This window comes from Pinus tabuliformis, chromosome 3_2, assembly GCF_031772625.1.
Source record: "Pinus tabuliformis cultivar Carrire ecotype Pingquan chromosome 3_2, CPIR1, whole genome shotgun sequence".
Lineage (NCBI taxonomy): Eukaryota > Viridiplantae > Streptophyta > Pinopsida > Pinales > Pinaceae > Pinus > Pinus tabuliformis.
In genome coordinates this window covers 438,953,206-439,025,294 of record NC_142302.1, presented here as the reverse complement: position 1 = coordinate 439,025,294, position 72,089 = coordinate 438,953,206, and positions in this window count along the sequence as shown.

Below are 72,089 nucleotides of genomic sequence, written 5' to 3'. Positions count from 1 at the left end.
GATCTGGACCATTGATCGGCTAGATCTGACGGCTCTGATTCAAAGTTGCTTGGAGCCTCCGATAAGCCCGTTTTCACTGATTTCTTCATGTTTTTCATGCGCGATAATGTTATTCGATATTTCTAAAACTTCTTCTTTTGCGATTGTTTTTTATTTATGAAGAATTAGAGGGTTTCTTGCATCCTTTTTGGATCAGTCTACCTGTTGCTTCATGCGATTCTGAGCTAGATGGAGATTATCTTTGAGATGGGCTAGCATGGTTGCACGATTCTGTAGGAGTTGATCCACTGTTTGCACCTTAGAGAATCCAGGGATATAAGAAGTAGGTGAAGGTGGGAGATGACCATACACTGCTTCATATGGAGTCATCTTGGTGGCTCCATGATAGTTATTATTGTACCACCATACAGCTAGAGGTAGCCACTATACCCATTGATGTTTCTTTTCTGAAGTGAAGCACCTTAGGTATGTCTCCAAACATTTGTTGACTGCTTCAGTTTGAGCATCAGTTTGGGGATGATAGGAATTACTTAGTTGGAGTTGGCTGCCTTGTAGCTTGAAAATTTCTTGCCAAAAGTTACTGGTTAAATTCGAGTCACCATTAGACACAATGGAAGTGGGCTTGCCATGCAGTTTGAAGATCTAGTCCATGAAAGATTGAGCCACCAAACTAGGCATAAATGGGTGGGGTAGAGTGAAAAAATGAGCATATTTAGAAAGTCTATACACAACCACCATGATGACTGACTTGTTGCCTGACTTTAGAAGACCAGTAATGAAATCCATAGAAACATCCGTCTAGATTGAGACAGGTATGGGCAATGGTTGTAAGGTGCCTGGTGGCTTGACTATTTCTCCTTTGTGGTGGTGACACACATCACATTCAGATACAAAAGTAAGAATGTCAGTTTTCATGCCTGTCCAAAAGAAAGAATGACAAGTGCGAGCATAAGTCTTTTGAAAGCTTGCATGGCCTACAATGGGAGATGAGTGCAACTCTGCCAAAATGCACGTTTTGAGGGTAGATGTCGACGATATAACTATTCTATCCTTATAACGAAGAATCTCATCCTTCCAAGAGTATCCAATTGAGGAATTAGGATCTGCTCTCAAGTTATTAATGAGTTGGGAGAGAGGGATGTGAAAACCATTCCTTGCGGGCTTCTTCAATCCAATCTGGTATGGGAAGAGAGATTGCTAGCAGGGTGCTTTCATCCTCAAATTGGCATGATAAAGCATCTGCTACTACATTGTCATGCCCTTTCTTGTAAATTATCTCATAATCATATCCCAGCATTTTGGCCAGCCATTTATTTTGTTGGGGCGAGGATAGATGTTGCTCCAAAAAATATTTGAGGCTTTGATGGTCTGTGTGGATTTGGAAATGCCACCCCAATAAGTATGGTCGCCAAGTATCTACTGCATGTAAGATGGCCATCATCTCCTTCTCATAGGTAGATTGTCCCAGATGTTTCCCACTCAGTTGTTGGCTGGTGAAAGCCAAGGGTTGAACTTCCTGCATTAAGACATCACCAATACCAGTACCTGAAGCATCACATTCAATCACAAAAGGTTTGTTGAAGTCTGTTAGTGCCAATATGAGAGTGGAACATATGGCCTGTTTGAGAGCCATAAATGCCTATTGTGCTGCATTAGTCCAGAGAAATGAATTTTTCTTGAGAAGGTTAGTGAGGGGTCTAGCAATGCAACCATAATTGTGGAAAAATTTGTGATAGTAGCTGGTGAGACCCAAGAATCCCCCCAAACTCTTCAAGGTTTTTGGTTGGGGCCAATCTTGCATTTCCTGTATCTTTTTGGGATCCACTTGGACACCTTCATGACCCACAATGTCGCCCAAATACTTGACTTCTTCCATGCAAAAGGAGCACTTGGACAATTTGACAAATAATTTATGATTCTAGAGAAGTTGCAAGAGAATTTTTACATGCTGAAGATGTTTTTCCTAGTTGAGGTTGTAGATGAGAATGTCATCAAAGAAAATTAGGACAAATTTTCGGAGATATGGTTTTAGAAGGTGATTCATGAGGCTTTGAAAAGTGGATGGGGCATTACAGAGACCAAATGGCATGACCAAGAATTCATAATGGCTTTCGTGAGTTCGGAAAGAAGTCTTAGTAATGTCTACTTCTTTCACGCGTATTTGGTGATAGCCAGAGCGAAGATCTAGCTTAGTAAAGAATTGAGCACCACGTAGTTCATCCAACAAATCATCAACAACCGAGATAGGGAATTTGTCTTTGACCGTGAGCTTGTTAAGGGCCTTGAAGTTTGGACACGTGTGCCATTCCCCATCTTTTTGAGCACCATGACCACTGGTGATGAATAAGGATTGATGCTAGGATGAATGACACCAGCTTCAAGGAGTTCCTTGATGATTTTTTCAATTTCATTCTTTTGGGTGAAAGGATATCAATATGGCTGCACATTCGATGGTTGTGCCCCTGGGACCAAAGTGATGCTATGATCATGTTCCCCTCTAGAGGGTGGAAGCTCTTTAGGTTTGTCAAATACCTACTAGTGTCGATTCAAGACCTGTTGCATGTCAGGATGAATATGAAGAGTAGTGGGCTCGATGGCCTAGATGGCATTAAACTAGGTGATAACTCCATGATGGCCCTTTTTCAACAACTTTTCTATGCGATGCGAGCTGATGATAGAAGGAGCACTTGCCTGGAGTCCACGAGGGGTATGCATGTGGTCATTCTTCTTAAAGCTCATATATAACTCCTAGAAATACATGGTGATTGGGCCTAGTGTCTGAAGCCATTTAGCCCCCAAGACAATGTCACAACCACCCATGTTAATCACAAACACACGGGTCTTGAGGTGGTAGTTTTCCATATGAAGTTTGATATTTTCACAGCGGCCTTCACATTTCATTGTCCCCCCATTAGTAATCTGGACCTAGAAATTAGAGACTGCCCTGACAAAATAATGAACAGCTTTGGCGACTCTTTGATGAATAAAGTTATGAGTGTTTCCACTATCAATCAATACTACTACAGGGCGATGTTTAATAAAGCCTTTGATTTTGAGAGTTTGAGGCACAGAAATGCCCGCCAAAGCATGCAGCTAGATAACTGGTTCCTCTAGTGTAGTTGGGAGTTCATTGTCCTGCTGGGTTTCCTCAACTTTGTCCTCTGGTCCCTCAAAGGGTGGGACTTCCTTAGATGAGCTGTGATTAGTAACATCAATTTGAAAGAATTTGGATTCCTTGCATTTATGCCCCGGGGAGTATTTGTCATCGTTGTAGTAGCACAATCCTTGTTTTCTTCTTTCAGCCATTTACGCTGGAGACACATTTTGAACCATAAGTTTTTGGGTAGGGCTCTAACCCTGGGTGGGGCATCCCTTGGCTATGAAATTTGGACGAGGAGACTGGGCAGCTAAAGCACGTTCCACTTCGATAGCCTTGTTTCAAGCGTCTATCCATGTAGGTGGGTGGTGCATCCAGACATGTGCTTAGATGGCTTCTTTCAGACCACTTATAAAACATTCCAAGTAGAATTCATCTCCCAAACCTTATTTGTGGATGGCCAATGTATCAAAGGCTACAATGTGTTCTTGTACTGTGGCTGTCTATTAGAGCTTAGTAAGACGACCCAAAAAATTAGAGTCTCTATCAAAGCGGTCACAAAGAGATTTTGAGAATACCTGCCAAGTTAGTTTCTCGGGATAGCATTTCTGATGCCACTGCCACCATTGCCATCTCTCTTGGTCCAAGTAAATGGATCCCACACGTAGTTTAGTTGGATCATCTTGGATATCATTCAGAAGGAAATATTGTTCCATTTGTGCTACCCATACTATTGGATTAGAGACATCAAATTTATACATGTCTAGCTTGGGTGGCCGAGGGTGGGAATGTTGGTGATTTCCATGAAAGTGAATATGATGGCTAGATTCTCCTTCAAGGTCTTCATTAAAACCATGTGCCTTTGGATGCAACCCTGGCGTGCTCACTTTGAAAGTGTCCATGAATTTCTGCATTTGGTTCGCTATGTTCTTAAAAGAAGCCAATTGTTTTTCAATGCTCTCAATCTTCTCGTCGGCCATGGCTTGAGCTTTGGTTTCTACCATACACAGATCTTGGTCACTTTGAAAAAATTTGGGACCACCCAAAAATTGAAGTTGACAAGTGAATGGCACCACGACGATCAACTCATCGTCCTGATTCTTATGGGTTAAGTCTCTTATAAGCATCCCGGGAAGGCCTCAGATTTTTTTTCACGAATGGAGTTTTACTTCCCACTTATCAATACTACAGTGGCCAATTTCCAGAAAACTTAATCCTGCCCAATGTCCTACGAGAATCGCCCCAGGGTATAGGAGCCACAAGCCTCACTGCACAAATGGTTAGATCTGCTTGCGAAACCCCCAACTACTGAATGTGAGTTGGACTGTGGTGGCGACAGAACCCCAACTGCTAGATCTAAATGGTACTGTGGTAGTAGAACCTCAACTGGTGGATCTGATTGTTGCGGCGGCAACAAAACCCCAACTGTTAGATCTGATCTGGAAAATAAGATAATGGGTGATCTTCAGAGATTCAAGGGAACTATGGTCTCAAGGAGTGCTAGGAGCTACAGATCGAAATATACATAAGGGTCCAACAATAGCACGAAGCCCAATCTTTTAGGGCACTAACTAAGGAGGATCAACCGTACCCTTAGCCGTACTACTTGACTACCCTATCATACGTGTGAGTAATCTCCCCGAGTGCTATTCTCAGTGTACTGTAGCAGAAAGACGGCCGATGGTTTATCTAAGGCAAGGTTTCATGTGAGCTTAGGGGGCTTTCGATATACCCAAAGGGTACGTGGAAGACAGTCCATGCGCAGTTCTGTCTAATGTGCTACTACTCAAAGGGGTACCCACAGGGGTTACAAGGGAGTCCAACAAGCGTGACCGCCTCTTGTATTTCTTGCATGCATGCCTCCCCAAATTTGTAGGTTTATGCGCTCAACGACAGATCTCATGGTTTAAAGACGCTGGAACATGTGTCTAGCCTAAAAAAAATTCTACCAAAAATGGAGATATCACTAGCCCTAGAAGGTGCTCTGATACCACTTGTTATGCTCTTGACCTGCGAGAAGATTCCAAAATACCAAATATGCGCAGAAATACAACCCAGAGCACAAAACAAAATGAGAAAAACAACAATTATTTTATTATTCAGAGATGAAAGCAATGTTTACTTGCCTCTTCAAGGGGACAACCTCTAGGAGAGCAGAGTTCGATTGCAAAGTAAAGCACAATGCTCCTCAATGGGGAGTTTCTATCCTTTATATAAGATTCATACATACAATACCATGGGTTAGTACCATGGTTCTCTCAATACCATCTATCTAATACCATGGCCCGTTTGCAACTAACTGTGGTCCCTTTCTTAAATACGGGTCAACCACTTACAATTATTAATACAGGCTTTATTGACTATTTAACTAACTATAACTATGACTCGACCTTATTACATAAATAAAGGGGTTAGGGTTGGACCCTAACAACGTATGTATGGGGACCTGCTCAGGTATCATCTCTCCATGGCTCTCATTATTATGTTACTTTTATTGATGATGCAACTAGAAAAACCTGTATTTATTGTATTCGAAATAAATTTGATGTATTCGATATTTTCAAGAGATGGAAAGCTTTTGTTGAAAATGAGACAGGAAAAAGGTTGAAGTGTCTTAGATCAGATAATGGAGGTTAATATTGCAACAAAGAGTTTGATAGGTACTAATCGAAGAATGGTATTCACAGAGAGAAGACAATTCCAGGAACACCACAAGAAAATGGTGTGTCAGAAAGGATGAACAGGACAATCATGGAGTGTGCAAGGTGCATGAGATTGCATGCAGGATTGCCTTTACAATTTTGGGTAGATGTTGTAGATACTACTATTTATATAATAAACAGAGGGCCTTCAAGTTCTTTGGATGGTGGTACTCTAGAGGAGGCATGGACAGGTAAAAAGGTAAACTATTCATTTTTAAAGACTTTTGGTTGTGAATCCTTTGTCCACATTAATAAAGAAAATAGAACAAAGCTTGAGGCAAAATCAAAGAAATGTACCTTTATTGGATATGGTGTTAATGATTTTGGTTATCGCTTTTATGATTATGAAAAACACAAAATCATTAGGAGTAGAGATGTCATATTCAATGAAAAGGTTTTGTATAAGGATTAGCTGCAGGAAAAGAAACAGGAAAAAGAAAATAGAGAATACACAGTGCTTGATGAGATCATAGAAAAAGTGAAGGTGCCTGAAAATCATCAATAGCAAGAAAAAATACAACAACCATAACAGCAACAAGCACCTCAAACACCTAAAAGTGGTGTTAGAAGATCTATCAGGACAAGTAGACCCCCTGAACGGTACTCTCCTTCATTATATTATGTATTGTTGACTGATTCTAGTGAACCAGAATGTTATGAAGAAGTAGTGCAGGTAGAAACTAGGAAGAAGTGGGAGAAATCCATGAAAGAAGAGATGGACTCCTTAGCACATAACCAGAGTTGGGACTTAGTCAGATTGCCTGCAGGTAAAACAACATTGTAGAATAAATGGGTTTACAGGTTGAAGGAAGAAGATGGAGGTAGAAAAAGGTATAAAGCTAGACTTGTGGTGAAGGGGTTTGCATAGAAAAAGGGTATAGACTTTGATGAGATATTTTCTCTTGTTGTTAAAATGACTTCAATCAGATTTATTTTAAGTCTAGTAGCAGCTGAAGATTTGCATCTTGAACAATTATACTTAAAGGTAGCCTTTCTCCATGGGGATTTGGAGGAAGAGATATATATGCAGCAACCACAAGGATATGAGGTAAAAGGGAAGGAGAAACTAGTGTATAGGTTGAAGAAGATCCTGTATGGCTTAAAACATGCTCCAAAGCAGTGGTATCTAAAATTTGATAGGTTTATGTCTAAACAAGGTTATACTAGATGTCACTTTGATCATTGTGTTTATCTCAAAAGGCAAAATGATGGCAGCTATATTATATTGTTATTGTATGTAGATGACATGCTTGTTGCAGGTTTTAACATGCAGGAAATAAATGTGCTCAAAAGAAAATTGGCGAACTCATTTGCAATGAAGGATTTGGGTGCTACAAAACAAATCCTTGGTATGAGAATAACTAGAGACAGGAAGAATAAAAAATTAACATTGTCTCAGAGTGAGTACATAGAAAAGGTGTTGAAAATATTTAATATGAAAAATGCAAAACCAGTTAGTATACCTTTGGCTAGCCATTTCAAACTAAGTAAGGAGGTGTGTCCCAAGAATCAAAAAGAAATGGCTTATATGTCTAAAATTCCATATGCATCAGCAGTTGGAAGCTTAATGTATGCAATGGTCTGCACAAGGCCTGATATCGCACATGCAGTGGGAGTTATAAGAAGGTACATGAACAATCCAGGAAAAGAACATTGGATGGCGGTGAAATGGATTCTCAGGTATTTGAGAGGTACCACAAATCAAGCATTATGCTTTGGTAGTTCAAACATTTCTCTACAGGGATATGCTGATGTAGATATGGTAGGTGATAGAGATAACAGGAGGAGCACAACAGGATATGTGTTTGTTGTAGGTGGAATAGCTATCAATTGGGTTTCAAAACTATAAAGTGTTGTTGCACTCTCAACAACGGAAGAAGAGTATGTTGATGCTACAAAGGATAGTAAATAAATGATTTGGTTACAAAGGTTTATGGATGAATTGGGTAAGAAGCAGGAGTTGGGCAGGTTATATAGTGACAACCAGAGTGCCATACATATTATAAAGAACTATGCATTTCATTCCAAGACAAAACATATACAGCTCAAGTATGATTTCATACAGTCAATGTTGGAAGATGGACAGTTGAAGCTGGAAAAGATACACACTAGCCAGAATCCTGCAGATATGTTAACAAAAGTTGTAACTAGGGAGAAACTGAGATTCTTCTTAGTTTCAATTGGTCTTCAATTATGATGAAGAAGATGAGAAATATCCAGGTCCAAAGTGGAGTCATTTTCCAGCAAATGAAGCAATGGTGTAGTTGTTATAATCAATCTCCAAGTGGGAGATTGTTGGGTGTGGAGCCTGATTATCTTCTTTATTCAGAGGTATCACTGCATTAGACCCCAATTTGTAATGTGGCAGCAATTCCGCCCGTAATATTTTCACTGCAAAGGGGGTCCAGGGGGGAGCAGCGATCTTTAGCAAGCGCCCCCCCCCCGGTGGGGGATTAGGGGTAGCGCCCACGAAGCTAAAAATAGATGTAAAATTGCCTTGTAAAATGTTGTAATTTCGTAGTCAATTTGGGTCATTCATTAGGCAGAGATCTGATGGTAGAAGTTATGTTTAATTTAGGGTTTTTTCCCCTAGAAGGCAACCCCTCACTATATATGAGGGAATTGTATTGCGTCTATGTAGATTTGTATTATGAGTGAGAAAGAGAGAGGATATTGTGTGAGAGCGAAGTGGGAATTACATCGGATCTGTTGTAGGTTGTATCTGTTCAGTTTGCTGGATAATATAAAAGGAAGGACTGAATGTTTCCCGTGGACGTAGCCCAAATTGGGTGAACCACGTATATATGTGTCTCTCTTTTTTATGTGTTTTCTTTGTTTATATTTCTACAAAATATTTTATGTGTTCCATTGCTCTGTAATATATAATTTCTAACATGTTGATCCAAAACTATGAGCAACTCGCCCCATTCATCACCAACATACAGGCCTCATATGCACGGTTGTACAAGATTTTGGATGTCATGGTGAGAACACACATGATCCCTTCAATCAGTTCCCTCACCGAGGCTAAACACAAGAACCAAGTTTGGCTAGAGATCGACAAGTACATGGAGTAGCTAAGGCGAGAGGCCACCAAGGATGACTTGGAGCTCAACACACATAACATGCAGAAGTACATTGGTGGTCCCATCATGGTCAACACCATGTTGCACATGCTTCAGGATGAGTTGGATATAGGTTCCAAGACCATATACCCAGATTCTATGGAGGCAAGAGTCCACTATCAGAAAGACACCATTAAGCAATTTTGGGACATCATCACATAGTAGCAAGCTTGACATGAGTATGTGACTAGGAAGCACCAAGTAAAGGTTGCTGAGTTGGTCTTTCCCCAAACTTCAGAGTCATAGTGTTTTGCGTTGTTAGGCTTTCTCTAACCTATTTTTTCTCACATGGGTACATGTGGAAAATGTAATATTGTTTGTAAATATTTTGTAAGTGAGATTCGAAGTGTCATTAGTGGAATGTGAAAGGTCATCTTGTTATGTAATGAGTTATTTGTAAAGAAGTTGAAGAGTCATGAGGTTAGTCAAAGAGTCATAAAGGGGAATGTTAAGGGTCACCCCACCCTTTGTTATAAATAGAACCTCATAACTCATAGAAGAGGCTTTTAGGAGCCAAGCTTTTGGCTAGCCTTAGGCTTAGAAAAGGCTTGGGAGTATCGTGACGAGCCTTGGCTTCTCCACAATGTAGAGCAAGTATACTTCTTTGGAGGAGAATGTGTTCTTGATTGTAATGTCCCACTACTGGGGCTAGTGGTAGTCAATGATGTATGTATTGATGGAAAATTCACTTATAATAATAATAACAGAGCCAACACACTTTCATGCATATGTTGTTATTGTAGTTGGACTATTATGGTTGCCTCAGCAATGTATGTTGTTTAACTTACACATTTGCTTATGAACTACTTTTTATGCAATTGTATGAATATTAGTGAATACTTGTTGTTGGATTAACCTATCACTTTAATTTGTGTACTATTCTGCATTTTAGCTTGTGATGTCATTCCGCTCGTGTGCTCCTTTCACGCTGCATACTATTACAGGCTTCTAAGGGGCACACTTCCTTTTCCCCTCTATGTGTTAGGACCCCCATGCATCTCACGTGACTCACCGCAAGGTCACACACTTTCTTCCACCCAAAGTTATCATACTTATCTCTGTGTGCTACCGTGGTCAAGGCATTACATTACCACCCACTACTGGGATTCCTACTCCAAACGATCTGAGGTCTAGTTAGAACTTCTTACCAAGGGGATCCCTGAATGCTGGTGGGTCCAACACTATTAACAAGACCATATTAGCCTTTGTGGACATTTTCCATCATCATCATCATCATCAATTCATAGCAAAAGAATAAAATTAAGAATAAAATTAGATGATTTTCACAAATATTGTTATATATATATATATATATATATTTTAATTGATTTTTTTTTTCTCAAAAATTTAAATTTAAAAAAATTTAAATTTATAGAATTAATTTAAATTTAACTTTAATGTTTTTAATTAAAATAGGAAATTGTAAATTTTCAAAATTTTGGATTTCTAATATTTTTTGAAAAAAATATTTTTTCAACCAAAAAGAATTACAAAATACATATATATGACCAAAATAGATTCACCTTACCTATTAATCTACCAAATAATGAGAGGAATCAAATCTATCAAGATAAAAATAGCTTTTTGAGTGCAAAACTTGAAGATTAGTTTTCACCTTAAAAGATTTGATTCCTCATAGATTAATGTTGATTCTTTATGATATATATATATATATATATATATATATATATATATATATATACACACACACATATATATATATATATTCCAATAAGTGTGTCTATTTTGTAATATGGTTTCTATAATTTTTATTTGGTTATCAATAATCATTTGTTGGATGGTAGTGATTTAAATTGTACAATATATTCTAGAATATTCTTAGTAGTAGCCATAGATCAAAGGTTGAGATCTATCTCAAAAGTAGTTATGTATTTTCTATCCTTTTAATTAAATTGATTAATTAAAAAGAAATAGTATATGAATTTGTCATATGAAAACGAGTTATGGTTTTTTGGGCATGTGGCATTACTAAGCCATGGTATTGGCCCATGGTATTGTGATAAATCCTATTAAAATGTTAAGAATTCCCATGGTAAAGTGGAAGTGAATATCCTTGGTTAAACATCTTGTTAAATGTTTTTTAAATGTATATATGTCAAACCATATGTTAAATCTTTTTATAGCTAGCCCAACCACATCAGTAAAGTGGTTGATATATGCTGATAGGCATTGAATTCCACTCATAAGGGTGTATTTTGGTGAATGAAAGGTGGAAAATGACATCAATTGGCGTATGTCAATCACTTTATATGGTGAAGATTAGTATACCATGGTTGACAATGGTTGACATTGTATAAATATGGTTAAAATTATGGACTGAGGTTCACTATGGTGGACAATGGTTAACCATGTTTGCAAAAGGTTGTTGATGGTTGATGATGGTTAACAATGGTTGAAGAGGGTTGACAAGGTTGACCTAGTTGAAATTTATTTACAAGGTTACCTATCATTGAGGAGGTTTGAGCATGGTTGATCATGGTTGACCTCGGTTGACCATTAATGTAACAATGTATTTATGCTACATTAATGTTGAGTGCAATGCAGAATCTACAACTACAGACAAAAGTATCTTCCCTAGGTCTGATGGACTGACCTTAGAACAACATAAATACAAAGGGACTAATGTTTTCCTTAAAGTAAATAGATAATGGGATGAAGCCTACCTGGTATCTATCGTATGCTTTGCTCCTTCCTTGGCTTGAATGCTCCAATCCTAGCTTCGATTGTTATAATTAAAACCTTCACAGTGAGATAACACAAGCCAACTATTGACATCATCTATGCAACATCATATAATCATTTTATTCAATAGATCAACATGGTATTGAAATATATGAAACCATAACATGATATATAGGAAAACAAATAACTCTTTGCATTAATAGAAATGCAGTGAGTTACAACCAGAAATATGTGTTCATATTGTAGAAGAGCTCCTCCAAGTTGACTTGTCCTTTCCTTGTCACAAAGTGCACCTCTAATCACCCTAATGCATGGAAATATATCTTTCACATCAGCAACATAAGGGTATAATCACTCTCCAAAATCCAACCCCTTGCCTATGGATGGAAGTAAATATATAGGTGAAGGAGGTAGTTCATGAATTCTTATCCTTTTACCAATCTGGGCTTGAGATCCATTCTTAATGGGAGGATGAGATCAAGGGATAAGGGATGAAAAATCCAAGGTAGGATAGGATAGGGTTCGAGGCTTTTATCTAAGGTAAATGGTTACAACAAATCTTGGAAGCTTTTGGAAGAGGAAGCTTTGGGATACTTTTTTTTCCCAAATTTCTAGAATCAGCACACTCCCAACACTGAGCAACATGTTGGTGATTAACGCAGGTGCAGAGTAGGGAAACCTAGTAGTCAATGCTGGCCACTAAGAGAGAAAGGTGTGTTGGTCCTTGAAATGACTGAAACAAGGTGTTTTCAGGTAGAAACTCAGGGATTAGAATGAGTCATGCTTAGGGATTTGTGCAAGGATGATGAAAAAGGGGTCAAAGAATGTTGATTGATCCGTTGAAGGCATATTGACCAAATGTGACAAAATGGCTTATAACATTGAGCATTGTTATATTAAATGTAGCCTGCATAATATAAAGGCTATCAGATTTTAATTGTTTTACCAATCTGATCATTGTAGATATTGACAACAGAACATCATTTTTATTTCAACAACTTCATGAACATAATCGTGATGTGGTTTTCTCAACTAGTGATAATTTTTATTAAAACATTTTTTGTCATTTTTATTAAAAATAATAATATCGAATTCATGATTTAAATGACATATTTATAACCTCCACAAATTCATGGAGACTGCATTCAAGTTTCTTTAGAATTGGTCGCAGAGATGTTACATTTAAATTGGTCACAAAGATCCAAGCATGCATATTGAGAGAATTGTGTAAATCTCAACTCAATTTCTGTCAAAGCAAAATGCACCTTTCTCACTCATATTTTTTTCTAAATGATGCCTCTCTCCCAGAAATCCACTAACTCGGATATCTCTGCACAGAGTTCACTTTACAGAATTTCGTCTCACTTTTACTTCGTTTCTTTTTCCTCTCTAATTTATCTTTTTCAACTAATTTATCTTTTTCAAAATATCTTTTTAGTATTTAAACAAATTGAGACTAGGTTGTTCTAGGGCAATCTTCTACAATGCAATTTTTATTTTTAGTAATATTTTTTATTTTTTTGCCTTAATTCTTACCATGTTATTAGTTTTGAAGAGTTTTATTTCTAAAAATAAATTTCAAGATAGTAAAGAGGAGATATTCATATCCAAGGTTGATGTGTTTTTTATGATAGTATGGAGGAGATATTTGAAATCCAATCATGACAAAGGTAAGTCAATACGTTTGTTTTTTATGTATTTTCATTTTTTTATGATGTGGATTTATTTAGAGGTATGCAAAGTGGGTACTCGTCGGATGTGAAATTTAATTTTGTATCTAACGCATGTCTACACTCAATATTCATTTGAGTGAATCTATAAAGAGATAAGCCAAAAATACAATAAAAAAATTAGTTTAATTTCTTTATTTTTTAAAATTCATAACTCTTATTGTTATGAAACCAACTCACAAAAAGATATAAAATATAGATCAATGCCTTAGAAATAAGCCTCTTCGAGGGGACAACCTCCTTTACATTACACAAATGAACAATTCTTGGATGATACAAATGACAAGACCTCCTTTCTATATATAGGAGTCTAAGGGTTCATAATATAATTAGAGCCGACATAACAATAATAATGTAAGGGCACAATAATAAAAATAGTGGGCTTCTATGGGGCACAATAATAACAATATGGGGACTACATGGGCACAACAATATAATAAGGGGGTTGCACTAATAACAATAAGGGGTTACACTAATAGTATGGGGACCTAACATGCCCCTCTCCTTCAAAAAGTGTTGTCCTCAATGCTTGAGTAGTTCTTGATTCTTTTGTATAAAATTTTTGTCCTCCCATGTGGAATATTCAGTGGGTACATTCTTCCACTTGATGAGATACTCTGAAATTGATCGATTCTGTAGCGATCGGGTTCTTTTTTCTGTGACTTCTCTAGGTTCCAATATGATTTTTCCTTTGTTGTCAAGTTTTGGCAATATTGTTTGGACTGGGATCTTCGCATTATGTAAGGTCGCCATTTCTTAAGTGCATGTAGTCTTGCCAACATTTCCTTCCCATAAATAGCTTTATGTAAATACTTTCCTTTGATCGCACGACTTTCAAAAGCAATGGGTCTTTCTTCTTGCATTAAACATCACCAATTCCATTTCCTGATGCATCATATTCCACAATAAAGGTTTTTGTGAAGTCTGGCGTAGCTAAAACCGGTGCTTGGCACATTGCCTCTTTAAGATGTTCAAAGGCCTTCATTGCTTCTGGAGTCCATGAAAATGCATCTTTCTTCAATAATGTTGTTTTTAGAATGGCTTCAGTCTCCATTCTTATTTGATGATATCCTGAACAAAATATCCAACTTGGTGAAGTAAATTAATCCATGCAATTCATCCAATAATTCATCAATGAAAGGAATGCGAAATTTATCTTTAATAGTGAGTTTGTTGAGCTCTCTATAATCTGGACACATGTGCCATGACGCATCCTTCTTGTGCATCAATAGTACTAGAGAAGAGAAATAACTTTGACTAGGTTGAATTATACCAGCCTCTAGCATTTCTGCAACCATATATTCAATTTCCCTCTTTTGGGCATAGGGGTATTTGTAAGGCCTGATGTTTGGAGGAACACTTCCTGGAATCAAATGAATAGAATGATCATGATCACAAATAGATGGGAGGCCTTTGGGAGTCTCAAATACCTTGGAATGATTGTCCAAGGCTTATTGGACATATGGAGAAATAGATGATTTCGATGTGGGAACCTCTAGCAAACATAATTGTGAAATTAGGTCTTGTTTTTCTTTCTTTATAAGCTTTGTCAGTCAATTAGAGCTGATTATTTTTCCAAGTTTCCCTGTGATACCCCTTAATTCAACTTCCTTTCCTTCCGAAGAAAATTTCATGAAACGTTCTTGAAAATTAAAAGCTATTGTACCCAAGGATTGTAGCCATTAGACTCCTAGTACAACATCAGCACCAACCATTGGAATGGAAAGCATTGGGCTATTCAATACATATTATCCCATGGATAGATTGATATTATGGCACTTTCCAGAGCAATTTATGGTTCCTCCACTTGCAACCATCACTTGACACTCTAGTGCTGGATATAAGAAGCAATTCAATTCCTTAGATATCCTACAATGAATAAAATTATGGGTATTTCCCGAATCAATCAACACTATTACATTTTTATTCTTTATATGTCCTTCTATCTTGATAGTTTGAGGAGTGTTAATTTTGTCCAGTGCATTAGAAGATATGGCCAGATTCATTTCTTCTTTCTCGATGTGATCTTTCACTTCTTGAACCTTTTTCTTCTTGATATGTCCTTCTATCTTGGGAGTTTGAGGAGTGGTAATTCTTGCCAATGCTTTACAAGATATGGTCAGATTCATTTCTTGATGCTCGATGTGATCTTTCACTTCTTGAACATTTTTCTTCTTGATATGTCCTTCTATCTTGAGAGTTTGAGGAGTGGTAATTTCTTCCAATGCATTACAAGATATGGTTGGATTCATTTCTTGATGCTCGATGTGATTATTCACTTCTTGAACGTTTTTCTTCTTGATATGTCCTTCTATCTTGATAGTTTGAGGAGTGGTAATTATTTCCAATGCATTACAAGATATGGTTGGATTCATTTCTTCTTTCTCGATGTAATATTTCACTTCTTGGACCTTTTTCTTCTTGATATGTCCTTCTATCTTGAGAGTTTTAGGAGTGGTAATTATTTCCAATGCTTTACAAGATATGGTCAGATTCTTTTCTTCTTTCTCTGGGGTTGGTTCTTGGTGTATATCCTCTTTTTTTGATGTTTCTTGATCATTTTCTTCCTCCTCTTCACAATCTATGTAAAATAATTTCTTCTCAGCACACTTATGACCTTTAATGTATTTGTTATCAAAATTGTAACAAATCCCTTTTTCTCTTTTTTCTTCCAATTGTTGTGGTCTCAACCTTGTAGGTTGTGGAAGGCTAGGAGAAACAACACTTCCATGTTTATATTTGGGAGGGGTAGACTTCCTTGTTGCCATAATTTTTATTTCCACTTTCCTTGCCAACCTAAATGCCTTCTCCAATGAATCAAGTTCCCAAAGATGAACCTCATGTTGAATGTTATCCCTTAAAGTCCCTATGGAGACATCAATCCTCTACTTCTCTAAAAAATCATTTTCTCTTATGTTCAATTTTTGAAAGTCCTCAATGTGCTCTGCCATTGAACACTTTTGTTTGATATGTATCAATTGGCTAAAGAAGGTGTTTATCTTTGTATCCTCATAATGTGCTATCATTTCCTCCATGAAAATTGACCACATAACAAGTGGTTTACGAGAACAAAGCCCTTTATACCATAAAAATTGATCTGATTCTAACTATGAAGATGCAATATGTACCTTTAGTAACAGTTGCACCTCATGTAGATCAAAATATTGCTCCATCTCTAGTATCCAATTTACCAGATCCTTGCCATCAACTTCCTCATATCTCCTTTTCTTGATTTTAGGAGCTCAATCTTGAAATGACTGTAACTCTGTAATTTCAAATCTTCTAGTTCTAAAATCACGACCTATAGTAGCCCTCTATGTCCTATTTCCAATTCCACCAGTCTGATCAAAATTGGATTCTCCAAGATAGTGTTATGCACAATCTCCCAAGATGACCTGATTATATAACTTTTCACAAGAGCGAACTTGTATGAAGTGCCACGTGTCACTGTTTCGACCTCCGGATCTGAAAAATATATACAGAAAACTGCAGTCTGTCCTCTTTCTATAACTTCTAACTAAATTTCAATCTGATACTCTGAGAGACAGTTATGATGATTTTCCTCAGGTCACTTGTTTGGGATGTAATTCAGGAGCTTGCAGAAACCCTAAATGTCTTGCATTGTATCTTCGAAAAAATAGTGAAACAGGATCTGAAATTTGGGCCGGACCTTCAACAAGATTTCGAGTCAAATGGGTTTTGATTTTAGAGTCTGAAACTTTGTAGAAAACAAATTATAGAAAAAATTCCACTATGACCTGTTTGATATAGAATTCGGGAGCTTGGAAAAACCCTAACTTCCTTAGATCATATCTTTGAAAATATAGTGAGACAAGATCTGAAATTCAGACCAATTTCTTCTCAAATGGGTTGTTTTTTTAGCTTCTTAAACTTTGCAGCGAAAACGTTATAGAAAAAAATCCACGATGACCTGTTTGGAACAGCAAAACCCTAGAATCCAAAGCTCTGATACCAAATGTTATGAAACCAGCTCACAAAAAGATAGAAAAGATAGATCAACTCCTTAGAAATAAGCCTCTTCAAGGGGGAAACCTCCTTTACATTACACAAATGAACAATTCTTGGATGATACAAATGACAAGACCTCCTTTCTATATATATTAGTCTAAGAGGTCATAATATAATCAGAGCCGACATAACAATAATAATGTAAGGGCACAATAATAACAATAGTGGGCTTCTATGGGACACAATAATAACAATATGGGGACTACATGGGCACAACAATATAATAAGGGGGTTGCACTAATAACAATAAGGGGTTACACTAGTAGTATAGGGACCTGACAATTATTTTATTATTTTAACTATTAATTACTATTTTCTTTATGAGTTCCATTTTAAATCTCAAAATTCCTGGAATGAAAGTTTCTATATAAAGTAACATCTTCAAATTTAATATAATGTTTAATGAGTGTTTAAATTTTTTTTATATGATATTTAGAAAACCATATTTTTGTCAAAATTAAATAATAATTTTTGTTGTTGTTCAATATAACTAATAATAAAAAAAATAATTCTTTTAATAAACTCTAAATACTATAAAATTTGAAAACTAATAACAATAAAAGAAGTGAGAATTCATAAATTTGAAAAGGCATGGAGTGCTTGGGGTCTTGCATGTACCCCAGTGAAATCAAATACTATGCATGTCACCTCTCACAAAAGGAGATGTCATTCAATGAACACAAGCAGACTCAAGGAGTATTACCTGCCTCAGTGGTTTGGAATAACAACATTTCACCCTGCTCGTGTTATGACTTTTATGTTTGGGGCTCTTGATTTTTATGTACATTTCTCACATCAGATACAAGAATTGGGGTTGCAATCTCTTTGGTTACGGGTAAACTTATAACTTTTTCATTCATTTTTATATGCAGTTTTCATAGCTAATGCAAGCAATGTGGTCACAATCTCTCTAGTTACTAGGACAACCTACAACTTTGTCATTCCTTGTTAGAGTGGCTATCACAAACTACTCAATTTGAATAGTGTATGTGTTGGTTGATAGTGACCTTGATTCTCGACCTTGAAAAGTATTTGCATCCCAATGGATACCTAGCCCTCCAGCCTGAGCATGGTGGGATTCACTGGGGTTGCATTTCTATACAATGGAGGCTTTCCTTCGATTTCCATTAGTGAAATCAACATTGTTTATGCATTAGATCTACCAACATCAAGGGTAAACTCTTCCTCCTTCTATCTCTATTGATTACATGTCTCGTTTCACTTTGAATTGTTAAATTATGGAGTTACTGGAATTTGGGCTCATTTCCCCATGATGGGTTTTATATTCCACCTTTGTATCTAGTTCCCATTATTGGTTTCCTTATTTCCTTTAATTGCTAGTCCTTTCCATCCTTTGTTTCTAGTGCCATTCACTTGGGGTCATTGAATTTCCTTCCTTCACTTAATTTGTTTCGCTCCCATAGTCTTTCAGTGCCATTTCACTAGCTTATCCTATGCCTTTCTCCCTCTCAGACCCTATATCTCCTCCTCTGCACCACCTCTCACCCATATCATATCTCCCCCTGCCATATACTAACTCTCCATGCTCGTATCAACACGCCATGTGGTTGTTTTTTTTAAAGAAGATGAGGAGGTATATGTGGTTGAGCTTCTCTCTCTAGTCAATGGGACAATCATGTTACTTTAACCTCTCAATTCCATGCACAAGCCCAAGCCTAGGAGACCATGACTTGATGCCATTAACTTGTCCCTGAGTTAGTTTGATAAGAAATTGAACATGTTGATGCATAGGTCTGTAGGGAAAGGCATTGCACCCCAAACTATCATATTGATGCAGCCACATGGGACTACACACTGGATATTGACTCCTTAACCAAATCATGTTTCTTTGGTTCATGCAGGACATAAATGTTTACTAGCACATCAAAGCATTGTTGGGTCGCATTCTTATGGATAGTGTCAATCACCAATAGGAAAACTCAATCAAGTTTATCGAGATGCAAGAGAAAATTAATAGCATCAATGATAAACATATGAGTCATATTAGAGGCTTAGCCAACCACTCCTCCATGGATGAGAATATTTTTTAGTGAGCTCTGAAACCTAAATAATCGATCTAGTGTTCCCCAAGTTTTATTAGTTTTTTTTTTCTAAAGTTTTAAAATTGTTATCTTGTTTATCTCTGTTGAGGCTTAGAATATTCAACCTATTTCCATGTATTTTTGCAAATTTGATGCTTTAGTTGAATGAAATATCAACAACCTCAAAATTTTAATTTTCTTTTTATGGTCAGCTTCCAATTAAGCATATCCAAAACAACTATTGTTTAGATTGCATAACTCACTTTTGCAATAATATAAAATGCCTAAGTTCACACACAAAAGATTGAACTCCAACTTAAAATGTAATTTTCATAACCATAACCGAGGTTTAAATTTTGAAAAATTAAATAACAATGAAGAAAAGGGCTATATTTTTAAATTTTAAAAAGTTAAATAATGAAAGAAAAAAAGAACTATGTTTATTGGATGGAGAAAGAGTGTATATGTATAATTTTTATATTTCATAACACTTTTTTACATTATTAGATGAGGAGGATACAAAATGCATCCTATAAATTTACAGGAAGAGATTGTAAAGTTAGTTCAATTCATAACTTTTTAAATGAAGTTTAAAAAAAAATACATATTTTAATAAAAAATAATTTAATTATTTAAGCAAGGCCTCATTATTGCTAAAAGAAAAGGGTACAAAAAATTAGTGGTAGAAGGAGATTCTAACTTGGTGGTTGGGATTAGGGAAGCACTTAGTCACAACTCGAAAATAACTCGTCTGGTTCAGGACGTAGGAGATCTCCTACATAGTTTGACTACATCACCCCATCTCATGTGAGGAGAGAAAGAAACAAAGCAATTGATTTCCTGGAAAAATGTGGTTGTTCAAACTTGGGTCGATCTATGGAGATCGCATGGCCTCCTGAATCCATGAGTGAGGAAATGAATAACCTAAAATCTATTATGGATTAGGATATTAGAGATATCAATTACCATAACCAAGCTATGGACTAGCATCCCCGATCGGGCATCAGGGTTTTGGTTCATTGTTGTATGTCTCATGTTCGCATCCTGAGCCGCTCAGGGAAGACCTGACTGTTACCGGGAAAAGTGTCTATTTAGAACTGCTCTATCCCACTAAGGTGTGACAGCTGCCTTAGAAACAAACAAAGAAAAACTACTTTTGTATTTCCTTTATGAACTATAGATAGAGAGGAATAGAAAGAACTAACCTGTGTCTTGCGTTAATCCTTTGATCCAATCCCTCTCTTCTTTGACAGCTTCCAGCTACCTGCTCCCTTACTTGCCCAGCTTCACCAAGTACCTGTAAGATCACAGAAGAAGAACACTATACAAAGACATGGATTTATATTCATAAACAACTTAGGATCAGATTTAAGTTAACCATACAAATGTAACAAGCATCAATGATACAAAAGCATGGAGGAAAAAATCAAATAGTTTTTATTGATAAACAAGAAAAGATCCAGGAGGAGTTACAACCGATGGTTCCTGACCCAACATCAACCTCCCAGCAAAGAAGCCCCTCTTCACCTCCAACAAAGCATAGATCACCCAATACTCTGATGTTTGTCTCAAAACCAACAGCAATTCCTTACAATGTGCAAAATTCCAGCCTCCGGATCTCTGGGATGAGGGATCCATATATAGATATGTGTAAGGAGGATGAGTCAGCTTGTGATTTGATTAGTGTCTTCTCTCTGTCAGTTCTTGCTTCCACTTGGAGACTGAAGGCCTCTTACTCATCCTTGGTCGAATTCAGTGAGGCAAGTGTCACAGGAGAAGATTCTGGAAGCTTCCATTGTCTCTCCACCTCGCGGAATGACACTGCCATTTGTCATTTCTCGCCCAACGCACCCTCACAGTGTATTTAGGTGCATTGCAATGCACCTAGCCAGTGTATTTAGGTGCAATGCAACGAACCTAGCCAGTGGAGCAACTGAAATGATCCTGTTTTGACTTATTCTGAGTAGTTTCTGGTGGAGAACTTCTGGGAGAAGCTGTAATCTGTTGACCTTGTTCCTTTAGGGGTTAGAACAACACTTTTAGGGACTTAGGAGCCCTTGGTTTATGGACATTTCATGCTTGGAGTTGTAAGGCACAAAAATGTCTATAACAGTTGCCCCCTAAAGTATGAGGCCGTTAACCTTTTGGTGTCGGGTGAAATGCTTTATTATGAGGATCCGAAGTTCTTTCAATGCTGGGAGGAGGCCTGTAATAAGATACAATACAATACATTATCTTCATACTGTTTTTCATGATCTAGCTGAGGCGGGCATTCCCATGCTTAGCTTTATAAATTCATTTTCATGTACATAGGACAGACAATCGTCTGATTGTAGACTGATGATTCTGATAGAGCCATCATCCTTTTGATAGGATGATTATCTGTGCTGCAATGCTGTAAATTTAATGTCTTTATTTCCCTGGATATATATCGCAGCCCGGATGGATGAAACTAGATCCGGGGTCTTCAATCTCGTCCGATCTTCACTTGAAGTACAAGTCGATCCATGTGAGAAATGTTCTGAAGTCGAACATGGAAAGACATCGCTTGATTACCAGTCAATGATGTAAACTGTTAACAAGCGTGAGAGGAATCACCGATAATGATAATGATCCTCAAGGTACTGCAGTACAATTCACGTGGTGTGAATAAAGGACTTGGCGTCAAACACCATGCAAAATCTTTCGGTCGAAGGTCATTGATGTAAACCTGTCGCCGGAAGTGAGAAACTTGCCATTGAGGCATGCAAGCTTCAAAGTACTGAATGGGGTGTTCCTAGACCAACTTCTTGGATAATGAGCTGATGTCGACAAGAAGTGATCTGTCACAGGAGGGCCTTAATGAATCCCACATCAATGACACGGAACGGAGCAAATGATTTTGATGGAGGTGAAAATGATCTGATGATATACGGTTCAGGGTGGAGGTCATGAAAAAATGGAGTATAATGTATGGTAGTGGGTGGGACACAGGTGGCTTATCTGGATGACTTCTCTTGAACATGTCGGCGACACTGATGTGATGGATTGGTAGCATTAACCCCAAATGTGGATGGTATGGTGTGACCATGGCGATGTGACCGGTGAATGAAACAACCCAACCCAACTCGGACACGGAGTGGAAGTGTCATGTTCAAGAGCGACTTGCTACCAATAAAGATTCTTTGAGTTTTCTTCCCAATTTTTCCCCAGTCATTGTTGACCAGTACCTCTTTATTTTTGTCAAGCTTGAGGAGGATAACATATGCTTGTTCTATAATTTTCCGTTCGGGCAAACCCATCGCTATGTTTTAACGAGCCTAGCGATAGTGAAACTCGTTCTCGTCTAAAGACAAGTTTGTCGCTATTAATCTTTTTAACGAGTTTAACAACAAAGATAACTCGGTCCTTTTCAATTTTAGAGAGTCTGAAAAGGTACGTAAAGGTAACTCCAAAATTCCTTTTTCGTCATCTAATCCCTTAAGTCCGAAAAAGTATAAAACAATACAGAAGGGATGAATTTTCGATAGTTTTAACGAGCCGAACAAAACAAGCGCTCGATCTTTTTGTGCAATAATCCCTCAGGTCCAAAAAGATTAAAATCTGGATGAGGGATAGCACTTCCTGTCCTTTTAATGAGCTGGAAGGCCAAGGACTCGGCAATATTTTCATATTTTATGAGTCAGTTGAAAAGAGCTTAAAGAAGACTCGTCTTTTGAGGAACGAGTGATAAAACGGGTAGCAGCTGATTCCAGGTAAGGTTTGGAATTTTCCAATCACGGCAGTGTCACAAGGATGGCTAGTGAAATCACTCTTCGCAGCTGTTCCTCAAAATGGGTAAACAATCAAGTGGAGGTGAATGATCGGCCAATGAAAAAGTGGAGGTGACGGTGCAAACACGACCAAGGCTTTAATGGCTGAAGTACTACATTCACGGTGGTTATTTACCAGGGAATAGTTCATTTTTTAATGAGCTTAAACGCGGGTGGAAACATTTGCTCATGTCTTATGTTTATTTTTTAACGAGCTTGAACTATGTGCTAAAACTGCTCGATTAGATGGTCTTGTTTTGATTTTACCATAAATAGCTTTGTCCTTTCAAAGATCGTACTGTATTTTCAACTGCTTCATCAAACTAGTCAGAAATGAACAATATTTGCTTGAAAACGAGTTAAAACGCTAATATTTTACTTTGAACTACGTAAAAGTAATTAAAAAGTGTTTTTTACCTCTCATTTTACCATTTCATTTGAACTTGGTTTGTTGGAGCTTTGGAGGTGCTTTTCCCCCTCGATTTTCATCAGTTGATTTCGGGAGATTCTGTGGACGATTCTCGGCGCCGTCTGGACCAGGTAGGAGCTAAACCTGAGCTCTTTCATTTCATGGTTTCCATTTTGCATTTTGAGCTTGATTCCTAGCTTTTCTGAGCCCCTGGGGTTTAAGGAACTCGTTCTTCCATCAACGCACCCTCAGTGTATCGAAACCTGCGTTGAATGTTGGCTTGTCTAAAGGCTATCTGACATTCAACGCACCTAGAACACTGCTGCAGGTGCGTTGGGCGCAAAAAGGGAATTTGATGCACAATTTTTGATGAAATTTTTGCCTGTTTCTCACCAAAATTAGGACCTAACTCCTCTCTTGTTTGTTTTTCAGAGATCTTTGGAGTAAGATGACCATTACATGGCGAGAACGTGAGCATGAAGAAGAGGACATGCTTGCCCTACATGATCCAGTTACAGTGAACGCACTGCGGAATTGTGGCTTGCTGAAGTTCTTCCACATTTCTAGCTTGAGACAGCAGATCAACTTACTGCAGTATTTGCTCGATGCTTGGGATCCTACCAATCAGGTTTTCCAGATCAGGGGCAAATCTATCCCCTTGACTGCAGTAGACATCTATTTCTTGACTGGCTTGTTGAGGCGGGGTGCCCCCATCTCTTTGTCAGGTTCGGCTCGAGGAGGCGATTTTGTGAGAGATTATGTTTTCCGGTACTACAGAGAAGGATCTCAGCCGAGTAAAGACGGCAAGATCATCATCCGTGATGTCACTGACAGGTCCCTTAGGACTATTCTGTTTACTTTTGGTAGGATGGCCGGTGGTGCGTCTCTTCATGTAGCCAATCGATCTTATATGCAACATGCCTTGGAATGCCTCCAACCGAAGGTGTTCAACTGGTGCGACGCAGTACTTCTTGTGATGAAGGAACAACTGACCAAGATAAAGAGCAGGAGGTTGAAGAACTTTGGGTATGGTTCTATTTTGACCACCTTTGCCTTGGAGAAGATACCACTGATGCAGCCGCAGTACATTGCACTCAATTTACCTTCTCCTACTGAACCACGTATGCAGAGATGGGTTGACCATATGTCTAGGCATGCTAGCCAGTCTCAGATTTCATTTTCTGATACCTTCTTCAGGTGGTTTGATCATCAGGAGATGGTTTATTCTGAGTATCCATACGCTGGCATGGACTTCCGGGGTGATCCAGATTTAGTACTGCCGGATGGCGAGCAGTGGGGCGCCATTGGTAAAATCTTTGACCATATTGCTGTTTATCGTTTTTTGTTTATAATGTCCTTGTGCTTTATTCTATCAAGACTTTAATCAAACTCATGTGTACATGAAGATGTTGGTCCCGTTCGTCCAGTAGTTCGCCTGAGAGTACCAACTGCTGCCCCAGCAGGAGAGGCCGTCGGAAGGGCTATTCTTCGTGACCTCGATGTGGCCGAGACTCTCACAGCTTTGCAGGAGCAGGTTGAGGGCCTCACTCTCGGTATTCCAGATGTGAGGACCGACGAGCTACCTTTGCGGTTACAGCGGCATACTACTGGTGTGCCCAGACGATGGACTCGTCTCCTACGCATGATCGCACAGGCTGTGACTTGCTATCACGAGCATCATTAGACTAGGGTGCCCCCTAGCATTTTGAGTTTTTGGGTCGTTTGACCGATTTTGTCTTGGTTACAGAACATTATGTGTAAACCATAAACAGTTATATATATTTTTGATTTTCGGAGTTTTATTTTGGTTGAGCTACATGATCCACATGCAAAACATTGATGATGTGTTTCTTTTTTTATTTTTTTATAAATGTTGCAAATGTCTATCTAACACATAGTTTGCTAATGAGTCAGTTAATGTGTTTAAGTTTCTAGAAATATGTTGATATTGAATAAGATCAAATTGTCTTTCCAAAATCTTAACCCTTAGGAACATGCGATAAATAGCTGGGTTTCGGACAGAATATATACCATTGAGTTGTAGTATTATGAGTTGTGAGTCTAGCCTGACAATTAGTCGGCGTATACCATGAGTGATGGCATCAGAGAGAAGCTCTATCAACGCGCTATACTCAGCGATGTTATTCGTTGATCGACCAATACATACACCTCTGAAACTTACTAACTCGCCGCTTGGATCAAAAATGGCCCAAGCTGCGGAGGACAGGTTCCGCGAACTACGACTCGCTCCGTCAGCATATCCAACACATGGCTCCAATAGGTTTGACATCTGCAATAAATGTAAAAAGTGGATTACTTGACCAAAACAAACACTTTAGCGAAAACAAAAACATAACAAAAGCATACTGGTTACCATTACGCATAGTAATGCTTGAGGTACAACCCATTACGAGGTTGCGCCAGTGGAATTCCGTCATAATCCATTAACTCGTAGGCTCCTTTTGCTAACACTCGTTTAACAATATAGGGGCCCATCCATAAAGACTTAAATTTACCTGCTCCCAATTTATCGGATTCTTGGTCGTAAAGCAAGACCAAGTCACCTTCTGAGAAGACACGGGGTTTGACATTTTTGTCGAATTGCGCCTTGACTCGTTTCTTATGGGCTTTGTTAGCCAAAGTGGCGTCACGACGGGTTTCATCCAATTGGATTAATTCCAAGAAACGAGCCTCTTCTTCTGAAGTTCCGGGGAGGAGATCAATTGCGAGTTTGAGAGACGAGATTTCACACTGGATTGGTAAGACTGCTTCCAGGCCATATACCAGTTGGAAGGGTGTGAACCCGGTTGCATTCCTTACCGATGTTCGGTAAGCCCACAAAGCTGAGTACAGGATTAGGTGCCATCTTCTTTTGTGAACTCCGATCATCCTTTGCAGCATGTGTTTCAGGACCTTGTTGATTGCTTCAACTTGTCCGTTGGCTTGCGGATAATATGGAGTAGAGCTGTCGTGAGACAACCCTAGTTTGGCAGCTAATTCAACCATCATGTGATTGCGAAAATGTGATCCATGATCTGTGACTATAGCTTGTGGTACGCCGAATCTGGCGACTACATGATTGAAAAAGAAGAGGGCAGTTGTTTCACCAGTATTATCTAATGTAGGCATCGCCTCGGCCCATTTGGTAAAATAGTCAACTGCGACTATGATATACCCATGCCCCCTGGTCAAGGTGGGGTTACATGTCATGAAATCAATGCCCCATTTGGCGAATGGCCCAACAGCAACTATTGGCTGTAGAGGTGCGGGTGGTCTTCTGGTTTTGCTATCAAAAATTTGACAAGCATGGCAACTTCTGATTGCGGTTATGCAATCTTTGAACATTGTTGGCCAGAAGTATCTTGCTCGTAATTTTTTTTGTGCTGTAGCATATCCAGATTGATGCCCCCCACACGCACCTGAATGACACTCATTCACTTTTTCGGCCTCCTCATGGGTGAGGCACCTTCTCAGAACTGTATCGATACCACGACGGTAAAGTGTATCACCGACGATCATGTAGTCTTTTGCTTGGTATCGAATATGTTTTTGTTCAGAATGGGAGGTGTTTGGCCTAAATTTTTGGGTTTGGAGATAAATGATTATATCCCCATACCACTCATTGCTTGTAGATATCAGAAACAAACTTTCATCTACGATTGATTCTTCGGATGTTTCATCGTTGGACGATGATGGGAGATCGCACAATAATTCTGCGAAAACTAGAGCTTTCTTTGACTTTGATTTTACAAATTCCAGATCAAACTCTTGTAGGATTGCTATCCATTTTGAGTATTTGCCCCCCAGTAACTGTCGCGACAATATATAAGTCATGGGGTTGCAATCTGATAGAATGGTAGTTTTCCGAAAGAGGATATAGTGTCGAAATCTTTGTATCGTTTGAACAGCTGCAAGCGCTAGCTTTTCAATGTAAGAATATTTGCTTTCTGTATCATTTAAGTTTTTACTTAAATAATATATAGGATTCTCAATTCCATCGACTTCTTGAACTAAAACCATTGCGATGGTCGTATCTGCTGCAGCCAGATACAGGTTGAAATCTCTTTGATAATCAGGGGCGTACATTAATGATGCTTTCATTAGGGAATCTTTTAAAGCATCAAAGGAAGCTTGCACAACCTGATCCCAGACAAATGGTACCTCCTTTTTCAAAAGACGTGTATAACCTTTAGCAAATTCGGAGTAATTTGGAATGAACCTCCTCAGAAAGTTTGCTTTCCCTTGGAGTTTCTGAATCTGAAGCAAATTCGAAGGTGGAGGCAAATTTATGATTGCCTGGACCTTACATGGGTCGAGACGAATCCCATCCTTGGAGACTACAAAGCCAAGTAAACGACCAGAACTGATGCAAAATACACATTTGTGCGGATTGAGTCGTATCTTGTAGTGTCGGCAACGTAGAAATATCACTCTTAAATGCTGCGGATGATCAGTCCACTTTCGCGAATGAGCCGGAAGGTTGTCGAGGTATGGTTGAACGATGTTTTTGATGTCATGGAAGGCATAATTCATTGCCCTCTGAAACGTCGCCCCTGCGTTCTTTAAACCAAAGGGTAATTTTCGATATGCGAATGTGCCCCACGGACAATGCAGTCTTTGACTGGTCCTGTGGGCAGATATTTATTTGATTATACCCAGAGAATCCATCCATGAATGAAAAGATTTCACATCCAGCGCATTCATTAATTATCTGGTCAATGAAGGGTGTAGGGTAGTTGTCTTTTGGACAAGCTTGATTTACATCCCTATAATCGACGCACATTCTAATTGTCCCTTGTTTTTTCATAATAGGGACAATATTCGATACCCAATCAGTTAGAGGAACCGGGTAGATGAAACCAGCATGGAGAAGTTTTCCAACTTCTGCCTTAATGGCAGTGGCTTTCTTGGGGTGCACCTGTCTTAGCCGTTGTCGTACTAGTTTGACATCTGGATACATCTTAATTTCGTGTTCAACGATACTCGAGTCAATGCCTGGCATTTCACTGTATGACCAAGCAAAGACATCTCTGAATTCGCGACAAAGAGCGTTATATATTTCCAGTTCTGAAGGAGAACAACATTTGCCAACATAAATATTCTCTATAACATCTGTTTTGGTCGAGATATTTATGGCTTTAGTCTCTTCAATGTTGGACAAGTTTCGCTCGGAATCCACCGTATTTACAGTATTTGACAGAAAATCAAAGACTGAAGGATGATAAAGGTCATTTTGAGTATCTTCTCCACAATCCGAAAGAAGAGAACGATGGTAGGAATCATTCCATGGTGCTCCTTCAGTTACCATAGATTGGACAATTCCTTCGTCGGTGACATGCACTCGCGACCAAGGATCCGAAGGAGTACCATATTCTCTAGACCTATCTATCCAAACGCTTGATGAGCGTTGATTTGGGTTTGCCTCCCATGCTAGGAACATTGATTGCTATAATATTTCCGTTGGGCTTGGGGGCAAAACCACTGCATGACCCATGTCGATATCGTTTTCTGAGATCTTTATAGAAGATATCATGTTGCAGGTTCCTATCGACGCTACTTCCGCCAGATTGATTGGAGGTGGAAGAGCGAAAGTTCCCATTAGTATAGGTTCTTTTAGTAGGCCTACTCCGATATTATGAAGCGAATGGGGGCTTCCATGGATCATGGGAATGCTTCCAGTAACTTGAGAACCATTGGGGAGGAAGTTTTGTTGATCGACGATTGTAATCCCTCCTTGAAAGGGAAATGCAATCTTTCTAAAATAGGTCGACACAACAGATGCCATGGCATATATCCATGGTCTTCCTAGTAGGATGTTGTAATCAAGATTCCCATCGATGACTTCAACATCTATTTCTACCGTTTTCCCTCCTAGTTCAACTTTCAAGTTATTTAGGATACCATATGGGGTATATGTCCTTCCGTCGAATGCTTTTAATGTCGTCGAAGATCGCGACAAGGTTGGAGATCCTAAAGTTTTCCAGCAACTCATCGACATAATGCATGTAGATGCCCCCTCATAAATAATTGTTCGATGAACAGTTTTGTTGAGGGCTTTCACTTGAACAAGGAAAGCTAGTTGAGCTGGTAACTGAGGATCGTATCCTTTATGATCGAAGGATACAAGATTGGAATCCTTTGGGTCAATCCCACTAATGGCCGATAATAAAGCCTGCCTTTGGGATGGGCAATTTTGTAGTACTTCAAGAGTCGACATAGCGGATGGCGATTGGGCCAAATCTTCCACTATGTTATAATGCTGTGCCGCTCTAGCGCGGGGATTAAATGTCGACTTGTGTACTACTCCCTTTGGCGGTTTTATCGTTAATTCAGGAATGGTGGGTGGCACAAATTCTATCGAAGTCGTTGTCGAACTACTTGGTTGATCTTTATCCTTGTTGTTCGACAGCGGCGGATTGCCATAATCCTTGTTCCTTGTCGATATCAAAGCATCATTTTGATGTTTTGACACCGACAACATTAGCACTTGAGATAGGGAAGCATTTCCACTTTCAACTAGATTTGTTCCTGGATTTGGAAACGGATCAGTTAACACTGCGGAGGTTTTTGAATTCTTGAAGAATTTTTTAACCTCAGCTCTGTGTGGACAATCTGTGGTCCGATGATCCTCATCGCATATAAAGCATGGATTTTTTGGTTTCCTATTTCCAGGAGGGTTTGAAGAAGATTTTTCAGGTGATGATTCCTCCTGTTTCTTCTTCTTCCCTTTGCCTTTTTTCTTGCTCCCTGGTTGTTTGGTTTCTTTGCCTTTGTCTGTCGATACGGCATTTACTTCCGAAGCAAGAGGCTTGTCTTTTTCATTTTGACCTGAAATCTTACGGGCCTTTTTGGATGTAGCCTTTGTTGATTTCGTGTCTGTCGTGCCAATCACGCCATCGCCGGCATGAGAGTCATTGTCTGATTTAGGAGGAGGAGGAATTGAGAATTCCAGTCTAGGGGCATTAGGTATTTTGTCGTAGAGCGTGCCGGACTGAGTGTAAATCAAGTCCAGATATTGTGCACGAGCGATAACTTGCTCTTCTGTTACGACTTCCCCCTTTGCCACATCTTCTGTGATGGAAGGCAGTGATGACTTGATAAACCATTCAGCTAAGAGCTGTTCGGGGACATACGTTTTTACCATCCTACGACGACGTCGCCACTCATGTATATGATCAGATATGTGAGTGGCCGTTGTCTGTTTGAAGTTGGTAAGAAGTTCTGTTCCCGTTTCGTACCTTATTGGTAATTGAAAATGGGTTAAAAAGGTTGTGGCTAAGGTACTGAAGTTGTCGAACGAAGCTCTAGGCAATTAAATGTACCATTTTGCCGCTGGACCTGTTAACGTCCTCTGAAAGAGGCGAAGTCTTATCGAATCATCATTTAGGGTGTTTGATGAACACCATAGATGAAAGGTCATCACGTGATTCGATGGATCTTCACTCGGATTTCCATTAAATTTAGGAATATCTGATGGAAGTTTATGCGGAATCGCTGGCCACCAAGGGGCGTAAGCAATTGGATCGTTTGTTAACCGATTTAAATCAGGTAACTCTAAGGTTGCCACAAAGGGTAACTGTTGATTCAGGTTAGGTGAAGCATACCCAGGATAAGATGGGATTGCCTGAGCAGTTGGTCTTTGCATACCGGCATAATGCATTTGATGTTGGTATGTTTGGTAAGGTTGGTGGACATGACCATTGTAGAATGGTTGATTTTGACTGTTTTGAATGTACGACTGTCCACTATTCGCAAAGATTTGCTGCTCAGAACCTTGGTATACTTGTTGGAATTACGGTTGTTGGTATTGCACCAGCCATGGTTGTGAAGCCATGTGTTGTTGCACGATACTAACCGTTTGACCAAGGTGAGGGGTAATTGTACCCGTCTAGACCTGTGTCGCTCCACTAGTCGGCGATTGTGGTTGAGTCGCAGGGTCAAGGGGCTGTTGCATTACAACCTGAGAAACCTGAGGTTGGCATACAACAGGCAGCGTTTGAACTTGCGACACCGTCACAATAGCTGGCGTAGTCGGGATATTCGACATAGGTACGCATTGTTGCATCGAATACACAACTCTTGGTTGTTGAGGTAGTATAGGTACCCAACCACTTGAGGTAATTCCAGTATAACCTGAATGTTGTTGTGAACTCCCGTATGGATATCCTCCCGGAGGGGATAATGAAAGGGTATACTGCCCCCCATACGGTGGTAATCCAGAACTCAAGGGAATTGTTTGCCCTTGGGGACCGGACTGCCCAAATTGACCTCCAAATGGATCAATTTGTTGAGACTCAACATAAGAGTTTCCGGATATTATTCCGGATGAACAAACAGGAACGGACCATACTGTCGAAATAGCCCCTGAGTGGGCTCCTTCTAGCAGTTGAGAGCTAGTCGGGACAGATGGTATACTGGCGAACATTATCGGAGTGATAGCAGGGAGTTCTGCCGTCGCTGTGTCAGATGACACAGTCCTAGATGTTGACGGTTGTTCAAACATTTGTAGTCTATCCAAAAGATTACCTAGCGATTCTACAGGAGCTTCCGCTGGTGGTAGACTAACTTCTGATGAAGAAGGATATAGAGTGATCCCGACTCCAAAGTGCGTTGGAGTACTTGTTTGAGGATCTTCTACAATTTCTTCTATTGCAATCAGACCAGGTGGAAGGGGAAGACCGTCAGGTTCGTAAAATATTTCTGGTGCCGAAGAAGGTGTGAAATCGGCAGCGACAGATGTTTGAAGAGTAAGACTCTCCGAACCAGTTGTAGATGGAACTGGTTCAGTAACACAAGTGTTTATTCTCAAACTAGGATCAGTATCACTGTCCTTCTGTGGCTGTTGAACTTCTTCTGTAGAGGCAGGGATTCCAGAAATGTTTGGAGTAACCGGAGTCTCTGATGTCATTGGAACACTTGTTCTAACTTTGATAGGAGATTTGGAACCGGTTAAACGAGTTTGCTTTGTCCGTACTGGTTTCAATTCCGGAGACAAAGACGGTTGACTCGTAAGCCTCCGTGAACGACGGGGTTTCAATTGACTTTCTTCCACGATTGCGGATTACTCGATCAACTAAAATAAAGGGAAGGTATGTTTCCGAATTAAATGAATTTTAGATGCTTTGACACAACTTGTTTTTTCAGTTTTTAAGAGTCGAGAAAAAACAAAAGATGACTCTAGTCTCCTTCGATTTGTAATGAGCCTGAAGTGACAAGTGCTCAGATGGACCTTTTCCGTTGAGTCTGAAAAGGAACGAAAGGGACTACTCTGGAGGTCTAGGTAGAGGGAGTACCAAACCAATCGCAAAACTGCAGAATACTTTTTACGGTACGGTAGTCAATCTTCCCGAATGCTGTGTTCAGTGCATTGCGATCGATAGGGCGGCAGACACAGCTTCCTATGGATAAAGGATTTAAGCCTATAAGGGTCTCCCAAAATATAATCAACGGTACCTGGGAGCACAAGTCCGTACTGGCACTTATCGTCTCAAAGTGGATGAATCACCCAACCATCAGTGAGGACAACAGTTACCAGGCTTTACGACGCCGGAATACGTCTCTAGCCTAGACCTCTAAATGTTGTGCGTTAAGTTCCAAAGCGTTGTTAGATTCATTGAATTTATTTTAAGTTGATCTTGCTTATGAAGTTTGCCTTTTGGGTTCACCACGAGATGTAGATGTAATTCCTAAAATGCAATCTAAAGATGATAAACAAACTTTTATCTCTTTTGTGCAATGAAAATCCTAGCTACTAGAGGAAAAGAAAGACACAATCTTTTCACAAAGAGCAAAGAGCACACTGTAAATGCACTTTCCTAAATCAAGCCAAACAGACTGTCTATATGCAAATGCACATGCATGTATTTGTTTTCGACTTTCTTAGTATTGATGTTAAAAAGAAAGTTGATGTACAAATCTGAATTTGCTTTCAAGCGACAAACACAAACAAGCTTCTTTTCGAAATCAAAAGATAGAGACGATTACGACACTTTACGATTTTGAAATGAATACTCGTTTTTGACACTAGAAAATCACAAATTCAGACCAAAGGCAATAGTAACAGTATAATCGACCATCAACAGCAATCAAACTTTCTCCTATGATCGAAATCGACACTTGCGATAGATCCAAATCAAAGGACGACAGTACGACTATTCTACTTTTGCAATCGAAAACTGTAAACGACTCAACAAACACACAAAACATCTACAGTTATTTTGTACAAAGGAGGCGGAATAACAGCAAGGAAAAGGGGTTTTAAACAGACATATACTAATCACAGGCAGCAAAATTCAGAGATAGAATTGGAGAGAATGAAGCACAAGAACCTCAGCTACACAGGGCTAGTCCGATCAGCGCACCTATAACACAGAGAAACTGCATTGCAGCGCAGGTTGCCCTTTCGGGAAGTGCGCTGAAATTCAGGATCTCTTAACAGTACCTGCGCTGGGCCAGAAACGAGAATCTGTCCGGGTTCTGGGTCACAGTTTGCAGTTCAGTCTTTGGTTTTTGGCCGAGTAAAAGAAATTAGTAATGCACAATCAGGGGTAGATCTAAGGAGGGTCTAAGAGCTATCACAAGGGCAATCAGATAGTTTGTGAATCAGCTGTTCAAATCATAAACAGATCCAGTGAATGGACTGAAGTAGCAGATTTCTACTTTGCATTTGTTATGGCAAATGCAGTTCGAATGCTACTTATAAGTTTATGAAACAAACAACAAAGAGATACACAAACAAACTAATTAGACAGTCCCCAGCGGAGTCGCCATTTTGTTACCGGGAAAAGTGTCTATTTAGAACTGCTCTATCCCACTAAGGTGTGACAGCTGCCTTAGAAACAAACAAAGAAAAACTACTTTTGTATTTCCTTTATGAACTATAGATAGAGAGGAATAGAAAGAACCAACCTGTGTCTTGCGCTAATCCTTTGATCGAATCCCTCTCTTCTTTGACAGCTTCCAGCTACCTGCTCCCTTACTTGCCCAGCTTCACCAAGTACCTGTAAGATCACAGAAGAAGAACACTATACAAAGACATGGATTTATATTCATAAACAACTTAGGATCAGATTTAAGTTAACCATACAAATGTAACAAGCATCAATGATACAAAAGCATGGAGGAAAAACTCAAATAGTTTTTATTGATAAACAAGAAAAGACCCAGGAGTTACAACCAATGGTTCCTGACCCAGCATCAACCTCCCAGCAAAGAAGCCCCTCTTCACCTCCAACAAAGCATAGATCACCCAATGCTCTGATGTTTGTCTCAAAACCAACAGCAATTCCTTACAATGTGCAAAATTCCAGCCTCCGGATCTCTGGGATGAGGGATCCATATATAGATATGTGTAAGGAGGATGAGTCAGCTTGTGATTTGATTAGTGTCTTCTCTCTGTCAGTTCTTGCTTACACTTGGAGACTAAAGGCCTCTTACTCATCCTTGGTCGAATTCAGTGAGGCAAGTGTCACAGGAGAAGATTCTGGAAGCTTCCATTGTCTCTCCACCTCGCGGAATGACACTGCCATTTGTCATTTCTCGCCCAACGCACCCTCACAGTGTATTTAGGTGCATTGCAACACACCTAGCCAGTGTATTTAGGTGCAATGCAACGCACCTAGCCAGTGGAGCAGCTGAAATGATCCTGTTTTGACTTATTCTGAGCAGTTTTTGGTGGAGAACTTCTGGGAGAAGCTGTAATCTGTTGACCTTGTTCCTTTAGGGGTTAGAACAACACTTTTAGGGACTTAGGAGCCCTTGGTTTATGGACATTTCATGCTTGGAGTTGTAAGGCACAAAAATGTCTATAACACTAACTGTGTTTTTCTGGGCTCTTGGGTTTGCTCTAGCTCATTATCGTTGCCCATCGTAGAGCAGGTTTTCGATATACTTACTGTGTTATGCCTTTTTTCCTTGACAAATTGACATGTTCTCCTATTCGGTACAAGCTCTAGAATTTTATGGTTGTTTCGTGCGGGGAAACCAAGGTTTTGTTGTTGTGGTCTCTGGTCGATACCGTCGAGAGTTCTAATATTATCTACTTCATGGCTCGTGCTGCCTCAGTGAAATTTCAACAAGACAACGGTTCTCACAGTCGTGGTAAGAAACCAATGTCGACCAGTGAGGGTAGTCAAACCTGCCCTCGACCAGTGAAAAACAGAGGCCGTAAAACAACCTCTCTCTCATCCGAGACGCAACCCATGCCTTCCATGAAGGTAATTCACCTCAGGTTCATTAGCTTATTGTGGGGTGGGAAACAAAGAAAATTTAAGGATGGAAATTTATTTTAAAGTTTATAAATTTTGGCGAATCTCACTAGTATCTAATATGGAAACTATAAAATGTTTCTTGGTATCTTTATAAAAATATCCAAATTTCTAATTATTTTATAGGTAGAGTCCATATAAATTTGGCTATTTTTAGGGTAAATAATTTTATACTATAAAATTTGGGCGAATCATTTTTAGAAGAAATGGAAATAGGCGAATATTTTTTTTTGGAAAAATGATGGAAAATTAGCTCACTTGCGAATATTAGCCCCTAAAATTTTCCATGGTGGGAAACCGATTTGAATCAACGAGCTACATATACAAAAATTGATATGGAAGATTGGCAACATTTGGTTCTGGACCCCGGTCATTCCAGAGGCAGATCCTCTTAGTATAAGCAAACAATTTATCTTTATTGGTTGATGAAAAACTTAGTAGCCAAAGCGGTGGCAACCCCTCCCACGGACTCCTCCAAGACTGCACAGGGATTCTCAGAATTTCATAACGAATTTCAACTGATCTAGTTTCAACTTTAACAATAGAATGGGCATCTCAGTCACATAGAAAAGCACATTCCATGTATCCCACAAACTGAGCTTCTAGGTTCAAATGCAAAGGATCAAGCCCCTGTGGATTCCTCTGATGACTAGTAGCATGATGGTTTAATTTCTATTTTGGAATTTTTTTATATGATGAAGCGACAGACTTTAATTTATATTTTAAGTTATCTAGAGTATAGGAAGTTTAAGGATACTCAGACATATTTAGCACTACTTGTCAAGCTTAAATTATTTTGTTTTGGATGCATATAATACTGTTAAGTGACCAACAATTCTGGGTTCCCTCCCGACAAGTTGAGGCCTCCTAACAATCTTATTTCTGATTGTAACATGTATTTTTTGTGAAAATGAATAAAAAGTTCCTTCCAAACTTTAAAAAAAAAAATAATTTAATTTTAAAATATTTAAATATAATTTTATCATTTTTTATTTAATCTATAGTTTTTATTTTAATATGATTTTAGTATTTTATTATTATTATTATCATGCGAAAGGATATAGGACGCTTAATATAGGTTTACATGGAACAGACGGTATGTTTCGTTGAATTCAACTTTTAGTGAAGCCGTTTAAAAAAAACATTCCACGTATCTTTAACAAATTAAAAGAATAGTTTAATTTAAAATGCTATAATTTAGTTAAAAATATTTTATAATTCAGGTATAAATGTATAATGTAGGTTAAATATAAAATTAAAATATATTCAAGAGATTACATTTTTTTAGTATCTATAACCCAAAAAAAACATAGGTTTTTATTTCATTTTAATAATGATTAGATATAAAACTAAAATAGATCTAAATAATTACATATTTCATATTCATTATTTTTAATACTTAAATAACATAATCTTGAAACATATTTCTACTTTACCTTAATGTTTTGATAAACACAAAACTAAAATATATCTAAATAAATACATATATAATATTTACTATACTTAGCCTTTTTTAATACTTATAAATGCAATTTAATTCATGTTCGTTCGTTTGCACCTAAAATACCTTATTCTAAAATATATCTAAATAAATAAATATATAATATTTACTAACTTGGTCCTTTTTAATACTTATAAATGCAATTTAGTTCATGTTCACTTGTTTGCACCTGAAATACCTTATACTCACATCTGCTACACTCCAAAAAACCCAATCGTGGAATTGAAATAACTCCCCCCTTCGACCTTGGTCTAGATAAAAATCACATATTAAGTGGTGGATTTGGCAGACTAAGGAGCAAGCAACTGCGACAATACAAAAGGCGGGTTGCAAGGCCTATGAGGCATGTCTTCGACAAGGGTGTACGAACCGATCTGAGCATTGTTTTTATGGGCCTTCAGGCATTTTCCTATAAAGACATTGTCCATTCCTACCCCCACCCCCAAAAGGCAACTCAATCCTAGGTGGATCCTAGGCCTTTTCTGGTTGAAAAATCTAAGGAAGTGCTCTTCGTAGTAATTTTTCACCTTGCTCTTGAGGACCTCCATTAGCTCTTTGAAGAGTCAGCTTTAATTTTTCATTTTTATGGTTTATGAACACTCACAATTGATATTTACCAATGGATCCATTCTTCATGGACCAAGGATTGTAAGGTTATTTTAAGCTCCAAAGGATTAGTCATTGTGATTTTTGTTGGATTGGAAGAAACCATAAAGGTTTAACTAAAGAGCCATAGTTATGGGGAAATGTTGGACTGTTCCTAAACCATTGATTCCTAGATTTTGACCCTTTTACAATAGTCATTACCAAGCTGCCAATATGGGTTTTCCTTCCTGATCTACCTGCTCACCTCTGACACTACTCAATCTTTTATGGCATTGGTGACTCGTTGGGCTGCTTCCTTGCAATTGATCCTTCTCATGGACAATTTGGTGTTTACACCTATAGAAGAATTTGTGTTGAAACCAATATCAGTAAAGAGTTTCTAGACTAAATTAATCTAAAGATAGGAGATTTCCACTAGACCTAGGCTCTAGACTATGAGAATAGTACATTCCATTGCCACTTTTGTCATCAAACAAGCCATTTACATAATTATTTCCCTTTGTTCAAACCTCATCAGAAGTGGAACATTTGAAATTCCAAAATTATAAGTTGAAATCCTCGTCCCCCGCCTCCTATGGAGGATGATGCTTCCTCTATTTTGGACAAGGAGGATGAAGTATCTAATGGTGTAATGCATTCGATAGACAAGGTTTAAACTTTAGATAGTCAAAAGTCTCTTGAGGATCTTGCTATGCACCAAGTCCCATAAGAAAAACATAGGGCTAGTGAATAGCAAGGCTTCTTCGGGCAAATTAAAGTGAGTTCATGAGTTGGCTTCTTCGAACTCTGACAAGAGTTCTCCTTCAACACCCATTGATAATCTTTAGATCACTTTGATAAACCTTCCTTTAGAATGTTGGATCAAAGTTTCCAAAAAAAAGAAAGAAGGAAAAGTCAATTTAAAGACCTACCCTAATCTAAATGATTGTTTCTTCTTTTCCTTTGTGTATCCTTTCTATTCCCATTCTCATGCATCTTAGTAATGTTCTTGTTAATATATGGAACACTTAGTCCAAAAAAATTCATCATTATATGTGATGTATTTTATTTATGATTAATGAATGTAATCTTTTAAACCTAAAAATAAAATACTTATAAATACAATGTTAAAATAAATTTATACTAAATTTAATACATAATTTTTAATGCATCATTATAAATATTTCTTTAATTACATATTCCATTTAATAAAATACCTAAATTAGTTACTTTATTTTTGAATGCTCGTTAATTTTATTTTTTTAATTATTGCGAATATATAATAAAATGTTTAAATTAATTAATTTTTTTAAATGAATGTTTTATTAGTTAATAATATTTTAATTCATACGATTAAGTTATTTTTAAATGTTTTATTAGTTAATGATATTTTAATTTATATTTTTAGGCTAATTTAAAATGGAGTTAGTTAAAGAGGAACTTCCACATACAACGACTCTTAATAACTTGTTTAATATTTGTTGCTCTGAAGTTTTTATTGAAAATTATTTGTAAGCCTGAACTAAATTTTTAATATAATATATAGTGTAAACAAGAGCCACATAGTGGCATGTCATTACTTATTTCTATACATAAACAAAACAGTGTGCATATAGTTTTTTGTTTATTTGGTTGAATTGATATTTGTGAAAATGTAATTATTTGAAGTAAAAAAAAAAAATCATTGAAAGATCATTTTTCCCTTTTGATCAATTGTACTTAATGGTATTTTTGTAAAATATGTAGTATTTCAGTTAGAGACATGTATTACTAATTAGCGATTATAACATTAGGAAATAAAATCCACGAACTAATCCATGGCAAAGAAATTAAAAAAAAGTGTACTTATTTTGAAATGATGAGACTTTAATACCTCAGAACATTAAATTTGAAATGTTTTACTAAGATAGGAATTTTATTTTTTATCAAAAGAATAATTTAATGCAACACTGAATAACATAATTTTAAGGCATTGAATAACATACTTGAAAATGCCCCCTGTTTGTTTGTGTCCCTGTTCATCATCTTTTTCCCAATACAAATCATAAAAAATCTTTGAAGTTCGCTTTTGAATGTAAACAATTGCTTCATACTTAGAGAAGAATGCTCAATCCATATTCCCAATAAACTTTGGGACAATTAAACCAAGAAAAAACTCAATTATAATATTCTTCATTATCTCATGTGTTTAATAGGTAAATAAGGGCATAAAATTATAGCACATATTGATGGACCATCATTTCCAACTCTTGAATGTGAAATGTCGGCACTAATTATTAAAGAAATCACATCTGATATAAGAGGATGCTACTTCTTTTTCCCATCAACCAATAATGAGTTTTGACCACAAAGCTTTTCAAAATCCAAATTATGGCATAACCAGTGATGAAAACAAGAAAGGTACTTTATATACAAAGTTGGTTATCCTCAGGATAACCAACTTTGTATATCAAGTACCTTTCTTATTTTCATCCCTGGTTATGCCATAAATTTGGTTTTTGAAAATCTTGGTGTTCAGAAATCATTATTGGTTGATGGGAAAAAGAAGCAACTTCCTCTTATATCAGGTGTGCCTTCTTTAATAATTAGTGCTAATATTTCACATGCAAGAGTTCATGTAATTATTTAGATATATTTTAAAATTTTGATATAAGTTCACCAATACATAATCTATAATAAATATCATTTCATAAAAATAAACATCATGATGATAACCATCTAACATCATCTAAAATACACATTCGAATTCGCTGACATCATCTAATTATATGCACCTCTAGCACATATAAACTTCATTAGTTAGCACATAAATCTAATAATCTAACAAGTCATCATCATCATGATCACATCTAAAAAAACACAAGCATTGTAATTTAACATCATCATTACACTCATCCTCAAATATACATCTTATGTCAAATAACTTCTATCACATACACATCTATGTGCAAGCACATTAAATGCACATATCTAACATGACCAAGCAATATAGACATAAACACCAACATATAAATTAAGTACATCAACATAAATAAAAAATTTTAAAAATGCACCATATATATATATATATATATATATATATATCTATATATATATATATATATATATATATATATATATATATATATATATATATAAACAAGTCAAATAATTGCACAATCAAGTCAAATATCAGATACAATAGTAGTAGTGGCAACCTGATCTATAACAGAATATGATACAACAATAATAGTGGCAGTCTAGTCTGTGGTAGAAGACAGTGGGTGGCCAACTTCCTCAATAGTCAAACTATGAGGTGGAGAAGAAGGTGGTTGGTCTACTCTTTGAGGATCAGAAACATGAGGCAATGGGTGATCATGGGGTGAATAATGAGGAGGTGGAGTACTACCAGAAGGATCATTGGTACCTTGATCATGATCTGATGGGATATTACATGTGGGTGAACACTATGTATCTAAAGGCTCACTAGTAGGATCACCACCCTAATCACTAGAAGGATCATCACCTTGATCATCATGATTTGATGGGGCGGTACTAGGTGAAGACTCATGTGTATTTTCTACATGCCCATCCCTCCTTGCTACAAGTAGCCTGGTAGATACAATGATATGACACATGAGACTCATCATATATCCCATACAAACCCTTAAGAGCTCATCCTAATGTCTCGAGTCATTGCAGGGAGAACTCCCTCCTCAACCAAAACTCTAAAGAATCAATAGCACATACTTGGGGAATATGACACTATCAAAAGAGGTCCTCAAGAGACCGCTCTGGAGTATTGTGCTAGATTCAACAATGTGTACAATGCAATACCACAAAACCTAAGACCTCCTCCTGATTTGGCCTTGTACAAATTCCTTGATGGATTTGATCCTGACATGGCATATCAGTTGAAGGAAAGAGAACCTGAAACCCTTGAAGACGCTCAAAAGGCTGCTGTCACAGTAGAGGCAAACCTGATTGCCAAAAGAAATAGGGCAAGGTTAGAAAAGAGAAGCATATACAAAGAGGAACCCTCTGCCTTTGATCAAAAGTTAGATGCAATACTTACTGGAATGAAAAGATTAGGCGACAGAGTGGAATCAGTTGAGAGAAAATCATCATGGGAAGCACCACAAAACAATCCTCCTAGGAATCCAAATTTTAGGAGAACTCAAAACCCAAATGTTGGCAAGGCCAGTGCTGACCAAGACATAAGACCCCCTTTCCAAGAAAATTATGCAGAAACTTCCACATCAACAGAGCCCAATGAAGATCCTGAGATTAATTTAATGGGTCTAGACGGTGAAAGTCAAGTTTTCTTAACACAAGAAGATCATGAGGATGATGAAATCAAACTGTTCCAAACTAAATCAGGTGAATCCTTTGACTTTAAACAAGGCTATGACACTGCTGTTTATGAAGTCCATAAACAATACAAGCTGAGGAGCAGAACTGTGAATGTTAACCAGCCTGAAAAGAAAAAGGATAATCGGCAGCCTGAAGGAGTCACAGGCACAGAACCTAATGACAAAATAAATTCACATACACAAGAAGTGATTGTTGAGGAGATCACCGAACCACTGTCCATAAAACAGCAGCCTATGGTCACTCCCCCTTCTCATCCTTATTCAACTATTTCTCCTCAAGAGATGAGTAAAACGGATAAGTCCCAAAATCAAGATAAAAATCAAGAAGAAGATTTAATGAATAAGGAGAGGACTGTCACCTATAACCCCAGGACCCAATCTGAAAAATCCTTTGATCTAGAAACTGAAATTGGCAAAATAAAGATAGCTATTCCTCTCTTGGAACTAGCCAAGCATGACATCTATAAGCTACAGATCAAAAAGTCCCTTCAACTCACTAGCAACAAAGATGATGTCAATGTGCTGGATGACACTCCAGAATTGTTATTTGGCCCAGAAGTGGATGGAAAAACAATAGTCACAGGGGTACTACCTTTTTATGTCAGCCTACATATTCATGACAAAATACTACACAATGCAATGTTTGATTCAAGTGCTTCTCACAACCTCATGCCAAAAGCAGTCATGGAAAGACTGAATTTGGACATAACAAGACCATACAAGGACCTGTTTTCCTTTGACTCCAGCCAAGTCAAGTGTCTAGGTCTCATAAAAGATTTATGTGTGTCTTTGGTTCAATACCCAAACAAGACAATCCTAATGGATGTGGTAGTTGCTGATATCCCACCTAAGTATGGGATGCTGTTATCAAGATCATGGGGAGCTAAACTCCAAGGTTCCCTACAACTAGACATGTCATATGCCACCATCTCTGTTTTTGGGCAACCAAAAAGACTATACAGAGAAACACTAATGAAATACATGGTCAGCAGTGAAGAAAAGCCTCAAAACTTTCCTATATATGCTATCCATTCAGACATAGACTCATACATTCTCTTCAATGACACCACAACTCCCTCAAAAGGTGAGGTTGAAACCAAGATATTCATACAAGAGAAAGACTCAAATGAAAGTATCACCACCCATGAAACAGCAGTCAATCAAACACTAGATACTGCTGCTGTTCTAAATCTCAAGCATACCCAATCAAATGATGAAACTGTCCTAGAAGACGAGCTAGAGAAAAAACCACAACTGCTACTCACATTGCCAGCCCATGAGCAGATCATAAAGTCTCCTTCCCAACAGGATATTCTATGGTTCCTTGAATTTGATGGCTCAGTCAACAAATTAGGGGCGGGAGCTGGAATTTGGGTACACAATAAGGAAAACAGTCATGCAGAAGGCAGAGCCTATAGATTAAACTTCAGATGCACTAACAACATGGCTGAATATGAGGCTCTTTTACTAGGTCTCAAGTTAGTAAAGTCCCTACAAGCTATAAAAGTGTCAATCCTAGGAGATTCAGACCTAGTTATCCAACAAGTAAAGGGAAATTTTGTCACCAATGATAAAAGATTGAGGTCTTATAGGTCTGCTGTTGCTGATGTACTAAACTCCTTCTTTGAATTCCAAATCACCAAAATTTCTAGGACCCATAATCTGTATGCTCATAGTTTGGCCACATTTGCAAGTACCTGCAAGCTGCCTTTTGAGCCCCATCATTGTTTTACAGCTGAGATAAAACACAGACCCTCCATTCCAAACAATGTTAAAGATTGGCAAGTATTTGAGGATGATATACAAATAAACAATTTTTTGACTTTGCAACAAGAATTTGCAGGATTAAATATTGACATTGATACAGCAAGTCAACCACAAATACTTGAGACAGCAAGTCAATCACAAATACTTGACAAAGCAAGTCAATCACAAATACTTGACAAAGCAAGTCAATCACAAATACAGTTTCAGAAGATTACTCACCCAATATCACCTAGAATAGCAAGACAAATGCTAAATCCAACCATTTTCAACAAAGATAACATTCAGCAAATCCAATCAATCAATTGTGAAGAAGTGGCCAATGCTGAGGCTGAAATCATAGAGCTGAAAGACAACTTTTTACCCACTGGCTTAGCTCCTTTGGAGGACATTTTTGATTCAAATGATGTTCCCAGCAAGCCAAAAATGCAGCCCATCAATAATGCTATAGAAGAGTGCAACATAGGTACAATTAACAAACCCAAAATAATTAAATTGTCTGCATCTTTGCCGCCTGATCAAAAACCCAAATACATTGACCTCTTTAAAGAGTTCCAGGATGTCTTTGCATGGAGTTATGAGGACCTAAAGTCCTATGACACCTCTGTTATCTAGCATATTATCCCTCTCAAGCCTGATCAAAAGCCCTTTAAACAAAAATTGAGGAGAATCAATCCTATGCTTCTCCCAGCAATGGAACAAGAAGTACAGAAAATGTTTAAGGCAGGCATCATAGCACCAATCAGATTCTCTGAATGGATCTCCAACTTAGTCCCTACAAGAAAGAAGACCGGTGAAATTAGGCTGTGTGTGGACTTAAGGAATCTGAACCAAGTATCCCTCAAAGACAACTATCCCTTACCTAAGATGGATCATATTCTCCAAAGAGTGGTAGGGGCCTCAAGGATCTCATTACTTGATGGATTCTCGGGTTTCAACCAAATCCTAGTACACCCTGATGATCAAGACAAAACTGCATTTACAACCCCATGGGGAACTTTCAAGTATGTTAAAATGCCTTTTGGGTTGAAGAATGCTGGGGCAACATTTCAAAGAGCAATTGATATTGCTTTTGCAAAGGAGATTCATGATTTCCTTGTCATTTATTTAGATGACCTCACACCTTTTTCCAAATCTGACCAAGAACATTTGAAACATTTGAGACAGATCTTCCTAACATGTAGGAAATATGGAATTTCGTTGAATCCCAAAAAATCCCTGTTTGGTTTAGAGGAAGGCAAGCTGCTGGGTCACATTATCTCAAAGGATGGTATTAGGATTGATCCAGATAGAATCCAAGCCATCTTACAAATGCCTCATCCAAGAAATGTGAAGGAACTACAAGCCTTTTTGGGAAAAATCAACTTCCTAAGAAGATTCATCCCAAATCTGGCCGAATTAAGTAGGTTACTCAATAACATGCTTAAAAAGGATTCAAAAGTAAAATGGTCGGTAGAAGCCAATCAAGCCTTTGAAGGTATAAAACTGGCCCTCACCCAAACCCCAGTGTTGACAATTCCTCAGTTTGACAGAGAATTTATCATTTTCTCTTTTGCCTCCCAGCATACTATTGCTGCTGTTTTATTACAGAAAGATGACCAAGGAAATGAGAAGCCTATTGCCTTCTTTAGCAGAGCTCTTAGAGATGCACCTCTGAAATATCAGATCATGGAAAAGCAGGCTTATGCTTTGGTCAAGGCCATCAAAGACTTTAGGATTTACATCCTTTATTCCCATGTTGTGGCTTATGTACCAAGTCCTATTGTCAAAGACATTCTCACCCAAGAAAACTTAGAGGGCAGAAGAGGAAAGTGGATTGCCAACATTTTGGAATTTGATATTGAGATAAAACCAACTAAACTAATAAAAGGGCAAGGTCTGGCCAAGTTAATGACAGAAGCAAATTTCCAAGCCCTAGATATCAATCAGCTGGACAGTGAAACAGAGCTGGCGACTCCAAAGATCAATGTAGCCTTTGAACAATCTCCTTGGTACTCTGATATCTGTTATGTCTTACAAAACCTGTGTGCTCCTCCAGGACTGTCCAGAACTAAGTGTAGGTTCTTAAAAATGAAAACATCGAGATTTTGTGTAATGGATGGCAATTTGTTTTGGAAAAACCATGAAGGTATATTGCTGCACTGTTTAATTGAAAATGAAACTAACAATATCATGCAAGAGTTTCATGCAGGAGACTGTGGTGGACATTTGTATTGGAAGTCCACTGTGGACAAAATACTGAGGGCCGGTTATTACTGGCCCACCATGTTCTCTGATGTCAAGAAATTCACAACCTCATGTCACAAATGCCAAGTGTTTGAGGGCAAAAGATAGTTGCTGCCACTCCCCTTAAGACCCATTGCAACAGAGAGACCTTTTCAACAATGGGGCTTGGATTTCATTGGGGAAATTCATCCCTCATCTTCAGGACAACATAGATGGATCCTAATAGCTACAGACTACTTCACTAAGTGGATTGAAGCTGTTCCATGCAGACAAGCAAATGATTCAACAATCATTCAGTTTTTGGAGAATAATATACTGGCTAGATTTGGTTGTCCTGATAAAATAATAACAGATAATGCAGCTGCATTCAGATCCAAGAAAATGGTGAACTTCTGCCATAAATTTCATATCACCTTGGGCCATTCCACTGCATACTATCCCCAAGGAAATGGCCTTGCTGAGTCATCAAATAAAAGCCTGGTGAACATCATAAAGAAGGTGTTGGAAGAAAATAAAAAGAATTGGCATAAGAAACTAGTCAATGCCTTATGGGCAGATAGACTAACAACCAAAAGATCAATTGGGACCAGCCCTTATGAGTTGGTTTATGGACTAGAAGCCAAATTCCGTCATCACTAGGAGTGCCTGTTATGAAACTTCTCCAAGAAAGCCAAGCTGAACCAAATGATATGCAAAGGAGAATCAATCAAATCATATGTCTGCAGCAAACTAGAGACCAAGTTTTCAGCAGAGTTCAAGTTCTACAAGAGAAATTGAAGAAGGCCTTTGACAGAAGAACTAAAGCAGAAGATTTCAGTGTGGGTGATAAAGTCCTCAAGTGGGATGCAAGGAGAGAAGACAAAGGAAAACATGGAAAATTTGATTCCTTATGGAGAGGACCATTTGCTGTCCAAGCAGTGCAAGGTAACAACACTTACTTCCTAAAAAGTCTTAGTGAAACTGACTTGGATGAAGGTCCTGTGAATGGCAGGATGCTGAAGCACTATTTTGACTATTTCCCATGAGTGCAGCCTGAGGTTCCCTTGTATATATGCAGATGTATATATTATTTTCTGTTTAGATTGTAAAAATGCAGTTTTTTGAAGATTATTGACTATCAGCAGAAGGCACATAGAATCAGAGATAAACCAAGAAGGAAAAGCACAATTTTGGCATTTCAAAGCAGCATACGACAAGTTTTGGATAAAACATGTCAAGGGCCAAGGCAATCTGACCTGCTGTTCTTGGTCTTTCAAATGAAAAACCATCCCCATGTGGAGCCACTGTTAGCTACCTATACCAATAGGTTTCATATTTCATGATGGACAAGGGAAATTCCAAATATGCTCTGCTTTGATTATGCAAAGATCCCATATTTCCTAGAGAATACAAGGTGTGTAAATAGCTTAATGTGTCCCAATTTCGATGGATGGTCCAACAGTCTAATCTGGATCATTCCATGGTTTAAATTTCCAGTTGTAGAATAGAGAAAGAAGTTTGTCCAAACTGTTTAATCTTGGCAGACAAGTAGTTCAGGTAGAGAAGAAAAGGTTCCAACAGCTTAATCTGGGACCTTGGAAGCAATAAGGGTAGAAGTAGATAGAAAAACAAAAGAAAAGCCAAAGAAAAGAAAAGGCAAGTAAGGGTCTGCAAGTCCAAGTGCACCCTCCAAGAAGAAACAAAAAATGCTAGGCAAAGTAGCTGGGTAAGTAGTTGGGGTTGCAGAAAGGTTATCTTTACCATTGCAAGTATGTTAACTTTGTTTACTAAAGCAAAGTCAAAACAATTGAGAAGGTGTTCTTCTTCATCAAGTTGCAGCAAGCAGGAAGCATGTCTAACCTCCCTTCTTCCCCTTTCCACTTCATTACTAACACTCCCTCATCAGCTGAGATTCATGGAAGAAGATTATGGTTTCATGGTGGTTCTTAATCTTTTAGAAGCCACATTTCTTGTCTAAACTCTTTTCATTTTGATCTACTCCCTAAACTAAGTAAGTTTCAAATAAACTTAGTGATTTTCCCCCTCATTCACATCTCCCCCCATATTAACTCTAACTTTACTATGTAAATCCCCTATATTACCTTTCCCCTACTAGTATTAACACCATGGTGTATAAACCCCAAATTTTGTATAAATATCCCTCCCCTGGTATTATAGCCAATAAGTTCTGTGTCAGGGATCAAATGGCATCTGGTCACGTTGATGAACCTAACCCTAACCCCCTCCCCTCCTCTGAATTCACTTGGCCCCTTAGAAAGCTTCATTTGCTAAAAGAAGTCTCATAAATAACCTTGTTTTACCTATACCCGCTTCATTTGCGAAAATAACCCAAAATACCCACTTTGTTCGCTTATCCAAAGTTTCGGCGCGTATATTTGATTTCTCAAAATACATTGAAAAACCTTACAAAGCACCATACCCCGATGGTCTTCCGCCTTAGCGCGCATCCCGAAAATAAATATTAAATAATACCGCGCTCGCGTCCGTATCCACCTATCACCTCACCCTCCCGACTACCGTCGGATCGGACCCACGGGATCCGACGGCCCTCATTGATATCGGGTTGGGCCCGGCGTCCACCCTTTAGCACCCGAGAAGGTGACGAAGGGGTACGTCAGGCCTCTGCCACGCGTCCCCTTCTCGTTTTCTCGGGTCAGACTCTGACACAAGCCAGGCCGTATCGTGACCGCTCCGAGAAACCGTAGCGGCTATGCCGCTTAACCGTAACCGTCAGAGCATTACCGCCCGGTTTGCCAGTGCCACATCATGCCCACGTCAGAGCCATGCCTCCAGCGCATCAGTACCTTTGTCCGCATCTGCGCCATCATATCTGCCACCGCATCATCCACATGGACCTACAACAGCTCGCCACCTCACCCGATGACGTCATGCTGACGTCATCCGGCCTTGACCCACCAATGACGCCATGCTGACGTCATCCCAAAAAAAGGCGCCAATATTGCCAAAAATCTGTTTTTAGGCCAAAATCTCGCGTTCTTTCCACTTTTGGCAAAAAGCTCTACTGTTGTTTCTGCGTGCTGCTCACGTCCAAATTACCACCAACCTGCGGAAGACGAGTTCGAGACCGCCAGAGCCTCTGCCGCACCCGCATTCGTAACGTTTGCCGACGAATCCACCAGGTATTCTTCAAAATAACCTCATAAACCTGGTTTTATCCATAATTCCGTAAATAAACCTGTTAACAGACTTTAAAACTCTGTTTTCACCGTTGAACACACTGTGACCTGCACTTATATCTAGCCAGTGAAGCCATTAGACTCCTGCAGGGCTGCATTTGATAAATTAAGCTGAAGTTCACAACTAGTTCGCGCAGTCATGAACTAGGAACCTTAACTGACCAAATTCACCACAGAAAATACTCTTGGTCAGTCCTGCTACTGTTTTATCAATCCTTCAAACAGTATTTCAATTGCTGTTGGATCCATTCTCCCTCTGGTACCTGAAACTCAAACTTTCATTATAAGAAATCACTTCTGTGCTGTGCTGCTCACTTCAAACAGTTCACCTGCAAGACAGAAGCTTAGTAGACCATGGAAACTCCAATTGCACTCAACATCAAGCCTCTCAATGCCCCTCAAAGGGAGTTGGAATGGAAAGCTCTGGGAGATATGGATTATCAAATGTTAGACATTTTCCCAATGCGCTCTAAATATAATATTCAGATGCTAAATGAGTTGAAAGCCCAACACCTTAGTGGAGCTCATATCCTAGGGATTTGGGACTCAAATTTGCCCATCTACAACCTCCCTCAGGTCAATCCTATGCCAGAATTGATCCACAGATGCCAGGAGTGCTATGATCCATGCCAAAGAGCTGTTCTCAGCCCCACAGGCTCAATTCTATTCCATATCACCCCAGAGAGCATAAATGAGATGCTGCATTTCCACACTACTAAATCATTGACCCCCCTCTACATGCAGAATTTGATAAAGAAGGGGACTAAGTTGTCAAATGATCAAATCATCAAAATTAATCAGCTGTTTATACAACCAGGCTCTGAAGCCATCAGAACTCCTCCTATTGGATATCCATACTTGAATGACTTGGGCAGAATGCTGGTGGACTTGATCAGCTATGTCCTAGGGTTCAGGGGAATTGAGGATGTGGATGATAGTATAATGGCAATGCTGTCTATATTCTCTCCCGGAAAGCCTCCAGTTGTACATTATGACTATGCCACATACATTGCAGACAAGATCCATGAGCAGCTAATGAATCTGCAAAGGGAGAGATTGTTTAGATACTCTTCATACATCTACCATCTACTCTTGTTTTATCAACCAGACAGCTTCTCAATTCCCTTGAAGAAAGTTAATGCCCAGGGGAATCCAAGGTCAGTTGTGTTTTGGACCTCAGTTTTTCACTGCAGCTCTGTGTCACCATACACATACTGTGAGTTCGTAGACTTGTTCATTCATCCAGCTATGACATTATTGTATGGTGTTCCTCCTCCAAGGTTAACTGATGACATGAGGAGAGTTCTCCATCTCTCTAAAAAATACAGCATTGGTGATTGGTACTTCTACCAACACCACACAGTAATCAGAATATATGGCTGTGAGTTGAAGCCTTATAGGTTGCCCAGGTATGTCCCTATGAGACTTTTTGCCTTAGAATACTTCAGGCAATTTGGAAACGCTGACTGCCACCACTTCCAAAGCAAGAACAAGAAAGTGCAGCTGAAGGTAAGGAGCCAGCTGGGCCCTTTCCTATATAATAAAAGAGAAGAAGGATGGAAAGAGGCAAATGATATCCTAGAGGCTCTCAAATTGCAAACTAGCTTTGAGTGGATACCCTATGACCCCAATCATTTTGTTTCCCTCAGAAGAATAAAATACAAATTGGGTACCTATGCACATATGAGACTGCCAGAGATTGAGCAGTATGCCAATACATTGAGATGGACAGAGGGCACCCTAGAAGAGGAATTTACTGATGAAGAGCTGCTAGAAAGAGAGGTTAGAAATATTCAAAAAGAAGCTGACTTGGAAACTTGTGCACAGGTTCCCCTCTCATATAGAAGGCAACTCGGAGCAGCCACCTCATCGTCAACAACACATCAGCAAGCTGCCGTGAATACTGCACAGACATCCAGCAAAGGCAAAGAAAAGCAGGTGGAACAGCCACCTCCTATGACAGAAGAGCAAGTGGAAACACAAATGCAGCAACAAGAAGAGATGGTGCAGCAGCAAGAAGAACAGCAACAACAGGAAGAACAAAAGCAGGAACAGCCTGCCCAGCAAGAAGAAACAGTGGAAACCCCCAAGACCACTGAACAAACTGCGCCTCCAAGGCAAGAAACTCCAGTTGATGCATCAATCCTCCAAACTCCTCAAAAGGAGGATACATTTATTTTTAGAAAAAGGGACAGAGAGACTCCCCTTACAACATCAGCAACTCATGGGGAGAAAAGACAGAGAGTCAATCCCTTCTCAGAAGAAGAGATGCCAATGGGGAAATCTTTTGGTCTGGGCCCACCCAGCAGAGAAGCTTCAGCCAGTTCCTGCCAGCAGGAACAGGACAGTACTATGGGAGGAGAGGTCAGCTCCTCCAGCCAGCAAAGGGAAGGAGAAAAGAGCATCAAGCAGCAATTTATAGACATTAAGAGGAGAAATGAGCCCATCAGGATACAGTTGTATAACCATCTGTTAAACATGGCTCCCACCAATCAACAAAGACTCATGTCTGCCTTTGATGTGCAGGAAGGCAAAATGATCATGAGTCATTTTAAGCCAACAGCAGTGCAGCCCCAATCTGCCTCTGACTACTTAAGGACTAACCTGGAAGTCCTTGCCAAAGATATCCACCCAATGGATAAGATAGAACTGCACAAGCAAACAGGTGAAATGGTCTATGCTTCCTTAGCAGACCAAACATTGGATAACTAGAGGCTACAGAATAGCCTTAATAATACAGCCTCTCAACTAGAATTGGAGAGAGCATCATCTCAGGCAAAGGACAACAGAATAAGGTCCTTAGAGGATATCATCATAGAGATTGGGCATGATCCCAAAGATATCAAGGGCATACAAGAGATACTAAAGCTGAGGGATGCAGACATGGCAGCTTTGAGGAGAAAGATTAAACTTCCAGCCACAATTCACCCTCAAACAGATGAAGTGGCTCAGCAGAGACATGAGCAGGATGCCACAGATCTGCTCATATCTCTCTACAAGCAGCTCCTCCAAACACAAGAAAAGCTGGGAGAATCAGAGGCCGCACAAGCAGCATTGCAGATAGCACTGAAACAAAGAGAAGAGGGTCAGACCTCTCAGCCTCCTCTGGTCATCAATCTTGAGGAAACTGCTCCTATCACTGTTCCTCCTCCTCAACAGACCGAACAGACAGCAACATCTACTTCAGCAGCGCCAACAACTACAGAGCAGGCCCAAAGCCTGGATATGCAAAAGCTGAAGAATGAAATCCAAATCTTGGAAGCTCAAATGACAGAGTTAAATGAGACCAGGGAAAAGTTAGCCAAGGTAAATGACAGGCATGATAAATCAAAGAGAGAAGTGGCAGAAAAGGGCAGGGAAATCAAAGCCCTTAAAGACAAGATCAAAGAGCTGGAAAATGAGCTCAAATTAGATAAAGTTATAGCTGGGCTTAAGGCAATGCTATGGGCCAACATTGGCCAGTCTATTACTGACCAATGGCAGTATATAGAGACAATCCATGAGCAGCTAGAACTCATCCCAAAAGCACAAGCTGAAATTCACAAGTCAAGGGCTGCTCTAGGCAACATGCCTGAAGTTGCCACCAGGATGATCAATGTGCTGAATTATAAAACAAGTACTCAGTTGGCAAAAATGGGAATTCCCAACAGAACTGAGACCATTCAGTCGATCAAAAGGGTTCTCACATTGAGAAATTTGGTGCAGACATTAGATAGAAGAACCCAGGACATGCAGACAGAGGTGAAGAGGTTCATGGATAAATTCCTGGTGCTGCAAAACAGAGGACTCCCTAGCTTACTGAACAGCGCAGGGAGACTGCTCATTCATGAGCAGTATGCCAAAAAAGTGAATGCATTTGCCACAAACGAAATCAATGAGAAGCCCAGCAACTCAGAAGAAACAGGGCCAGCTACAGGACAGACTATCTACAACAAGGTAGAACATCTATTTTTTATAATGCATGAGATCAATCACCTGTTTGAGGTGGCTCCCAATTTTTTCAAATATACAGAGGCAGAAGAGACTATGGATGCAATTCTCAGGCATCAACTCCCTACGCAAGACTGGTGGACAAATACAATACAGAAAATTTTATAAACAACGAGGCATTCACCAAATTTTGTTTTTTAAAAATATAAATTGTTATGTAAAGCACAGTTCAACAAAATCAGCACGCATTAAAAGTTAGAGCTGAGCCAACTCAGCAAAGCTGTTCGTTCACCACAGCAACAAGCATAGTCACAGGTGGCAGGGCCGAGAAAATACAGCGCAGCAAATATAAAGGCACATTTATCAGCATTAAAGCAAAGCGTTTCAACCGACTCAGTGACCTCCAAAGGTCAAAATATCCTCTGACAGACTTAAAGAGCATTTATGTTGCATTCAAAGCTGTAATAACTTCTTTTCTACTTTCTGAACAAAGTAATGAAGATATTTCTCCCTCAGATGACTCAATGCCTGAGATATTTTGTGTAAGCTTTCCTATAAAGTCCCCTTCGCATGAGTTTGCAAGGTTGTTGTTGATTTCTCCTGAAGAAGGTCTTATGCTGTAATCCTTTCAGAAGTTTAATAAAGAAAGTGATGGAATTTCTCGGATTTCTGAGGTGTTGAATGCGTTCTGGTGTTTGTTGAAAACTGCTGGATTCCTGTGTATCACATAATACAATAAGTCTCCGTAACTCTCTCTGTTATGTATTTTTGATCCATATATGTTTCTAATTTTGAATATTTAGCAACAAGGAAAAAGAATAACTTTCAGGATTTATTCAATGAATACCCTGAGTTCAATCTGTGTTGTTAATGAATGTTTTCTTCAGCTGTACTCTTGATAAGTGTAATTCTTAATTGCTGCACTTTCAGAATGCATCTTTCACAGTGACCTTCGTCACAGGAATTCAAGTTTGCTCCTGTGCGACGTATTTCACTTTCACCTCACCAGCTTAATAGAAAATTCTTAATTGCTTTCTGTTGGCTGACATGCCTCACCATTCAAGTTAAATTTGTTTGTCTGAGATACACAATCGGCCCTCCAGTTTGAACACCACCAATCCTGCATTTCAAAGCATTTCACAACTCCAGACTCCATTGCCCAATGATATATTACTCTCTAAACACTACATCTTAAGCCCTGAAAGACATCCTTCAACCAAATCACAAAACTAAACACCATCATTTCATAACTAGCCTAAAATCTCCACATAACAGAGACAAATCATAAAGAGAGAGCCCTCTCTGATTACAGTTTGGCTAGAAGCTGTAATCCAAAGATTGGTTAGTGGTTACCCCGGCCGTATTCCCTTGGGAGTCATAGGGAACAACCTGGGTGTTAACATAATTGGCGACTCCACTGGGGAGTGCTTGAGTTTTTTCAATTACCATATATTTTCATAGCTACTATCAAGCCTGAAATCAGCCAAGAGGCCTTTAATCTGTTTCTGTATCACATTAACAGCTTTAGGGAGGAGCTTGTTTAGGGAATCTTCATCTTAGCTCTGAGAATATATAGCCATTCTAAAATCTTCATCCTGTCCTTTCAGATATAAAAATTTCCTGCAAAATTCCAAAAAACAGTTAGAAGCTGGCTCCTAAGAAAAATCCACGGCACACTAGGGCAAATCCTGACCCTAATCCACCCATCATTGTTGATAATCCAAATACCATCCCTAGAAACATTAGGAGGCAGCAAAGGCAGGAGCAACCTGCTGATTTGACTTCAGAGTTAGATCATCCCAGCCTCATTCCTACCCCATGCAAGGTCCTTTTCCGGTCTACCCCTAATTCCCCTAGTTCACCATCCACATCTCAAACTCCTCCTCTCACATCCTCATCCACTGTTCATATCCCCTTGACCAACACTCTAGGTTCACCCTCACTTGTCACCCCTGTGGTACCCACTGTTCCTATTGTCCCAGCTGCCCCTGTTAATCCTCTAAATCCTGTAAATATGGCTAACAGATATGCACCCTTGCAGATACCAGCTAATGTTGCAGCTCTACCTCAAGAATACCAAAGCAAAATCTCATATTTTGACTCCAATGGCCCTCTGACAGCTGTCCAGCATGCGAAGAAGATGCAAGACCATTTTGAGACCTATGAAATAGATGATGACAGTGTCAGAATGAGGATGTTTGTTCAAAGCCTATCCGGGGATGTAAGAACTTGGTTTAGATCCCTGAATGCAAACTCCATTACAACTCCTGATGAACTCTATCAAGCCTTTACTACTAGATGGGAAAAGAAGAAAGATCCTCTGCGCATACTTGGGGAATATGACACTATCAAAAGAGGTCCTCAAGAGACCGTTCTGGAGTATTATGCTAGATTCAACAATGTGTACAATGCAATACCACAAAACCTAAGACCTCCTCCTGATTTGGCCTTGTACAAATTCCCTGATGGATTTGATCCTGACATGGCATATCAGTTGAAGGAAAGAGAACCTGAAACCCTTGAAGATGCTCAAAAGGCTGCTGTCACAGTAGAGGCAAACCTGATTGCCAAAAGAAACAGGGCAAGGTTAGAAAAGAGAAGCATATACAAAGAGGAACCCTCTGCCTTTGATCAAAAGTTAGATGCAATACTTACTGGAATGAAAAGATTAGGCGACAGAGTGGAATCGGTTGAGAGAAAATCATCATGGGAAGCACCACAAAACAATCCTCCTAGGAATCCAAATTTTAGGAGAACTCAAAACCCAAATGTTGGCAAGGCCAGTGCTGACCAAGACATAAGACCCCCATTCCAAGAAAATTATGCAGAAACTTCCACATCAACAGAGCCCAATGAAGATCCTGAGATTAATTTAATGGGTCTAGACGGTGAAAGTCAAGTTTTCTTAACACAAGAAGATCATGAGGATGATGAAATCAAACTGTTCCAAACTAAATCAGGTGAATCCTTTGACTTTAAACAAGGCTATGACACTGCTGTTTATGAAGTCCATAAACAATACAAGCTGAGGAGCAGAACTGTGAATGTTAACTAGCCTGAAAAGAAAAAGGATAATCGGCAGCCTGAAGGAGTCACAGGCACAGAACCTAATGACAAAATAAATTCACATACACAAGAAGTGATTGTTGAGGAGATCACCGAACCACTGTCCATAAAACAGCAGCCTATGGTCACTCCCCCTTCTCATCCTTATTCAACTATTTCTCCTCAAGAGATGAGTAAAAAGGATAAGTCCCAAAATCAAGATAAAAATCAAGAAGAAGATTTAATGAATAAGGAGAGGACTGTCACCTATAACCCCAGGACCCAATCTGAAAAATCCTTTGATCTAGAAACTGAAATTGGCAAAATAAAGATAGCTATTCCTCTCTTGGAACTAGCCAAGCATGACATCTATAAGCTACAGATCAAAAAGTCCCTTCAACTCACTAGCAACAAAGATGATGTCAATGTGCTGGATGACACTCCAGAATTGTTATTTGGCCCAGAAGTGGATGGAAAAACAATATTCACAGGGGTACTACCTTTTTATGTCAGCCTACATATTCATGACAAAATACTACACAATGCAATGTTTGATTCAGGTGCTTCTCACAACCTCATGCCAAAAGCAGTCATGGAAAGACTGAATTTGGACATAACAAGACCATACAAGGACCTGTTTTCCTTTGACTCCAGCCAAGTCAAGTGTCTAGGTCTCATAAAAGATTTATGTGTGTCTCTGGTTCAATACCCAAACAAGACAATCCTAATGGATGTGGTAGTTGCTGATATCCCACCTAAGTATGGGATGCTGTTATCAAGATCATGGGGAGCTAAACTCCAAGGTTCCCTACAATTAGACATGTCATATGCCACCATCTCTGTTTTTGGGCAACCAAAAAGACTATACAGAGAAACACTAATGAAATACATGGTCAGTAGTGAAGAAAAGCCTCAAAACTTTCCTATATATGCTGTCCATTCAGACATAGACTCATACATTCTCTTCAATGACACCACAACTCCCTCAAAAGGTGAGGTTGAAACCAAGATATTCATACAAGAGAAAGACTCAAATGAAAGTATCACCACCCATGAAACAACAGTCAATCAAACACTAGATACTGTTGCTGTTCTAAATCTCAAGCATACCCAATCAAATGATGAAACTATCCTAGAAGACGAGCTAGAGAAAAAACCACAACTGCTACTCACATTGCCAGCCCATGAGCAGATCATAAAGTCTCCTTCCCAACAGGATATTCTATGGTTCCTTGAATTTGATGGCTCAGTCAACAAATTAGGGGCGGGAGCTGGAGTTTGGGTACACAATAAGGAAAACAGTCATGCAGAAGGCAGAGCCTATAGATTAAACTTCAGATGCACTAACAACATGGCTGAATATGAGGCTCTTTTACTAGGTCTCAAGTTAGTAAAGTCCCTACAAGCTATAAAAGTGTCAATCCTAGGAGATTCAGACCTAGTTATCCAACAAGTAAAGGGAAATTTTGTCACCAATGATAAAAGATTGAGGTCTTATAGGTCTGCTGTTGCTGATGTACTAAACTCCTTCTTTGAATTCCAAATCACCAAAATTTCTAGGACCCATAATCTGCATGCTCATAGTTTGGCCACATTTGCAAGTACCTGCAAGCTGCCTTTTGAGCCCCATCATTGTTTTACAGCTGAGATAAAACACAGACCCTCCATTCCAAACAATGTTAAAGATTGGCAAGTATTTGAGGATGATATACAAATAAACAATTTTTTGACTTTGCAACAAGAATTTGCAGGATTAAATATTGACATTGATACAGCAAGTCAACCACAAATACTTGAGATAGCAAGTCAATCACAAATACTTGACAAAGCAAGTCAATCACAAATACTTGACAAAGCAAGTCAATCACAAATACAGTTTCAGAAGATTACTCACCCAATATCACCTAGAACAGCAAGACAAATGCTAAATCCAACCATTTTCAACAAAGATAACATTCAGCAAATCCAATCAATCAATTGTGAAGAAGTGGCCAATGCTGAGGTTGAAATCATAGAGCTGAAAGACAACTTTTTACCCACTGGCTTAGCTCCTTTGGAGGACATTTTTGATTCAAATGATGTTCCCAGCAAGCCAAAAATGCATCCCATCAACAATGCTATAGAAGAGTGCAACATAGGTACAATTGACAAACCCAAAATAATTAAATTGTCTGCATCTTTGCCGCCTGATCAAAAACCCAAATACATTGACCTCTTTAAAGAGTTCCAGGATGTCTTTGCATGGATTTATGAGGACCTAAAGTCCTATGACACCTCTGTTATCCAGCATACTATCCCTCTCAAGCCTGATCAAAAGCCCTTTAAACAAAAATTGAGGAGAATCAATCCTATGCTTCTCCCAGCAATGGAACAAGAAGTACAGAAAATGTTTAAGGCAGGCATCATAGCACCAATCAGATTCTCTGAATGGATCTCCAACTTAGTCCCTACAAGAAAGAAGACCGGTGAAATTAGGCTGTGTGTGGACTTAAGGAATCTGAACCAAGTATCCCTCAAAGACAACTATCCCTTACCTAAGATGGATCATATTCTCCAAAGAGTGGTAGGGGCCTCAAGGATCTCATTACTTGATGGATTCTCGGGTTTCAACCAAATCCTAGTACACCCTGATGATCAAGACAAAACTGCATTTACAACCCCATGGGGAACTTTCAAGTATGTTAAAATGCCTTTTGGGTTGAAGAATGCCGGGGCAACATTTCAAAGAGCAATGGATGTTGCTTTTGTGAAGGAGATTCATGATTTCCTTGTCATTTATTTAGATGACCTCACACCTTTTTCCAAATCTGACCAAGAACATTTGAAACATTTGAGACAGATCTTCCTAACATGTAGGAAATATGGAATTTCGTTGAATCCCAAAAAATCCCTGTTTGGTTTAGAGGAAGGCAAGCTGCTGGGTCACATTATCTCAAAGGATGGTATTAGGATTGATCCAGATAGAATCCAAGCCATCTTACAAATGCCTCATCCAAGAAATGTGAAGGAACTACAAGCCTTTTTGGGAAAAATCAACTTCCTAAGAAGATTCATCCCAAATCTGGCCGAATTAAGTAGGTTACTCAATAACATGCTTAAAAAGGATTCAAAAGTAAAATGGTCGGTAGAAGCCAATCAAGCCTTTGAAGGTATAAAACTGGCCCTCACCCAAACCCCAGTGTTGACCAATCCTCAGTTTGACAGAGAATTTATCATTTTCTCTTTTGCCTCCCAGCATACTATTGCTGCTGTTTTATTATAGAAAGATGACCAAGGAAATGAGAAGCCTATTGCCTTCTTTAGCAGAGCTCTTAGAGATGCACCTCTGAAATATCAGATCATGGAAAAGCAGGCTTATGCTTTGGTCAAGGCCATCAAAGACTTTAGGATTTACATCCTTTATTCCCATGTTGTGGCTTATGTACCAAGTCCTATTGTCAAAGACATTCTCACCCAAGAAAACTTAGAGGGCAGAAGAGGAAAGTGGATTGCCAACATTTTGGAATTTGATATTGAGATAAAACCAACTAAACTAATAAAAGGGCAAGGTCTGGCCAAGTTAATGACAGAAGCAAATTTCCAAGCCCTAGATATCAATCAGCTGGACAGTGAAACAGAGCTGGCGACTCCAAAGATCAATGTAGCCTTTGAACAATCTCCTTGGTACTCTGATATCTGTTATGTCTTACAAAACCTGTGTGCTCCTCCAGGACTGTCCAGAACTAAGTGTAGGTTCTTAAAAATGAAAACATCGATATTTTGTGTAATGGATGGCAATTTGTTTTGGAAAAACCATGAAGGTATATTGCTGCACTGTTTAATTGAAAATGAAACTAACAATATCATGCAAGAGTTTCATGCAGGAGACTGTGGTGGACATTTGTATTGGAAGTCCACTGTGGACAAAATACTGAGGGCCGGTTATTACTGGCCCACCATGTTCTCTGATGTCAAGAAATTCACAACCTCATGTCACAAATGCCAAGTGTTTGAGGGCAAAAGACAGTTGCTGCCACTCCCCTTAAGACCCATTGCAACAGAGAGACCTTTTCAACAATGGGGCTTGGATTTCATTGGGGAAATTCATCCCTCATCTTCAGGACAACATAGATGGATCCTAACAGCTACAGACTACTTCACTAAGTGGATTGAAGCTGTTCCATGCAGACAAGAAAATGATTCAACAATCATTCAGTTTTTGGAGAATAATATACTGGCTAGATTTGGCTGTCCTGATAAAATAATAACAGATAATGCAGCTGCTTTCAGATCCAAGAAAATGGTGAACTTCTGCCATAAATTTCATATCACCTTGGGCCATTCCACTGCATACTATCCCCAAGGAAATGGCCTTGCTGAGTCATCAAATAAAAGCCTGGTGAACATCATAAAGAAGGTGTTGGAAGAAAATAAAAAGAATTGGCATAAGAAACTAGTCAATGCCTTATGGGCAGATAGACTAACAACCAAAAGATCAATTGGGACCAGCCCTTATGAGTTGGTTTATGGACTAGAAGCCAAATTTCCCTCATCACTAGGAGTGCCTGTTATGAAACTTCTCCAAGAAAGCCAAGCTGAACCAAATGATATGCAAAGGAGAATCAATCAAATCATATGTCTGCAGCAAACTAGAGACCAAGTTTTCAGCAGAGTTCAAGTTCTACAAGAGAAATTGAAGAAGGCCTTTGACAGAAGAACTAAAGCAGAAGATTTCAGTGTGGGTGATAAAGTCCTCAAGTGGGATGCAAGGAGAGAAGACAAAGGAAAACATGGAAAATTTGATTCCTTATGGAGAGGACCATTTGTTGTCCAAGCAGTGCAAGGTAACAACAGTTACTTCCTAAAAAGTCTTAGTGAAACTGACTTGGATGAAGGTCCTGTGAATGGCAGGATGCTGAAGCACTATTTTGACTATTTCCCATGAGTGCAGCCTGAGGTTCCCTTGTATATATGCAGATGTATATATTATTTTCTGTTTAGATTGTAAAAATGCAGTTTTTTGAAGATTATTGACTATCAGCAGAAGGCACATAGAATCAGAGATAAACCAAGAAGGAAAAGCACAATTTTGGCATTTCAAAGCAGCATACGGCAAGTTTTGGATAAAACATGTCAAGGGCCAAGGCAATCTGACCTGCTGTTCTTGGTCTTTCAAATGAAAAACCATCCCCATGTGGAGCCACTGTTAGCTACCTATACCAATAGGTTTCATATTTCATGATGGACAAGGGAAATTCCAAATATGCTCTGCTTTGATTATGCAAAGATCCCATATTTCCTAGAGAATACAAGGTGTGTAAATAGCTTAATGTGTCCCAATTTTGATGGATGGTCCAACAGTCTAATCTGGATCATTCCATGGTTTAAATTTCCAGTTGTAGAATAGAGAAAGAAGTCTGTCCAAACTGTTTAATCTTGGCAGACAAGTAGTTCAGGTAGAGAAGAAAAGGTTCCAACAGCTTAATCTGGGACCTTGGAAGCAATAAGGGTAGAAGTAGATAGAAAAACAAAAGAAAAAGCCAAAGAAAAGAAAAGGCAAGTAAGGGTCTGCAAGTCCAAGTGCACCCTCCAAGAAGAAACAAAAAATGCTAGGCAAAGTAGCTGGGTAAGTAGTTGGGGTTGCAGAAAGGTTATCTTTACCATTGCAGGTATGTTAACTTTGTTTACTAAAGCAAAGTCAAAACAATTGAGAAGGTGTTCTTCTTCATCAAGTTGCAGCAAGCAGGAAGCATGTCTAACCTCCCTTCTTCCCCTTTCCACTTCATTACTAACACTCCCTCATCAGCTGAGATTCATGGAAGAAGATTATGGTTTCATGATGGTTCTTAATCTTTTAGAAGCCACATTTCTTGTCTAAACTCTTTTCATTTTGATCTACTCCCTAAACTAAGTAAGTTTCAAATAAACTTAGTGATTTTCCCCCCTCATTCACATCTCCCCCATATTAACTCTAACTTTACTATGTAAATCCCCTATATTACCTTTCCCCTACTAGTATTAACACCATGGTGTATAAACCCCAAATTTTGTATAAATATCCCTCCCCTGGTATTATAGCCAATAAGTTCTGTGTGAGGGATCAAATGGCATCTGGTCACGTTGATGAACCTAACCCTAACCCCCTCCCCTCCTCTGAATTCACTTGGCCCCTTAGAAAGCTTCATTTGCTAAAAGAAGTCTCACAAATAACCTTGTTTTACCTATACCCGCTTCATTTGCGAAAATAACCCAAAATACCCACTTTGTTCGCTTATCCAAAGTTTCGGCGCATATATTTGATTTCTCAAAATACATTGAAAAACCCTACAAAGCACCATACCCCGATGGTCTTCCGCCTTAGCGCGCATCCCGAAAATAAATATTAAATAATACCGCGCTCGCGTCCGTATCCACCTATCACCTCACCCTCCCGACTACCGTCGGATCGGACCCACGGGATCCGACGGCCCTCATTGATATCGGGTTGGGCCCGGCGTCCACCCTTTAGCACCCGAGAAGGTGACGAAGGGGTACGTCAGGCCTCTGCCACGCGTCCCCTTCTCGTTTTCTCGGGTCAGACTCTGACACAAGCCAGGCCGTATCGTGACCGCTTCGAGAAACCGTAGCAGCTATGGCACTTAATCGTAACCGTCAGAGCATTACCGCCCGGTTTGCCAGTGCCACATCATGCCCACGTCAGAGCCATGCCTCCAGCGCATCAGTACCTTTGTCCGCATCTGCGCCATCATATCTGCCACCGCATCATCCACATGGACCTACAGCAGCTCGCCACCTCACCCGATGACGTCATGCTGACGTCATCCGGCCTTGACCCACCAATGACGCCATGCTGACGTCATCCCAAAAAAAGGCGCCAATATTGCCAAAAATCTATTTTTAGGCCAAAATCTCGCGTTCTTTCCACTTTTGGCAAAAAGCTCTACTGTTGTTTCTGCATGCTGCTCACGTCCAAATTACCACCAACCTGCTGAAGACGAGTTCGAGACTGCCAGAGCCTCTGCCGCACCCGCATTCGTAACGTTTGCCGACGAATCCACCAGGTATTCTTCAAAATAACCTCATAAACCTGGTTTTATCCATAATTCCGTAAATAAACCTGTTAACAGACTTTAAAACTCTGTTTTCACCGTTGAACACACTGTGACCTGCACTTATATCTAGCCAGTGAAGCCATTAGACTCCTGCAAGGCCGCATTTGATAAATTAAGCTGAAGTTCACAACTAGTTCGCGCAGTCGTGAACTAGGAACCTTAACTGACCAAATTCACCACAGAAAATACTCTTGGTCAGTCCTGCTACTGTTTTATCAATCCTTCAAACAATATTTCAATTGCTGTTGGATCCATTCTCCCTCTGGTACCTGAAACTCAAACTTTCATTGTAAGAAATCACTTCTGTGCTGTGCTGCTCTCTTCAAACAGTTCACCTGCAAGACAGAAGCTTAGTAGACCATGGAAACTCCAATTGCACTGAACATCAAGCCTCTCAATGCCCCTCAAAGGGAGTTGGAATGGAAAGCTCTGGGAGATATGGATTATCAAATGTTAGACATTTTCCCAATGCGCTCTAAATATAATATTCAGATGCTAAATGAGTTGAAAGCCCAACACCTTAGTGGAGCTGATATCCTAGGGATTTGGGACTCAAATTTGCCCATCTACAACCTCCCTCAGGTCAATCCTATGCCAGAATTGATCCACAGATGCCAGGAGTGCTATGATCCATGCCAAAGAGCTGTTCTCAGCCCCACAGGCTCAATTCTATTCCATATCACCCCAGAGAGCATAAATGAGATGCTGCATTTCCACACTACTAAATCATTGACCCCCCTCTACATGCAGAATTTGATAAAGAAGGGGACTAAGTTGTCAAATGATCAAATCATCAAAATTAATCAGCTGTTTATACAACCAGGCTCTGAAGCCATCAGAACTCCTCATATTGGATATCCATACTTGAATGACTTGGGCAGAATGCTGGTGGACTTGATCAGCTATGTCCTAGGGTTCAGGGGAATTGAGGATGTGGATGATAGTATAATGGCAATGCTGTCTATATTCTCTCCCGGAAAGCCTCCAGCTGTACATTATGACTATGCCACATACATTGCAGACAAGATCCATGAGCAGCTAATGAATCTGCAAAGGGAGAGATTGTTTAGATACTCTTCATACATCTACCATCTACTCTTGTTTTATCAACCAGACAGCTTCCCAATTCCCTTGAAGAAAGTTAATGCCCAGGGGAATCCAAGGTCAGTTGTGTTTTGGACCTCAGTTTTTCACTGCAGCTCTGTGTCACCATACACATACTGTGAGTTTGTAGACTTGTTCATTCATCCAGCTATGACATTATTGTATGGTGTTCCTCCTCCAAGGTTAACTGATGACATGAGGAGAGTTCTCCATCTCTCTAAAAAATACAGCATTGGTGATTGGTACTTCTACCAACACCACACAGTAATCAGAATATATGGCTGTGAGTTGAAGCCTTATAGGTTGCCCAGGTATGTCCCTATGAGACTTTTTGCCTTAGAATACTTCAGGCAATTTGGAAACGCTGACTGCCACCACTTCCAAAGCAAGAACAAGAAAGTGCAGCTGAAGGTAAGGAGCCAGCTGGGCCCTTTCCTATATAATAAAAGAGAAGAGGGATGGAATGAGGCAAATGATATCCTAGAGGCTCTCAAATTGCAAACTAGCTTTGAGTGGATACCCTATGACCCCAATCATTTTGTTTCCCTTAGAAGAATAAAATACAAATTGGGTACCTATGCACATATGAGACTGCCAGAGATTGAGCAGTATGCCAATACATTGAGATGGACAGAGGGCACCCTAGAAGAGGAATTTACTGATGAAGAGCTGCTAGAAAGAGAGGTTAGAAATATTCAAAAAGAAGCTGACTTGGAAACTTGTGCACAGGTTCCCCTCTCATATAGAAGGCAACTCGGAGCAGCCACCTCATTGTCAACAACACATCAACAAGCTGCCGTGAATACTGCACAGACATCCAGCAAAGGCAAAGAAAAGCAGGTGGAACAGACACCTCCTATGACAGAAGAGCAAGTGGAAACACTAATGCAGCAACAAGAAGAGATGGTGCAGCAGCAAGAAGAACAGCAACAACAGGAAGAACAAAAGCAGGAACAACCTGCCCAGCAAGAAGAAACAGTGGAAACCCCCAAGACCACTGAACAAAATGTGCCTCCAAGGCAAGAAACTCCAGTTGATGCATCAATCCTCCAAACTCCTCAAAAGGAGGATACATTTATTTTTAGAAAAAGGGACAGAGAGACTCCCCTTACAACATCAGCAACTCATGGGGAGAAAAGACAGAGAGTCAATCCCTTCTTAGAAGAAGAGATGCCAATGGGGAAATCTTTTGGTATGGGCCCACCCAGCAGAGAAGCTTCAGCCAGTTCCTGCCAGCAGGAACAGGACAGAACTATGGGAGGAGAGGTCAGCTCCTCCAGCCAGCAAAGGGAAGGAGAAAAGAGCATCAAGCAGCAATTTATAGACATTAAGAGGAGAAATGAGCCCATCAGGATACAGTTGTATAACCATCTGTTAAAAATGGCTCCCACCAATCAACAAAGACTCATGTCTGCCTTTGATGTGCAGGAAGGCAAAATGATCATGAGTCATTTTAAGCCAACAGCAGTGCAGCCCCAATCTGCCTCTGACTACTTAAGGACTAACCTGGAAGTCCTTGCCAAAGATATCCACCCAATGGATAAGATAGAACTGCACATGCAAACAGGTGAAATGGTCTATGCTTCCTTAGCAGACCAAACATTGGATAACTAGAGGCTACAGAATAGCCTTAATAATACAGCCTCTCAACTAGAATTGGAGAGAGCATCATCTCAGGAAAAGGACAACAGAATAAGGTCCTTAGAGGATATCATCATAGAGATTGGGCATGATCCCAAAGATATCAAGGGCATACAAGAGATACTAAAGCTGAGGGATGCAGACATGGCAGCTTTGAGGAGAAAGATTAAACTTCCAGCCACAATTCACCCTCAAACAGATGAAGTGGCTCAGCAGAGACATGAGCAGGATGCCACAGATCTGCTCATATCTCTCTACACGCAGCTCCTCCAAACACAAGAAAAGCTGGGAGAATCAGAGGCCGCACAAGCAGCATTGCAGACAGCATTGAAACAAAGAGAAGAGGGTCAGACCTCTCAGCCTCCTCTGGTCATCAATCTTGAGGAAACTGCTCCTATCACTGCTCCTCCTCCTCAACAGACCGAACAGACAGCAACATCTACTTCAGCAGCGCCAACAACTACAGAGCAGGCCCAAAGCCTGGATATGCAAAAGCTGAAGAATGAAATCCAAATCCTGGAAGCTCAAATGACAGAGTTAAATGAGACCAGGGAAAAGTTAGCCAAGGTAAATGACAGGCATGATAAATCAAAGAGAGAAGTGGCAGAAAAGGGCAGGGAAATCAAAGCCCTTAAAGACAAGATGAAAGAGCTGGAAAATGAGCTCAAATTAGATAAAGTTATAGCTGGGCTTAAGGCAATGCCATGGGCCAACATTGGCCAGTCTATTACTGACCAATGGCAGTATATAGAGACAATCCATGAGCAGCTAGAACTCATCCCAAAAGCACAAGCTGAAATTCACAAGTCAAGGGCTGCTCTAGGCAACATGCCTGAAGTTGCCACCAGGATGATCAATGCGCTGAATTATAAAACAAGTACTCAGTTGGCAAAAATGGGAATTCCCAACAGAACTGAGACCATTCAGTCGATCAAAAGGGTTCTCACATTGAGAAATTTGGTGCAGACATTAGATAGAAGAACCCAGGACATGCAGACAGAGGTGAAGAGGTTCATGGATAAATTCCTGGTGCTGCAAAACAGAGGACTCCCTAGCTTACTGAACAGCGCAGGGAGACTGCTCATTCATGAGCAGTATGCCAAAAGAGTGAATGCATTTGACACAAATGAAATCAATGAGAAGCCCATCAACTCAGAAGAAACAGGGCCAACTACAGGACAGACTATCTACAGCAAGGTAGAACATCTATTTTTTATAATGCATGAGATCAATCACCTGTTTGAGGTGGCTCCCAATTTTTTCAAATATACAGAGGCAGAAGAGACTATGGATGCAATTCTCAGGCATCAACTCCCTACGCAAGACTGGTGGTCAAATACAATACAAAAAATTTTATAAACAACGAGGCATTCACCAAATTTTGTTCTTTAAAAATATAAATTGTTATGTAAAGCACAGTTCAACAAAATCAGCACGCATTAAAAGTTAGAGCTGAGCCAACTCAGCAAAGCTGTTCGTTCACCACAGCAACAAGCATAGTCACAGGTGGCAGGGCCGAGAAAATACAGCGCAACAAATATAAAGGCACATTTATCAGCATTAAAGCAAAGCGTTTCAACCGACTCAGTGACCTCCAAAGGTCAAAATATCCTCTGACAGACTTAAAGAGCATTTATGTTGCATTCAAAGCTGTAATAACTTCTTTTCTACTTTCTGAACAAAGTAATGAAGATATTTCTCCCTCAGATGACTCAATGCCTGAGATATTTTGTGTAAGCTTTCCTATAAAGTCCCCTTCGCATGAGTTTGCAAGGTTGTTGTTGATTTCTCCTGAAGAAGGTCGTATGTTGTAATCCTTTCAGAAGTTTAATAAAGAAAGTGATGGAATTTCTCGGATTTCTGAGGTGTTGAATGCGTTCTGGTGTTTGTTGAAAACTGTTGGATTCCTGTGTATCACATAATACAATAAGTCTCCGTAACTCTCTCTGTTATGTATTTTTGATCCATATATGTTTCTAATTTTGAATATTTAGCAACAAGGAAAAAGAATAACTTTCAGGATTTATTCAATGAATACCCTGAGTTCAATCTGTGTTGTTAATGAATGTTTTCTTCAGCTGTACTCTTGATAAGTGTAATTCTTAATTGCTGCACTTTCAGAATGCATCTTTCACAGTGACCTTCGTCACAGGAATTCAAGTTTGCTCCTGTGCGACATATTTCACTTTCACCTCACCAGCTTAATAGAAAATTCTTAATTGCTTTCTGTTGGCTGACATGCCTCACCATTCAAGTTAAATTTGTTTGTCTGAGATACACAATCGGCCCTCCAGTTTGAACACCACCAATCCTGCATTTCAAAGCATTTCACAACTCCAGACTCCATTGCCCAATGATATATTACTCTCTAAACACTACATCTTAAGCCCTGAAAGACATCCTTCAACCAAATCACAAAACTAAACACCATCATTTCATAACTAGCCTAAAATCTCCACAGAACAGAGACAAATCATAAAGAGAGAGCCCTCTCTGATTACAGTTTGGCTAGAAGCTGTAATCCAAAGATTGGTTAGTGGTTACCCCGGCCGTATTCCCTTGGGAGTCATAGGGAACAACCTGGGTGTTAACACCTTGATCATGATCTGATGGGATATTAGATGTGGGTGAAGACTATGTATCTAAAGGCTCACTAGTAGGATCACCACCCTAATCACTAGAAGGATCATCACCTTGATCATCATGATTTGATGGGGCGGTACTAGGTGAAGACTCATGTGTATTTTCTACATGCCCATCCCTCCTTGCTACAAGTAGCCTGGTTAATACAATGATATGACACATGAGACTCATCATATATCCCATACAAACCCTTAAGAGCTCATCCTAATGTCTCGAGTCATTGCAGGGAGAACTCCCTCCTCAACCAAAACTCTAAAGAATCAATAGCAGTAATCCATCTTGAATCAAACACCACCCCTACACGTTTACACGCCTAGGCCCATCTACATATTAGGGTGTGCCTCACCCTCCGCAGCCTTGGCCATCCTCACATCTCATTAGTGGGGGCGGAGGCATGTCCCCAACAAAACTGTCGATGTCTATAAATACATAGTACACAATAATAATTAGACAATTTCATTAAATACTTTAATAAAACAAGTTAAAGACTGTGATAGAATAAATTAAATATTCTAATTAATTAAGAAAATAAAATGAAACTAGATTAATTTAAAGAAAAAACTAATATTACATCCATCATCTGTAGGTTCATCAGGTATGAAAAGGATGTTGGGAAACTATCGCCAATCCATCCTCGTGTAAGGACATGACACCAAGACAAACATGTGGTCAGCCTTGTTAGCCCTGAGGTGCAGCACTGCTAGTTTGAAGACTAAAGGAAGAAGATGGTTTGCTTTGTTGTCCTGGAAAGGGCCCCACACAGGCCATCACTCCACTCTTCCCACTCTTCCACTTACATTCTATCCTGCTCATATCTTAACCCGACCCTCACTTCATAACAAAACCCTCTTCTGCCTTAGCCCTAAATAAATTAACCCAAAACCTTACCTTTCCGTCCATACGCACCCTCTGCACATTTCTTGAGGACATCCTGTACCTCTGTGTCCCTCCGCTATCGATATCTCTCGCCGATTTGACGGCCCACGTTTCACCCAATTGATGAGACATGCTCGATCAATCTCTGCCATTAGATCACTCCCGCTAGCTATAATGGTTGTCGTTCTTATCGCGCAAGTAACTAGCAAGAGGAGTACCCGCCCGATAAAGGCAATTTTCTCTCTCCCCCTTCTGCTATGTGGCGTGCAGTGAGTGGCATCGGGCGGACTCCACCCTTTATCGCTTACCGCCCAATAAAAACCATAACCACCCAAACCAAACCACACCCCCTCAGGCACTATTGTCCGAGTGCCTCCTCCGCCCGATAGCCGTCCGATCTGTCCACCCGAGATCCAACGGCTCGGACCTTCTCCGCTCCCACCAAAGGCTACAAGCCTCATGAAATTAATCTCCTCTATCCATTTTTATGATCCAACGGCCCTCGTTCATGACTGCTCCCGCTTGTCCTTTTCCACTCGGCCATTACTATGTCTGTCCGATTTAATTCATCCAACAACTACTCGCTTGTCCTCTGCCACCTTGCCATTACTCTTTTCTTCCTTTTTAGCACGTCCAGCCACCCATACACCTCGTACTCCACTTCCTATCAGTTACCCAAGGAGGAAGGTAGTTGACTCTGTCAGTATTGTGATAGTCAGGCTGCTGAACTGAATTAACAGAAAGTATGGCCGAAAGAGGAAGGATGCAACATGATACAAGCACACAGAATTAAATAGTCATGGAGTGTCATAGGCACAATCAAGCCAGCCACCTAACAAGGCAGCGCTATACCAAAATTAATTACCGTTTTCGTGATGGAAGGAAAATTGTGTCCTTGTATGCAATCAAGCAGTTAAAGATAGTGGGGATAGATTAAGACACCTCAAGCCCTAAAAATCTCGAGAGCATTGTAAAGAGATATAAATAGCTGAAAGTAAGATGTAATCAGGGTTCAACTTCTGGAGACTGTGGAGACTCTGCTACTCAAGCTTCTCATCTTCATTCATCAATAATACAAGCTTCTTTTGCTGTCATATGTTCAATATCCCAATTTCTCTTCTGTTCTAAGCTCGCACTTGAATAAGACATTCAAGTTTCTTTTGTGTCTAATGCCAGATAACTGTAATCTTATCTCTGTGTTGATGTATTAGATTTGCAAGTTTCATTTACTTTCTGTAGCTGGCCATCATATGTTTATGTATGTATCTATTGTTATGGTTAGTATTCTCCATTCATTCACCTAATCTACAAACTATTGAGCATTGGTGGCCTAAAGCCTTGTAGGTTGAGGGTGTTCATGCATGTCTTGAGTAATAACAAAGTCAAAGTGGTTATATGGCTTGATCCAGACCATTATTTATTCCAATAGTTTAGAGAACAATATTGAAGATCATATGTTACCAGGCATCTCCGAGCTGCAACCTAGGAGAGTTTCCTGGAGTGCTAACATTAATTTGGCGTCGTTTCCGGGGAGAGGAGATTGAAGCTCAGCTTCCCTGGGAGACGACACAAATCCAACTTTTATGATAGACAAAGTCTGGACACTATTCTGGTTGTAATCATCTATCTGGAAACTCTACTTGAGGACGAACCTCTTGGCGACTCCACTCCATAATTCTAGCTTAGTTTGGAAGGCATACTCGGAGAAATCCTTAGAATTCACAGGCTGACCTAGTTCCTGACCCTAAACAGATCATCAAAGAAAGAAAGGCTTTCCAGAAGGGAGCATCAGGTTCAAGTAAACCTAAACAATATTCTCTACATCTTCAAGAAAATCCTGCAATAGAACAAACACGTGTTGAAAGTATAGCATCTAATACTAGCAGTGAGGAAAAAATCTTAGAGATATATAAAGCTCCTGTTTCCTCAGGTTCTCCTTTTGTTGTAAGCCCATAGGGAGCCTCACCTCCTACCCATCATATTCCTTTAGTCTTATCAGTCACTCCTTAGCCCTCTGTCATTCAGACTTCCAGTACCCTTCTAGTCACCACAGCTATGGCAGGTCCACAACACCCACCAAAATGGAGAGAATTATAGTTGCTAGTTATGGACCTCTAGTACTGCTCGTTCCTTTGAATGCTATGCCTATTGGAGAATATCATAAATACATGCGTAAGTTTACTGGGACAGAAGGGGTTACAACTAAAGAACATCTTGAATCATTCTATAGCTATGCTGAT